General features: G+C 37.4%; 1 protein-coding gene and 2 long non-coding RNA genes across 3 annotated transcripts; 2 read left to right on the forward strand and 1 right to left on the reverse strand.

The window, feature by feature from the left end:
- Positions 1–3159: 3159 nt before the first annotated feature.
- LOC116583929 lies at positions 3160–26248 on the forward strand. Its single transcript, XR_004282971.1, has 3 exons — positions 3160–3211; positions 7477–7480; positions 26091–26248. It is a non-coding gene; the product is annotated as an uncharacterized LOC116583929 (long non-coding RNA).
- On the reverse strand, positions 17272–24237 carry LOC116583928. Its single transcript, XR_004282970.1, has 3 exons — positions 24134–24237; positions 21409–23723; positions 17272–17311 (listed from the first exon to the last, which is right to left on the reverse strand). It is a non-coding gene; the product is annotated as an uncharacterized LOC116583928 (long non-coding RNA).
- Positions 26249–54000: 27752 nt separating the features above from the next.
- LOC116583946 (amelogenin, X isoform-like) lies at positions 54001–59700 on the forward strand. The gene is made up of 5 exons (XM_032331965.1): positions 54001–54044; positions 55571–55635; positions 57541–57588; positions 58953–58994; positions 59260–59700. The coding sequence occupies exons 2-5, from the start codon at positions 55582–55584 to the stop codon at positions 59698–59700; spliced, it is 585 nt and encodes a 194-aa protein (XP_032187856.1). The 5' UTR covers positions 54001–54044; positions 55571–55581.
- The last annotated feature ends 12389 nt before the right edge of the window (positions 59701–72089 follow it).

The raw sequence follows: 72089 nt of genomic DNA on the forward strand, positions 1-72089 counted from the left end.
CTGACCTATGGTAAGTGAAAGAATTAAGTTAAGTTTAGACTTTTGCTCTAAACTCACTGATGAATTCTATCAAATACTGAGAGAAAAAAATGAGAAAATTTCAGAAAACAGAAAGGAAGATAGACTTAACTACTAATTCTGTGAAACCCATATTACTTTGATATACACACTTAGTTTATCTTGGTATTAGGTCTTGGAGTGATGAAACATTCTAAAACTGAATTATAGTCATACCTGTTTTAAAATTTACTAGTAATTAAGTTACATAGTGTGTAAACGATACTTCATACCATATATTTAACACATTTATAATTAAATTATATTTGACATACAATATTACATTAGTTTTAGGAGAACAACATGGTGACTTCACAAATATATACATTATGCTATGCTCACCACACATACCATATGTCTCAATTCAGCACTTAAAAATGCCATTTATTATATTCTTCCTGATATACCTTTGATTGTCACTTATTCATCCATGTCTGAAAGCCTGTACTTTCCACTTCACCTCACTGATTTTGCACAAACCCACTATGTCCCCCCTTCTGTCAACCATCAGTTCTATGTAGTTCTTTTTCTAAATTTTGTCTTAATTTGTTTGTTCTTCAAGATTTCCCATATTAGTGACATTACATGGCATTTCTCTTTCTCTGTCCAATCTATTTCACTTAGCATAACACCTTGTAGGTCCATATTATCACAAATAACAAGACTTCATTCCTCTGTATAGCTGAAGTATTCCATGGTGGACCAAGGGAACTCAGTGACTGCATCAAAAGTAATAACATTGATGTCCCAGGAGCCCCAGAACAAGAGAGAAAAGGGGGCAGAAAGTTTATTTGAAGTAATAATACCTGAAAACTTCCCTAATCTTGGGAAAGAAACAGAAATCCAGAATTCAGAAGACACAGAGAAATCACATCAACAAAAGCAGGACAACAAAAATACATTTTAAAAAAAATTTAATTAATTATTAATTTCAGAGAGAGAGAGTGAGCATGGGCAGAGGGAGAGTGAGAAGCAGGCTCCCTGCTGAGCAAGGAGGCCGATTCAGGGCTTGATCATAAGACCCTCAGATCATGACTTGAGCCGAAGGCAGACCCTTAACTGACTTAATGTGTTTTAAACACATTAAAACAATGTGTTTGTTTTAATTCCTAACACATTGTAATTAAATTTGCCAAATACAGAGATTTAAAAAATGTTAAAAGAAGCAAGATAGGGGCGCCTGGGTGGCTCAGTGGGTTAAAGCCTCTGCTTTCGGCTCAGGTCATGATCCCAGGGTCCTGGGATCGAGCCCCGCATCGGGCTCTCTGCTCAGCAGGGAGTCTGCTTCCTCCTCTCTCTCTGTCTGCCTCTCTGCCTACTTGTGATCTCTGTCTGTCAAATAAATAAATAAATCTTTAAAAAAAAAAAAAGAAGCAAGATAAAAGAAGTCTTTAACTTATAAGAGAAGACCCATAAGGCTAGCTAGAGATTTCTTAACGGAAAGTTTGCAAGCCAGAAGACAGTTGTTTGAAAACTGAAATATTCAAAGTGCAGAATGGGAAAAATCTCAGCCAAGAATACTATATCCAGTAAAGCTATCATTTAGAATAGAAGGAGAGATAAAAAGAGTTTTTCAGACAAACAAAAACAAAAGAAGTTTGTGACCAATAAACCAGCCTTGCAAGAAATATTAAAGGGGACTCTTTGGAGAGATTAAACACAAGAAAGAGTCAGAGAAAATCTACAGAAACAACCACAAAATAATTGATAAAATAGGAATAAATGGCTATCTATCAATAAAGAAGGGCACTGTATGATCATAAAGCAGACAATTCAAAAAGATCTAACAATTATATTTATGTCCCCAACATGCAAGCACCCAAATACAGACACACACACACACACACACATTTATATGTACACACACACAAACATAAAGGAACTATTTGATAACAATACAGTAAGAGCAGATGACATTAACACCTTACCTACTTCAATGCACAGATAATTTAATTGGAAAATAAACAAGGAAACAATGACCTTGAATGACACACCAGACTAGATGGACTTAACACATATATTCAGAACATTCCATCCCAAACAGCGAATACACATTGTTTTCAAGTGCACATGGGTTATTTTCCTGAGTAGACCACATATTATTAGGTCAAAAAATAAATGATTTACAACCTAAATAATGTAATAGATTAATGAAACCAGGAGCTGGTTCCTTGGAAAAATTAATGAAATTGATAACCACCTAGCCAGATTTATTAAAAAAAAAAAAGGAAGGACAAGAATAAATAAAATTACAAAGGAAAAAGGACAAATAATTCCATAGAAATATGATTATAATAGAATACTATGAAAAATTATATTCTGAAAGGTTGGATAACTTGGAAGAAATGTGTGCATACTTATAACTATATAAACTTCCAAAACTGAAAGAGGAAGAAATAGAAAACTTGAATAGACTGAAAACCAGCAAAGAAATTGAATTAGTAATCAGAAAACTCCAAACAAAAAAAGTCCAAAACCTCATGGCTTCACAAGTGAAATTCTACAAAATATTTAAAGAAGAGTTAATACCTATTCTTTTCAAACTATTCCAAAAAATGGAAAAGGAAAGAAAAGTTCTGAATTCATTCTATATAGCCAAGATTACGCTGATATCAAAGACTCCACCAAAGAAGAGAACCATAGGCCAATATCTTTGACAGACATGGTTGCAAAAACTATTAGTAAAATACTAGCAAACTGAATCCTAAATACATTTAAAAAATCATTCACTATGTTCAACAGGATTTATTCTTGGATTGCAAGATGGTTCAGTATTCTCAAATCAATCCATGTGATACACCACATTAACAAGAGAGAGTGTAAGAACCACATGATTATTTCAATAGATGCAGAAAAAGCATTTGACAAAGTAAAACATCCAGTTGTAATAAAAACCTTCAACAGAGTAGATCTATTTAGAGGGAAAATTTCTCAATATCTATGAAAAAGCTTCAGAGAATATCCTCAATGGGGAAACACAGTTTTTCCTCTATGATCAGTAGCAAGACAAAGATTTCTGCTCTCACCAGTGTTATTCAACAAATTAGTCAAAATTCCAGTTACAGCCATCAGAAAACAAAAAGAAATATAAAGCATCCAAAATGGTAAGGAAGAAGTAAAACATTCAATATTTGCAGATGACATGATACTATATGTAAAGAACCCTAAATACTCTACCATTGCTACAACTAAAAAATTCAGGAACACTGGAGGATAAAAAAATCAACTTACAGGAATCTGTTGCATTTCTCTAAAACAATAATGAATCCCCAGAAAGTGAAATTAAGTAATCAATCCCATGTACAATTGCACCAAAAACAGTATGATACCTGAGAATAAACCTAACCAAAGAGGTGAAATACCTGAACTCTGAAAACTGAAAGACACTAATGGAAGACATTGATGATGACACAGAAGAATGGAAAGACATTCCATGCTCATGGAATAGAAGAAGAAATATTGTGAAAAAATACCAAAAATTTTGTTAAATATTGTTAAAAAATACCCAAAGACATCTACATATTTAATGTTATCCTTATCAAAATACCAATGGCATTTTTCAGAGAGCTAGAGCAAAGAATCCAAAAATTCGTACAAAACTACAAAACACCCCCAAATAACAAAAGCAACTTAAAAAGGAAAGCAGAGGCACCTGGGTGGCTCAGTGGGTTGAGCCGCTGCCTTCGGCTCAGGTCATGATCTCAGGGTCCTGGGATCGAGTCCCGCATCGGGCTCTCTGCTCAGCAGGGAGCCTGCTTCCTCCTCTCTCTCTCTCTGCCTGCCTCTCTGCCTACTTGTGATGTCCCTCTGTCAAATAAATAAATAAAATCTTTAAAAAAAAAAAAAGCCTATGTTTTCTTATAGTGTATGATTTCGGGTCTTACATATCAAGTCTCTAATCCCTGCTTCTCCCTCTGAGCCTCCCCTGTCTCGTGCTCTCTCTCTCTCTCTCAAGTAATACATAAATAAAAATGAAGCCCATGTTTTCTTATAGTGTATGATTTCGGGTCTTACATATCAAGTCTCTAATCCATTTTGAGTTAATTTTTGTGTGTGATGTAAGATAATGGTTTCCCTAACACTATTTATTGAGAGACTGTCTTTGTCCCATAGCATTTGCTTACCTCCTTTGTCATAAATTATTTGTTCATACATGTGTGGATTATTCTGGGCTCTCTGTTCAGTTCCATTGATCTATCTATGGGTCTGTTTTTATGCCAATACCATATTGTTTTGATTACAATAACTTTATAAGATAGGCTTAAATCAGGGAGTTTGATTCATGTTTGTTTTTCTTCCTTAAGATTGCTCTCCTTATTTATTGAGGAATTTTTGTAGTTCCATACAAATTTTAAAATTGTTTTTTTGAACAGTTTATTCTATTTCTGTGAAAAATTCCATTGAAATTTTGATAGAGATTGTCTAGCCATTGGGTCCTGACTATGTGTGTTGGTAGGTTTAGATTACTAATTTAATCTCCTTATTTAGTAATTGTTCTCTTTTGATTTTCTATTTCTTCATGATTCACTCACAGTAGTTTGGTTCTAAGTATTTCCCCATCTCTTTAACATTTTCCAATTTGCTGGTATATAACTTTCCCCAGTAGTCTCTTATACTCCTTTGTATTTCTGTGGTATCATCTGTTGTAACATCTCCTCTTTCATATCTCATGTTATTTAGTTGAGGTTCTCTTTTCCTTTTTCTCTGTGTGAATCTATCTAAAGATCTGTACATTTTGCCTATCTTTTCAAAATAGCAACTCTTAGCCTCAATGACTTTTTCTGTAATCTTTTTTTTTTTTTTTTGGTAAAGATTTTATTTATTTATTTGACAGACAAGAGATCACAAGCAGGCAGAGAGGCAGGCAGAAAGAGAGGGGGAAGCAGGCTCCCCACCGAGCAGAGAGCCCGATGTGGGGCTCGATCCCAGGACCTTGGGATCATGACCCGAGCTGAAGGCAGACGCTTATCCCACTGAGTCACCCAGGTACCCATTCTGTAGTCTTTTTAGTTTCCATTTCATTTACTTCCTTTTGCCCCAGATTGTTTTCTCTCTTCTAACTTTGGGCCTAGTTTGTTCTTTTTCTAGTTTCCATAGACAAAGTTAGGTTATTTTATTTGAGGTATTTTCTGGTTCCCGATGTAGATATGTACTGACATGAATTTCCTTCTTTTGGTGCATCCCATACATTTTGGTATGCTGTATTCCCATTTTCATTCATTCAAGGGATCATTCGATTTCTCCTTTGTTAGCATATTGATTAAATCCTCACTGTTTTCAGTCTTCATCTATATGGTCATAAGTATCACTACCTCAAGCTATGTGTCTGTTCATGATTAATGTTACATTCTATGCATATACCAAAGGTTTTTTTTGGTTTTTTTAATTAACATATAATGTATTATTTGTCCCAGGGTACAGGTCTGTGAATCGTTAGGCTTACACAGTCACAGCACTCACCATAGCACATACCCTCCCCAGTGTCCATAACCCAACCACCCTCTCCCGAACCCCCCTCGCCCCCCCGTCCTGGGCCCCACAACCCTGTTTGTTTTGGGAGATTAAGAAACTCTTATGGTTTGGCTCCCTCCCGTTCCCACCTTGTTTCATTTTTTTTCCTTCCCTGACCCCCAAGCCCCCCACTTTTCCTCTCAAATTCCTCATATCAGTGAGATCATATGACAACTGTCTTTCACTGATTGACTTGTTTCCCTCAGCATAATACCCTCTAGTTCCATCTATGGCGTTGCAAATGGCAAGATTTCATTTCTTTTGATGGCTGCATAGTATTCCATTGTATATATATACCACATCTTCCTTATCCATTCATCTGTGGATGGACATCTAGGTTCTTTCCATAACTGTCCACTGGGGACATTGCTACTATAAACATCCAGGTGCATGTGCCCCTTTGGATCACTACATTTGTATCTTTAGGGTAAATATACCCAGTAGTGCAATCGCTGGGCCGTAGGGTAGCTCTATTTTCAACTTTCTGAGGAACCTCCATGCTGTTCTCCAGAGTGGCTGCACCAGCTTGCATTCCCACCAGCAATGTAGGAGGGTTCCCTCCAAAGGTTTTTTAATCCATTCAACAATGTCCATGTTGAGGTACATTTCAACAGCTGTGTCATTTGCTGCTTATATGGTTTTTAGTTGTATGTGGTGAAAGCTTGTGTAAATGTAGTGTTTTTAGCTTGTTTTTTTTTTTTTTTAAATCCATTAGTGGAATTGCTGGCCAATAAGGTATGTCTTTGTATAACTTTTTGAGAAAATGCTGAACTGTTTTCCACAATGCCTATACTATTTTACATTTCTGGTAGAGATATGTGTGTTCTAATCATCATACTATGTTTTCCCCATCACCCATGTGTTATTGTTCTCTTTTTTCCCCAAATAGGCATTTTAGTGGTAACTCATTTTCTAAAAAGTTAGCATAGTATTTATTAGTTAAAAAATCTGTGCTAGTAGTGTATTCATTTTCTTATTTATTTATTTATTAATTATTTATTATTTATTAAGTATAGCTGACATTGAATGTTCTAGAGGTTTCAGATATGCAACATAGCAAGTCAACAGTTCTCTACATTCAGGTACATTGACCAGGATAAGTTACCATGTCTTACCATATCTCCCTGAGATGCTGCCTTCAGATACATACTCAAGACTGGGATTGTTGGGTCAGACACTAGTTCCATTTTTAATTTTTTGTTTTCCAAAATGACTGTAACAATTTAAATTTGCATTTACACTTACACTAGTATACAAGCACTCCTTTCTTCCACATGCTTTCCAGCACTTGTTTTCTCCTGCCTTTTTGATAGCCATTCTGGCCGGTGTGAGGTGATAGCTCACAGTGATTTTGTTTGCATATCCCTGGTAATTAGTGATGTTGAATACCTTTTCCTATACAGGTTGGTCATTCGAATATATTTTCTTAGGAGAAACGTTGTCTTAGATCCTTTGCCCATTGTTATTTATCTTGTTTTACTTCTTAAATTTATTTATATCTTCACTTATCTCCCATTGCATTTTTTTTCTTCTTTCAAGTTTTCATTTCTCTTCCAGGTGGCTTACATACAGGGTAGTATTAGTTTCATGTCAATGATTTAGTGATTCATCACTTATATATAAATCCAGTGCTCATTACAAGGGCACTGCGTAATAGCCTTCACTCACTTAATCCAATACCCAGCCCAATTACCTCAGGTTATTCTCTAGAGTCCACTTCATCATTTGCCTCTCTTAAAAATTTTTCCCATACATTCATCTGTTTTGTTTCTTAAATTACACGTATGACTGAAATCATATGGTATTTGTCTTTCTTTCAGTAACTATTTTTGTTGAGCAAAGCATTCTCCGGCTTTATCCACATCATTGCAAATGGCAAGATTTCATTCTTTTTGATAGCTGAGAAAGATAGGTAGATAGATACATAGATATAGTTAGATCTTTATAGGTAGATATAGATCTAGACAGACAGAGATCACATCTTCTTCATCCATTCATCAGTCAGTAGACACATAGGCTATTGTTGATAATGCTGCCATAAACATTGGGGCGCATGTATTCCTTTGAATCTCTATTTTTGTATGCATTCAGCAACTATCTAGTAGTGGATCTACTGGGTGGTAGGGTATTTCTATTTTTAACTTTCTGAGCAATCTCCGTACTGTTTTCCAGAGTGGCTGCACCACTTTGCATGCCCTCCAGAAGTATGAGGGTTCCATTTTCTCTGCATCCATGTCAATACCTCTTGTTTCCTGTGTTACTCACTGTAGCCATTCTGACAGGTGTGAGTTGATATCTCGCAGGTGGGTTTGATTTGTATTTCCTTGATGATGAGTGATTTTGGGCATTTCTTCACTTGTCTGTTAGCAATCTGAATGTCTTCTTTGGAGGAATGTGTGTTAATATCTTCCACCTTTATCTTAAGTGGATTATTTCTTTTTGGGGATGCTGAGTTTGATAACTTCTGTATGGGTTTTGGATACGAACCCTTTATTGGCATTTGGAAATATCTCCTCCCATTCCACAGCTGCCTTTGGTTTTGTTGATTCTTTCCTTCGCTGCACAGAAACTTTTTTTTATCTTGATTAAATCCCAAGAGTTTATTTTTGCTTTTGTTTCCCTTGCCTCTGGCATTGTTTCTAGGAAGAAGTTGCTATAGGCTAGGGTCAAAGAGGTTGTTGCCTGTATTATCCGCTAGGATTTTGATGGATTCCTGCCTCACATTTAGGTCTTTCACTCATTCTGAAATTACTTTTTATATGGTGTAAGAAAGTGGTTTGGATTCGTTCGTCTGCATGTTGCCGTCCAATTTCCCCAACATTGTTTGTTGGAGAGACTGTCCTTTTGGCACTGGATATCTTTCCTTCTTTGTCAAAGATTACTTGACCATTGAGTTGAGGGTCCATTTATGGGTTCTCTATGCTATTCCATTGTCCTATGTGTATACCTTTGTACGGGTACCATACTCTTTTGACCATTGCAGCTTTGTAATACAGCTTGAAGTCTGCAATGGTGATTGCTCCAGCTTTCGTTTTCCTTTTTGAAAACTGCTTCAGCTATTCAGGATTTTTTGTGGTTCCTTACAGAATTTAGAATTGTTTGTTCTATCTCTGTGAAAAATGCTGGCGATTTTGATAGGGAATGCATTAGATGTGTAGACTGCTTTGGGTAGTGTAGACATTTTAACACTATTTGTTCTTCTAATCCATGAGCACGGAATGTTTTTCCATTTATTTGTCTCATCTTCAGTTTCTTTCAAAGTACAGATTTCAGTTTTCAGAGTACAGATCTTTACCTTTGGTTAGGCTTATTCCCAGGTATCTGAGGGGTTTTAGTGCAATTGTAAGTTCCTAGATTTCTCTTTTTGCTACTTCACTATTGGTGTGTGGAAATGCAAGAGATTTCTGTACATTGATTTTTATATCCTGCAACTCTTCTGAATTTGTGTCTATGAGGGCTAGCAACTTTTGGTGGAGTCTTTCCAGTTTTCTGAATACAGTATAATGTTGTCTGTGAAGAGTGAAAGTTTGACTCCTTCCTTGCCAATCTGGATGTCTTGTCTTTGCTGTGTGATTGCTGTAATGAGGACTTCCAGTAGTATATTAAATAACCGTGGTGAGAGAGGACATCCCTGTCTGGCTCATGACCATAGAAGAATAGCTCTCAGTTTTTCCCCAGTGAGGATGATATTAGCTAGGTGCCATTCATATGGTCCATATGGTCTTTATGATGTTGTGCTGGGTCTCTCTATCCCTATTTGTTGAGGATTTTTATCAAGAAAAGATACTGTATTTTGTCAAATGCTTTTTCTGCATCTATTGAAAGGATCCTGTATTTCTTATCCTTTCTTTGATTAACGTGGTGTATCATGCAGATGTTGAGCCACCCCTGCAGCCCAGAAATAAATCCCACTTGGTCATGTTGAATCATCCTAATTATGCGCTGTTGGATCTAATGAGTTAGTATCTTCTGGAGAATTTTTGCATCCATGTTCATCAGTGATATTGGCCTGTAATTCTCTTTTTTAGAGGGGTCTGTGTCTGGTTTTGGAATCAGGGCAATACCAGCCTCATAGAATGACTTTGGATCTTTGTCTTCCATCTTTATTTTTTGGAACAACTTCAGAAGAATATAGGTCCTAACTCTTCTTTAAATATCTGGTAGGATTCCCCTGGGAAGCTGTCTTGTCCTGGACTTTTGTTTCTTGGGAGGGTTTTTTGTGTGATTTTTGACCGAAAAAAAGAGAAAGAGAGAGAGGGAGAACAGGAAGGGGAGGGGCAGAGGGAGAGAGAGCGAGAAGCAGAGTCCTGGCTGAGCAGGTTGCTCAACACAGGGTTGGATCCCTAGGACCCTCTGATCATGACTTGAGCCAAAGGCAGATATTTAACCAACTGATTCACGCAGGTGACCCTGTTGGGAGATTTTTGATTACTGATTCAATTTCCTTGCCACTTAGTCATCTGTTTAAGTTTACCTATTTATTCCTGTTTTATTTTTGGCGGTTTATATGTTCCCAGAAATTTCTCTATTTCTTCCAGGATATCCAATTTGTTGGCATACAGTTTTCTTAATATTCTTTTTTTTAAAAATTTCTTTTCAGTGTAACAGTATTCATTTTTTTGCACCACACCCAGTGCTCCATGCAATACGTGCCCTCCATAACACCCACCAGCTGGTTCTGCCAACCTGCCACCTCCCACCCCCTTCAAAACCCTCAGGTTGTTTTTCAGGGTCCATAGTCTCTCATGGTTCACCTCCCCTTCCAATTTCCCTCAACTCCCTTCTCCTCTCTAACTCCCCTTGTCCTCCATGCTATTTGTTATGCTCCACAAATAAGTGAAACCATATGATAATTGACTCTCTCTGCTTGACTTATTTCACTCAGCATAATCTCTTCCAGTCCCGTCCATGTTGCTACAAAAGTTGGGTATTCATCCTTTCTGATGGAGGCATAACACTCCATAGTGTATATGGACCACATCTTCCTGATCCATTCATCTGTTGAAGAGCATCTCGGTTCTTTCCACAGTTTGGCGACCGTGGCCATTGCTGCTATGAACATTGGGGTAGAGATGGCCCTTCTTTTCACTACATCTGTATCTTCTTGGTCACTACATTACCCAGGAGTGCAATTGCAGGGTCATAGGGAAGCTCTATTTTTAATTTCTTGAGGAATCTCCACACTGTTCTCCAAAGAGGCTGCACCAACTTGCATTCCCATCAACAGTGTAAGAGGGTTCTCCTTTCTCCACATCTCCTCCAACACACATTGTTTCCTGCCTTGCTAATTTTGGCCATTCTAACTGGTGTAAGGTGGTATCTCAATGTGGTTTTCATTGGAATCTCCCTGATGGCTAGTGATGATGAACATTTTTTCATGTGTCTGATAGCTATTTGTATGTCTTCATTGGAGAAGTGTCTGTTCATGTCTTCTGCCCATTTTTTGATATGATTATCCATTTTGCGTGTGTTGAGTTTGAGAAGTTCTTTATAGATCCTGGATATCAACCTTTTTTCTGTACTGTCATTTGCAAATATCTTCTCCCATTCCGTGGGTTGCCTTTTTGTTTTGTTGACTGTTTCCTTTGCTGTGCAGAAGCTTTTGATCTTGATGAAGTCCCAAAAGTTCATTTTCGCTTTTGTTTCCTTTGCCTTTGGAGACATATCGTGAAAGAAGTTGCTGTGGCTGATGTCAATGAGGTTACTGCCTGTGTTCTCTTCCAGGATTCTGATGGATTCCTGTCTCATGTTGAGGTCTTTTATCCATTTTGAGTTTATCTTTGTGTACGTTGTAGGAGAATGGTCGAGTTTCATTCTTCTACATATAGCTCTCCAATTTTCCCAGCACCATTTATTGAAGAGACTGTCTTTTTTTCCACTAGATATTTTTTCCTGTTTTGTTGAAGATTAATTGACCATAGAGTTGAGGGTCCATATCTGGGCTCTCTACTCTGTTCCACTGGTCTATGTGTCTTAATATTCTTTTACAATTGCTTATATTTTTGTGGTGTTGGTTGAGATATCTCCTCTGCCACTTGTGGTTTTATTTATTTGGTTCTTTTGTCTTTTTGATAATTCTGGCTACAGGTTTATCAATTTTTAAAAAATTTTTCAAGTAACCAATTCCTGTTTTATTGATCTATTTTACAGAGTCTGTTTGTTTCCTTATCATTTATTTCTGCTTAAGCTTTATTATTCCCTTGTTTTCCTGCCTTTAACCTTCATTCTTTTTCTAGATCCTTTGGGTAAACGTCTAGGTTGTTTTTTTTTCGGGTTACTCTTGCTTCTTGTGTTTGACTCATAGTGGTCTATGTTTCCCTTTTAGGACTGCTTTTTCTGTATCCCATAGGTTCTGGGATGTTATGTTTTCATTTTCATTTGTTTCCATGTATTTTTTTTAAAAATTTTAAAAAAGATTTTATTTATTTATTTGACAGAGAGAGATGACAAGCAGGCAGATAGGCAGGCAGAGAGAGAGAGGAAGCAGGCTCCCCGCCGAGCAGAGAGCCCGACACGGGGCTTGATCCCAGGACCCTGGGATCACGTCCTGAGCCGAAGGCAGCAACTTAACCCACTGAGCCACCCAGGCACCCCTGTTTCCATGTATTTTTAAATTTATTCTTTCATCTCCAGGTTGATCCATTCATTCTTTAGTAGCTTTTTGTTTAACTTCCATGTATATCTCATCTTTCCAAGTATTTTCTTGTGTTTGGCTTTAAGTTTCGTGGGGTTGTGGTCTGAAAATACGCATGGCCTGTTGTCAATGTTTTTGTACTTGTGAGGGCAGCTTTGTGGCCTGTATGTGATCTTGTCAGGAGAGTGTTCCATGTGCACTCAAAAAGAATGTGTATTCTGCTGCTTTAGGATGAAATCCTCTGAATAGATGTGTTAAATCCATCTGGTCCAGTGTGTCATATGAAGCCCTTGTTTCCTTGAGGATTTCATCTTAGATGATCTGCCCATTGACACATTTAAAAGGGGGGTTTAAGTTCCCCTGTTATTATTGTGTTATATCCATGGGTTCCTCCGTGTTTTTTAGTTAATTGTTTTATATATTTGGGTGCTCCTGAATTTGGATCATAAATGTTTACAATTATCGGAACTTCTTCTTGGATAGACCCATTAATTATGACAGAGTGCCCTTCTTCATCTCGTTACAGTCTGTTGTTTCAAATCTAGTTTATCTGATACAAGTATTGCTACCCAAGCTTTCTTTAGACGTTCATTTGCATGAAAATATTTTTCCATTCCCTCACTTCCAATCTTCAGGTCTAAAATGAGTCTCTTGTAGGCAGCAGCATATAGATGGATCTTATTTATTTATTTATTTTTAAGTCCATTCCGACACCCTTTGTCTTTTGATGGGAGCATTTAGTCCACTGACATTTAGAGTGATTATTGGTAAATCTGAGTTTAGTGCCTTTTTGTTGCTTGTTTCTTCATTGTTTCTGGAGATTTCCTATGTTCCTTCTGTGTTCTCACTCAGAGTCCCCTTTAATATTTCTTGCAAGGCTCTTTTAGTGGACATGAACTCCTTTAGTTTTTGGTTTTGTGGGAACCACAAATTCAGAATGATATTCAGAATGATAGCCTTGCTGCATGGAGTATTCTTGGCTCCAGGGTTTCCCCATTGAGCACTCTGATCCCTTCCAGCCTGTGAAGTTTCTGTTGAGAAGTCTACCACTGGGCATATGGGTCCTTATAAGTTAAGGCTGACTTTGTCCTGCTGCTTTTTGGATTTTTTTCTTTATTGCTGTATTTTGCAAATTTAACTACAGTGTCTTGATGTTGACCTGCTTTTGTTGATTTTGATGGGAGTTCTCTGTGCCTGCTGGATCTGGGTGTCCATTTCCTTCTCCAGATTTGGCTGATGTGGTCATCTATATTTCCTTGCATAAATTGTCTGCCCCCTTTTCTCTCTCTCTCTTCTTCTGGGACACCTATGGTATGAATGCTATTATGTTTGATGGAGTCACTGAGTTCCCTACGTCTATTCTCCTGATTCATAATTCTTCTTTCTCTCTTTTGTTCAGCTTCATTATTTCCCATTATTTTATCTTTTATATCACTTGTGGTTCCTCTGCTTCTTCCATTCTTGTGGTCATTCCATCCAGCCTGTTTTCAGTCTCAATTATCTCATTTTCCATGTCTGACTGACTGCTTTTTAGCTCATTTATCTCTGTGGTAAGAGCTTCCCTGAAATCTTCCATTCTTTTCTCAAGCCCAGGCTGTGTCCTCATGATCGTTGCCTGAAATTCTCCATCATACATATTACTTATATCTGTTTCCCTTGGATCTGTGGTTGAAACCGTTTCTTGCAGTTTCATATGGGGTGAATTCATCCATCGTGGCATTTTGGCTAAGTTTCTGTCTTCTTCTCTGTGTTAGAAAAGCCTGTTATGTTTCCTGCTTCTGAGAGAAATGCCTTTATGAAGAAGAGGTCATGTATTGTCCAGGGCCACTGTCACTAACAGGGAGTGTCACTGGTATGTACTTTGCTGCTGTGTCTTGGCTAGTCTAGCCTTCAGACCAGTTAGTTGTCTGCAGAGGTGCTCCAGGTCTGCAGTGGGCAGTGTTTGGCCCTTGGCCACAAGGTGGCAAGTTTTAAGTAGGTGTGCTCTGCTCTCTGCTTGTGAAATGAGACCTGATGCTGCCTCTACTGGAACTGAAGGCTTGCAGCATTCTCTGGTGGGTAGATGTGGTGTGGGCATAGTTTCCTGCTGGTCTTCTGGGAAAGGGGGCCCATTGCACTGGGACTGAGGCAAAATTGGTCATGAAGGGCTGGGGTGGGACCAGGGATAAGCAGGTTAAGCAGCCTGTGTTGGCACTGTGGCAACAAATGTGGTTTTGTGTCGATACTGAGGGGTGGGGCAGGGGAATGTCACTTTTGGCCCTAGAGAGGAGCCTCTGTGCTTGTCCCTCTCTGGGAAGTTCCTGAAGAAGAGCAAACAATCTCCTCTGTGTGTGTCCCAGGCAACCCTCAGGTCTCTGCCTTCACACTGTCTGCCTGTGGACAATTTGCCTGCCTTGTCTCCAGGAGCAGTGAAGTGCTTCTGGGCTCTCTCCCAACCAGGCATGACTTTCAAAACTCCAGGCTCGAGGGACATGCAATGTGAAGGACCTCGAAAGGAGGGTGTCACTGCATTGGGACTGAGGGAGGCTTGACTGAGAAGGACAGTTGCACCAAAGTGTGTGAGTGTGTGACCTGGAGAAAGCAAGCTAGGCAGCAGGGTTGTGGCAGAGCTGCCCTTCACAGGTGGCTGTGCATTTATTCTGAGGGGAAGGGGAAGAAAATGGCACCGCTGGCTCCTTTGTCTCTGCAGAGGTGTCTCCACAAACAATATCTCTCATGGGTGCACACCATGAGAGGGGCATAATGCCCCCCCCCCCACCGCCTGTGTGCCCCAGTTGTTCCTCAGATCATGCCCTCTGCTCCCCAGGGTTGTGTGCCTGTCTTTTGAACAGGATTAGTTTTGCATTCTCAGGTCTCTATCACAACCGAGCTTGTTAACCTTTAAGTCTCCAGTCTTCAAGCCCCACTGGTTGCAAAAACTCATGAAGATCAGCCTTTCTTATTTTCCTAGCCAATGACTTTGGGGACATATTCTCACCATTCTCTATGACCATGGCTCTGTCCCCTTCACGGCACCCAAAATCTGCTCCTCTCCTAAACTATGTCTTGACACTTCTGCCTTCTTCAGTGTGGCTTCTTCTCTCCCTCTAGTTGTGGAGTTTGTTCCCTCTGTCCTCAGGTTAATTTGTTAGGTATTCAGAATAGATAGTTATCTAGGTATGGTTGCTGGACATCATGAACCAAGAGCTCACCTATTGTGTTGCCATCTTAACTCCCCGCCCCCCCCATTTTTGTCATAATCTTTATTATTTCCTTTCTTTTGGTGACTTTAGACTTAGTTTTCTCTTCCCCCTTTTTTCTCCTTTGATGTGTGAGATTCCCCCTCCCCGAGGTATTTTCTTAGCATAGGTATTTGTCACTATAAAATTCCGTCTTGGAACTACCTTTGATGCATCCCAAAACTTTTTGTAGATTGTTTTCCTTCTTCATTTGTTTCATGATATTTATTGGTCTCCTTTTGATTTATTTGATTCATTGGTTATTCATGTGTATATTGCTTGTGAATTTCCAGTTTTCTCCTATTACTGATTTCTTATTTCATAACATAGTTGTCAGGAGATATGCTTAAAAATTTTTATTGTTTATTTTTTGAGAGAAAGAACAAGCAGAAGGAGAGGGAGAAGCAGATTCACCGCTGAGCAGAGAGCCCAATGCTTGGACTCAATCCCAGGCCCCTGGGTTCATGACCTGAGGCAAAGGCAGATGCTCAATCGACTGAGCCACTCAGGCATCCCAGAAAAGATACTTGATATGATTTCGGTCTCCCTAAATTTGTTCAGATTTGTTTTGTGACCTAACATAGATCTATCCTGGAGAATGTTCAATGTGTGTTTGAGAAAAAACATGTTTTCTTTTGCTATTGGATGGAATATGCTGGGTGTTCCTATTAAGTCATTTTTATTTAAAGTATAATTCAAGTCCATTATTTTTTTAAATTGATTCTCTGTCTGATCTATCGCTTTTGCAACATGGAGAATTGAGGCCTCTATTATTATTACTGAACTGCTTTCCCTTTTTGCCTGCAACGCTATTAACAATTGTAAAAGATATTTATGTGCTACAGTACTAAGTGCATCTAAAGGGATTTTAGATGCATCTAAGTGCATCTAAAAGGATTTAAAAATCCTTTTTGTTGCATTGACAACATTGGCATTATATGAAGACCTTACCTTTTGTTAAATCTTTGACTTAAAAGTCCATTTTGCCAATGATACAAGTGTATGACTCCTGTTCCCTTTTGGTTTTCACTTTCATAAAAATTTCTCCCCATTTCTTTACTTTCAGCTTATGTGTGAATTTGGTGCTGAATGAATCCCCACTAGGCAACATATAATTGGGTGCCTTTTAAATTGTTATTTATTCAGCTACTCTTTGTTTTAATTGTAGAATTTAAACCATTTATATATAGAATAATTATTGGTAGACTTAGGATTGCTATTTTGTTCATTGTTTTATAGTTCCTTTATTCCTCCCTTCTACTATTGCTCCATTTCTTTGTGAGTTGAGTTTTCTGTCATGGTATACTTTGTGTTCATTTTTATCACTTGTGTATTTATTTATTTATTTTTTTTTTTTAAAGATTTTATTTATTAATTTGAGAGAGAGAAATCACAAGTAGACGGAGAGGCAGCCAGAGAGAGAGAGAGAGAGAGAGAGAGAGAGAGGGAAGCAGGCTCTCCGCTGAGCAGAGAGCCCGATGCGGGACTCGATCCCAGGACTCTGAGATCATGACCTGAGCCGAAGGCAGCGGCTTAACCCACTGAGTCACCCAGGCGCCCCTCACTTGTGTATTTATTATAAATTTTTGCTTTGCTGTTGTCATCAGCATTTTATAATACTTTGTGATTATAATAGCCTATTTTAACCTGATAACAATTTCAATTGCAAAGAGAAATTGGTAATTTTTCAGATTTATTTATTTATCTGACAGAGGGAGGAGGAGAAGGAGAGACAGAGAGTGAGCGAGCTTAAGTAGAGGGAGTGGCAGGCAGAAGGAGAAGCAGGCTCCCCACTGAGCAGGGAGTCCAACATGGGGCTCGATCCCAGGACCCAGAGATCATGACCTGAGATGAAGGCAGACGGTTAGCCACCTGAGCTACCCAGGCTCCCCTGCAAAGAGAAATTGCACACAATTTACATTTTACGAATTTCCACACATTACTTGGCTACAGCTGTGTTTTTTGTTGTTTTGTCGCAATTTACATATTTAAAGATATTTTATATCCATTAACAAAATATATCTTTTAAACTTTAATAGGTACTTCAAACTTCTGTCTTTTTAAGTGGTTTGCAAACCAGTAACTTATACTGGTATACCAGTATAAGTTAAAATGTAATGGTGCTTTGTAATCCCATTTACAAACCAGTATAAGTTACTGGTTTGTAAATGGGATTACAAAGCACCATTACATTTTTAGGATATTTACCTTTACCAGTGAGTTTCATACTCCTATATATTTTCATGTCACTAATCAGTGTCCTTTCATTTCTCCTTCGAGAACTCTATCATTTACCTCCCCTCTGGTAACCATCAGCTAGTTCTCTAGAATTAAGAGTCAGTTTCTTGGTTTTTCACCCTCTTTTTTTCCCTTTATTCACCTGTTTTGTATCTTAAATTCCACATATGAATGAAATCATTGTCTGACTGATTTATGTCACTAGCACTATACTCTCTAGCACCATCCATAAATATCGATCAACAGATGAATGGATAGAGAAGATGTGGTGTATATAGAGAGTGGAATATTATTCAGCCACGAAAAGAATGAAATCTTGCCGTTTGTAAGGACTGTTTTTCTGAGTTCAGAGTTTTCTGTATGAGTTCTCCGAAAACGAAGCGTCCTTTTAAGTGATTGTTTTTGGGTTCCTTTTCAGGGTAACGTACAGAAGCCTATTTCCTTGGCCTTAGTTAGCGGGAAATTATTGTGTTCTTTTGATGTTATCATGTTTCCTTGCTTTTTAATTTTTTGGGTTGCCTTTCATTGATGTCTGTACATTTGAGGAAGTAGCCCCCTACTTCAGTCTTTTCAGATCGGTAGGCAGGATTTCACCTGAATGTGGGTACCAGCTGGGTGGGTGCAGTATGTCTGATTCCTGAGAAGGCACAGAGATGAGATCTCCATAGAGCTCCATCAGCTCACATTGATTCTTGTGAGACTGTAAGTGTGTTCTGTGGCCAACAGTTAGTGATTGTGCAGGTGGCAGTGCTGTATAGGGTCATAGCGATCCTCAGAAATGAAAGCTGATACAGTCTTCCTCTTCTTTTTTGGGGTGAAGTCTTAGCAAGGTGAAAGTTCTTGGGCCCAGATCTGGCACTACACTTAAAGCACCAGCAGCTCCACAGTCCTATGATTAGGACCTGTGGTAACCACCATAATACCTGGATAGTGGGGGCATAGATGCCTTGCTACAGCAGTGGGAATGGTGTCTGAGGCACAGAAGTATGCATATCTCTAGTGGAACTGACTCCTCACCTTCTAGAATTTCCACTGGCTGCAGTGCAGGAATACAGCTGTAGTATTGGCCTGAGAGGATAGGGTGCAGTGGTGGGTTTGGCACAGGGCTCAGGATACAGTTGGGCACAGGACTCAGGGTACAGTTGCAATGCAGCCTGGGAATGGTGAGTGAAAGTCCCAACTATGTCCCTGGGGGAAATTTTGGAACAGCAGCAGCATATCTCTGGTGATGGCTCATTAAAGCCACATGTTGGGATCCTGGCTATGGAATGCGGGGCAACAGCAATGTCGCCCCAGCACTGGTGGGTAAATCCATGACCAATGACCATAGGGCAGGGGCACAGATCAGTGGCAACTTAGTTAGACTCAGTAATGCCATGTGAAATCTGTGACCTGGGGCCCAGGGTGGGATACAGAACAGCAGTGGCTCTGCTTTGGTATTCTTGGGTCAAAGCTATTATCTGTAACCTGAGAGAAGGGCTCAAAACAATGACAGCTCCATTCCCATATATAGCAAGGCACTATATCCAGTCCCAGAGAGTGGGCTGCAGTGGTAACGGGGGCCCTTGGGAGCAGATCTCTCTGTAGAAGTAGCTCAAGATTTAGAGAGTAGGCAGATGAAGGAGTGGAGACTGCAACAGTTCTGTCAGCTGGGTTCAGCATTGGTTAAGCCTCCGAGGTCCTTGCTGTCAAAGGCTCCTGAGATTCTCCTGTTTTTCTTTATGCCTTGGGGTGAAATCCCTCTGAAGGAGTTCCTCTTGACATCACATTGTTCTGGACTAGGTGATAAGGTGATGCAAGGAAGATGCTTCCTGTACTTTTCTGGGTGGTTGTACTCATTAAAAAATCCAAAAAACAAGAACAAGAACAACAACAGAAGTGCTCTCCAGGGTGTCTGTTGCTACTTCATTATAATAAAGAACTTTCTGAGAGCTATTTTTGTTGGTTTGTTGTTTATTGCATATTGGTTTTGTGAGGGGAAATGACAGTTGGATTTCTTAACCTCCATCTTGCTGACATCACCCTATTTTTCCTTTCTAAGACAGTAAATATCAAAAGATATAACCCATAGAAACAAGAATCTGGGGCTCCTAGGTGACTCATTGGGTTAAAGCCTCTGCCTTCGGCTCAGGTTATGATCTCAGGGTCCTGAGATCCAGCCCGGCATGGGCCTCTCTGCTCAACAGGGAGCCTGCTTCCCCCTCTCTCTCTGCCTGCCTGTCTGCCTACTTGTGATCTTTGTCTGTCAAATAAATAAATAAATAAAATCATTAAAAAAAAGAAGAAGAAGAAGAAGCAAGAATCCCTTACGGGTCCCCAATAATCCTTTAGAGTGTATAGTCCTGATGCCAAAATGATTGAGAATTGTTGCCACAGTGCAAATGTCCTAGGTGAATTCTTCTAAATACCACATTTTCTGTTGTTGTTGCTGAGTCCTTATTGTTTCCATAGTCCTTTTGTTTAAATTCCCAGAAATTCTATTAAAAGAATCCCTCCAGTAACACCAGTGTTGCAAGACAGGACCTTATGTCTTGATAGGCTTTGAACTCCTTAAACCCAGTGCAGAGCTTGACACTCACAGGCAAGGATTATTAAGGATTTAAGATTGCCAAGGATTATTAAGATAGTTGAAGCTGTATAAAAAGTCTGCAGGAGGTGGGGCGCCTGGGTGGTTTAGTTGTTAAGTATCTGCCTTCGGACTTGGGCATGATCCCGGGGTTCTGGAATCGAGCCCCACATTGGGCTCCCTGCACAGAGGGGAAGCTACGTCTCCCTCTCCCAATTCTCCTGCTTGTGTTCCCTCTCTCTTGCTGTGTGTCTCCCTGTCAAATAAATGAATAAAATGTTTAAAAAGAAGGGGTGCCGGGGTGGCTCAGTGGGTTAAGTCGCTGCCTTCGGCTCAGGTCATGATCTCAGGGTCCTGGGATCGAGTCCCGCATCGGGCTCTCTGCTCAGCAGGGAGTCTTCTTCCTCCTCTCTCTCTCTCTGCCTGCCTCTCTGCCTACTTGTGATCTCTCTCTGTCAAATAAATAAATAAAATCTTAAAAAAAAAAAAAAAGTCTGCAGGAGGAATACAGTCTGCACTCACCTCACCAAGTCCTGGTCTTGGCACAGACTTGTTATCCCTGTTGAAGCACCATCTGGTAATAACAGATGTCCTTGAGGTGGCATTTTCTAGAGTGGACTAAGGCACTCTATGAACTAGTAATGGAACTAGGCACTCTAAATTCTAGAGGTGTTTTGTTCCAATTTTTAACTCCATTTTGCTAAAAACTGGTTCGAAATGGCTAAGAAAAAAATGGTCTCATATGACCACTAAATACAGAGGAAGAAAAACAACTGCATTCGGTGTTTTGTTTGAGTAGTGTCTCTTGACTATTTATAAAGGAGCAAAGGAGAGAGGGGTGTAAAATTACAATGTAGGAAGATCCTGAACTTACCCTTTTGCACAGACGCAGTGAATGGATACCTATATCTAGGTCAATTCCTTCTGAAGAAGAACTGAGAGCCAATTGAATAGTTTCTGCCCAAAGGAGGGGGTGGGGACCATAAGGAATGGCAGAAGAGACACAGACATGATAAAGAAGGGAACTCCCATACCTAATGGTGTAAAGCTTTGTGGGGAGGGTTAGTGCTGTGGATGTGGTGCAAGTTTTGTCCAGGCTGGACACCACAAAAAGAACAAAAAACAAACAAACAAAAAATCAAGGGCAATGAGAGACTAGAAGTGGATGACACTCACTTACTGACCAAAGGTTATCTGCCAAATGGTGGACTTCTGCTTGTACTCAGTATGGTCAAAGGTACTGGTGAACATCATCGTTATGTTCCCCCACGACCATGATCGTGCAGATGGGAGTGATGTCCAGGTGCTCTTCTGGGCCACCTCAGGAAGCTCCAGACTGTTAGCCCACCATACATCCAGCCGTCTTCCCAAAAAATCACCTGGATGTGGCTCCCCCAGCTCCAGCAATCTCACCAAGGCTGCTCTGGAATGACATACACCAGGAACCCACCAGCCTACACCCACTCTAGCTCCACCCATCCCATCATGGTGACCAAGGCACAAGCACTCCAGGACACCCAAAACCCATGTCCTCTTTGACTCCAGCCATGCCCCAGCTTATGCCTACACCAGGTTTACCTTCTCATCAGGGCCACCTGGGTGAGGAGTATCCCCTGGCACCCTGGCCCATGCCTATTTCAACTCCAGTGATATTGCTTGGGTGCTCTCAACATTCAGTGTCCTGCCCCACACCCTCCCCAGCAGGAATCTTGCCACGGTGGCCCCAGCAGGGAATAGTTCAGGATTCCCTGGCCTCCATCTGCTTCAGCTCCAGCCATCCCATCAGAGTGCCATGGCCCATCTCTGCTTCAGCTCAAGCCATCCTGCCAGAGAAGCCCCAGTGGAGAGTGCTCTAGGAACACCTGGACAGTGCCTGCTTCAGCTCCAGCCATGCCACCAGAGTAGCCCTGGCATAGAGTGCCCTGGGATCCACAGCCAACTCCTACTCGCAACCAGCCAAAACTGCCAGGCATGCACAGAGGATGTTCATACACACAACCACATCTTCAAAACTGGCAGAAGCAGATGTTTTATGTAATTTTTAGAAACCAACACAGAGAAGGAAGTAAATGAAGAGACAGAGGAATAAATTCCAATCAAGAGAAGAAGACAAAACATTCAGGAAAAGAATTAAATGAAATAGAGAAAATCAACTTACCCAGTAAAGAGTTCAAAGCAGTGGTCAAACAACAACAACAACAACAACAACAAAAACAAAAACAAAACAAAATAAAACAAAGAAACCCAAAGCAGTGGTCAAAAAGATGCTCACTGAACTTGGGGGAAGAGTGGATAAACTGTGAGAAACTTAAAATGATATAGAAAATATAAAAAGGAACCAGTCAGAATTAAAAAATAATGCCTGAAATGAAAGTACATTAGACGGAATCAACAACAGATTAGCAAAAGCAGAACAACAGATCAATGATCTGGAAGAGGGGGTTATGGAAAACACATAAGCTGAACAGCAAAAAGGAAAAAAAAAAAAAGAATAAATTAAGGGATCACGGGACATCAAACTTACTAATGTTTGCATTAAAGAGGTCCCAGAAGGAGACAAGAGAGAAAAAGTGGCAAACAACTTATATGGAGAAATAATAACAAGGAACTCCCCTAACTGGAGGACATCCAGATCCAGAAAGCATAGAGAGTCCTAAAAAAGATAAAGGAAAGTCCACAACAAAACCCATCATAGCTATAAACGCAAAACCTAATGATAGAGAATCTTAAAAGCAGCAAGAGCAAAGCAACTAGTTACATACAAGAGGAAACCCCATAAAGCTATCAGCTGACTTTCAGAAGAAACTTTGCAAGCCAGAAAGAAGCAGCATGATGTATTCATACAGGTAAAAGGAAAACAAACCACAGAAAGAATACTCCTCTGGCAAAGTCATCATTTAGAGTTGAAGGAGAGAGAAAGCGTTTTCCAGAAAAAAATTAAAGCAGTTCATTACGTGTCAACCCGCCTTACAGGAAATGTTCAAGGGATTTCATTAAGTGGAAAATAAAAGAGCATAACTAGAGGTAAGAAAGTTATGAAAGGAAAAAACTTCACCGGTAAAAGCAATGAAATTGCAAAGGTTGTAAGTCAGTATAAAGGCTAAAAGACAAAACTAGTAGAATTGGTAGTAATCAAAAAGTAGTTAAGGAATTCACAAAATATAAAAACTACAAAATATGACATTGTATACATAAAAGATGGAGGGGTAAAATTGTAGTGTTTTAGAATATGTTTGAACTTCAGCAAGCGTCAAGTTAGTATGGACTGAAATACTTATAGTATTACTTAAGAACCTAATGGTAACCGCAAACCAAAAACCTGTAATAGATACTTAAGAAAAAAAAAGAGAAAGGAATCCAACCTAATGACAGTCAGCAGTCATAAGGAAAGAGAGCAAGAGAAGAAGAAAGAAATGGGAAAAGTACAAAACAAACAGAAACCAATTAACACGATTTCAGTAGTACCTACCCATCGATAAGTTCCTTCAATGTAAAGGACCTAAAGGTTCCAATCAAAAGAAATAGGATGACTGGATAAATTGAAAAAAAAAAAACAAACAAATAAGATGTTTATATGCTACTTACAGGTAACTTTCTTCAGATCTAAAGATACATACAGAGCAAAAGTGAAAGGATGGAAAAAAAATGTTTCATGAAAATAAGAATGAAAAAGGTAGGGTAGCAATATTCATATCAGACAAAATGCTTTAAAACAAAGACTATATAATGAGACAAAAAAGGGCACTACATAATGATGTCGGGATCAATCCAACAAGAGAACACAAAAATTGTAAATATTTTTATCCCAAACATAGAAGCAACTAAATATATAAACTATGTATTAGTAGACATAAAGGGGGAAATTAAATGTAAAACAACAATAGTTATGGATGCTAACACTCCACTTACATGAATGGATTAATCATCTGGAGAGAAAATCAACGAGGAAGCTGTGGCTTTGAATGACACCTTCCATTCAGATGGACCTGACAAATACATACAGAACATTCCATTCAAAAACAGCAGAATCCACATTCTTTTCAAGTACACATGGAACATTATCTAAAATAGATCATACGTCAGGCCCCAAACAAGTCTCAATACATTTAAGAAGATTAAAGTGACATCAAGTACCTTTTCAGACGATAAGAGACTGAAAATCAATTACAGGGGTAAAAAAAATGGAATACACCAACATGCTGCAAAACAACTAGTAGGTTGATACAGAAGTGAAAGAGAAAATAAAATGTACATGGAGACAAATGAAAATGCACACACAGTGGTTCAGAGTCTTTGAAACACAGCAAAAGCAGTTCTGAGAAGTTAGCTTATAGCAATCAGGTATACCTCAAGAAGCAAGAAATGTCTCAAATAATCTAAGCTTACATCTAAAGGAATTAGAAGAATACACAAGCCAAAAACTAATAGAAGGAAGGAAATAATAATAAGGATTAGAGAAAAAAAATGAAATAGAGACTAAGAAAGACAGTAGAAAAGATCAAAGAGGCTAAGAGCGTTTGAAGAGGTTAACAAAAATGATAAACCTTCCTTCAGACTCATCAATTAAAAAAAAAGACACACTATTCAAATAAATAAAATAAGAAATGAAAGAAAAGGGGATTAAAACCAGCACCACGGAAATGCAAAGGATATTAAGAGAATACTATGAAAAATAATGTGCCAACAATTGGTCAAGCTAGAAGAAAAGAATGTATTTCTAGAAACATTCAATCTTCCAAAACAAGATTCTGTGTCTTCTTCCAAGACACAGAAACTCTGAACAGTATTAAGAAAATTGACTTGGTAATTAAAAACTAACCAACCACTGTCCGGGAACTTCATGGCTTCATGAGTAAATTATACCAAAAATTTAAGGAAGAACTCATATCTACCCTTCTCATGCTATGCCAAAAAACAGAAGAGAAATGAAAAGATGCAAAATTTTTCTATGAGGCCAGCATTACCCTGGTAAGAAAACGACAAAGACACTGCAAAAAAGGAAAATTAAGGACCAATATGAAAATAAATGCAAAACCGCCCCATTAAAACAGTGATAAACCAAATTTAACAATACATTAAAAAATCATGAAGTCCCAAAAGTTCATTTTCGCTTTTGTTTCCTTTGTCTTTGGAGACATATCTTGAAAGAAGTTGCTGTGGGCGATGTCGAAGACGTTACTGCCGAAGTTCTCCTCTAGGATTCTAATGGATTCCTGTCTCACGTTGAGGTCTTTTATTCATTTTGAGTTTATCTTTGTGTACGGTGTAAGAGAATGGTTGAGTTTCATTCTTCTACATATAGCTGTCCAATTCTCCCAGCACCATTTATTGAAGAGACAGTCTTTTTTCCACTGTATATTTTTTCCTGCCTTGTTGAAGATTATTTGACCATAGAGTTGAGGGTCCATATCTGGTCTATGCACCATGATAAGTGGTATTTATTGTAGGGATACCAGGGTGGTTCAATCTCCACAAATCAATCAATGTGATATGTCTACATTAACAAAATGAAGGATTAAATTACATGCTTATCTCAATAGATGCAGAAAAGCCTTTTGACAATATTCATCATTTGTTCCTGATTAAAACTTTGAACAAAGCAAATTTAGAGGGAAGATAGCCGACCATCATAGAGGCCCTATGTGACAAACCTTCAGCTAACATCATGTTCACTGGTGAAAGCTGAGGAGAGCTTTTCCTCTAAAGTCAGAAACAAGACAAGGATATCTGCTCTCACCGCTCTTACTCAACACAGGACTGGAGGTCAGAGCTGTAGCGACCAGACAAGAAAAAGTCATCCAGATTGGTAGAGAAGTTACTCTTTGATAGAGAAGTTTATCTGCAGATGGCATGACACCATCTACAGAAAACCCTAAAGACTCTACCAAAAAGCTATTAGAACTGACAGATGAATTTGATAAAGTTACAGAATATAAAATTAATATCCAGAAATCTGTTGTTTCTATCCACAAATAACAAGGAACCAGAAAGAGAAATTAAGACACCAACGCCATTTACAATTGCACTCTAAAAGATATATTACCTAGCAAAATCATGAACCAAAGAGGTAAAGACCTGTACCCTGAACACAATGCGATGTGGATGAAGGAAATGAAAGATAACATAAATAAAAGGAAGTGCATACCATGTTCCTAGATTGGAAGATTTAATAGTGTTAAAATGCAATCCATATCCAATGCGATCTACAGACTCAATGTGATCTCTATCAAAATACCAACATTATTTTTCACAGACTAGAAAAAGTAATTCTACAAATTGTATGAAACCACCAACAACCTCAAATAGTCAAATCAGTCAAGAAAGAAGAACGGAGCTGAAAGGATCACAATTCCAGGTTTCAAGATATGCCACAAAACTACATTAGTCAAAACAGTATGGTATTAGCACAGAAACAGGAGGCCAATGGAATAGAATAGAGAGCAAACAAATAAACACACTTATATACAGTTACTAAATATACAACAAAGAACGCAAGGATATGTATTGGGGAAAGGACAGTCACTTCAGTAAACAGTGCCAGGAAAACCAGACAGCTTCATGCAAAAACAACAAAACCAGCAACTACTTCTCCTTCTCCTTCTTCTTCTTCTAAATCTGGGCAATATTTCTTTATCTTTTTAATTTTTTTTTAATTTGTTTTCAGGGTTCGAGAATCATTGTTTATGCACCACACCCAGTGCTCAATGCAATACGTGCCCTCCATAATACCCACCAACAGGCTCACTCAACCTCCCAAACCCACCCCTCCAAAATCCTCAGATCGTTTTTCAGAGTCCATAGTCTTTCAAGGTTCATCTCCCCCTCCAATTTCCTTCAACCCCCTTCTCTCTAACTCCCGTGTTCTCTGTGTTATCTCTTCTGCTCCACAAATAAGTGAAACCATATGATAATTGACTCTCTCTGCTTGACTTATTTCACTCAGCATAATCTCTTCTAGTCCTGTCCATGTTGCTACAAAAGTTGGGTGTTCATCCTTTCTGATGGAGGCATAATAACCCCGTAGTGTATATGGACCACATCTTCCTTATTCATTTGTCCATTGAAGGGCATCTTGGTTCTTTCTACAGTTTGGCAACTGTGGCCATTGCTGCTATTAACATTGGGGTATATTCACTATATCTGTATCTTTGGGGTAAATATCCTGTCGTACAATTGCATTACAATTTTTTAATTTCTTAATGAATATCCACACTCTTTTTCAAAGAGGCTGCACCAACTTGCATTCCCACCAACAGTGTATAAGAGAGTTCCCCTTTCTCCACATCCTCTTCAACACAGGTTGTTTCTTGTCTTGCTAATTTTGGCCATTCTAATTGGTGTAAGGTGGTATCTCAATGTGGTTTTCATTGGAATCTCCCTGATGGCTAGTGATGATGAACATTTTTTCATGTGTCTGATAGCCATTTGTATGTCTTCATCGGAGAAGTGTCTGTTCATGTCTTCTGCCCATTTTTTGATATGATTATCTGTTTTGCATGTGTTGAGTTTGAGAAGTTCTTTATAGATCCTGGGTATCAACCTTTTGTCTGTACTGTCATTTGCAAATATTTTCTCCCATTCCGTAGGTTGCCTCTTTGTTTTGTTGACTGTTTCCTTTGCTGTGCAGAAGCTTTTGATCTTGATGAAGTCCCAAAAGTTCATTTTCGCTTTTGTTTCCTTTGCCTTTGGAGACATATCGTGAAAGAAGTTACTGTGGTTGATACTGAAGAGGTTACTGCCTATGTTCTCCTCCAGGAGTCTGATGGATTCCTGTCTCACGTTGAGGTCTTTTTTCCATTTTGAGTTTATCTTTGTGTTCAGTGTAAGAGAATGGTCGAGATTCATCTTCTACATATAGCTGTCCAGTTTTCCCAGCACCATTTATTGAAGAGACTGTCTTTTTTCCACTGGCTATTTTTTCCCATTTGTCAAGGATTATTTGACCATAGAGTTGAGGGTCCATATCTGGCTCTCTACTCTGTTCCACTGGCCTATGTGCCTGTTTTTATGCCAGTACCATGCTGTCTTGGTAATCACAGCTTTGTAGTAAAGCTTGAAATCAGGCAACATGATGCCGCCAGTTTTGTTATCCTTTTCAACATTTTCTTAGTAATTTGGGGTCTCTTCTGATTCCATACAAATTTTTGGATTCTTTGCTCTAGCTCTTTAAAAAATGCTGGTGGAATTTTGGTTGGAATGGCATTGAAAGTTTAGATTGCTCTAGGCAGTATAGACATTTTAAGAATGTTCATTCTTCTGATGCATGAGCATGGAATGGTCTTCCATTTTTGTGTTTTCTTTGATTTCTTTTATGAGCGTTCTGTAGTTCCTTGAGTACAGATCCTTTACCTCTTTGATTAGGTTTATTGCCAGGTATCTTACGGTTCTTGGTGCTATAGTAAATGGAATCGATTCTCTAATTTCCCTGTGTTTTCATTCTTAGTGTATAAGAAAGCAGCTGACTTCTGAACATTGACTTTGTATCCTGCTACATTACTGAATTGCTATATGAGTTCTAGTAGTTTGGAGATGGAGAGAGAGAGTTTGACTTCTTCATTGCCATTTGGATATCTTCTTTTTCTCTTTGTTGTCTGATTGTTGTTGCTAGGACTTCTAATATTATGTTGAACAAGAATGGTGAGAGTGGGTATCCTTCTAGTGTTCCTGATCTCAATGGGAAGGTTGTGAGCTTTTCCCCATTGTGGATGATATTTGCTGTGAGTCTTTCATAGATTTGATGAAGTTGAGGAATGTTCCCTCTATCTCTATACTTTGAAGCATTTTAATCAGAAATGGATGTTGGATTTTGTCAAATGCCTTTTCTGCATCATTAGAGAGGACCATGTGGTTCTTCTCCCTTCTCTTATTGATTTGTTCTATCACACTGATTGATTTGTGAATGCTGAACCATCCTTGCAACCCAGGGATGAATCCCACTTGGTCATGGTGGATAATCTTTTTAATGTGCTGTTGGATCCTATTTGCTAGGATCTTGTTGAGAGTCTTAGCATCCATATTCATTGAGGATATTGTTCTGAAATTCTCCTTTTTGGTGGGGTCTCTGCCTGGTTCGGGGATTAAGGTAATGCTGGCTTCATAAAAAGAGCCTGGAAGTTTTCCTTCTGCTTCTATTTTCTGAAACAGCTTTAAGAGAATGGATGTTATTTCTTCTTTAAAAATTTGGTAGAATTCCTCAGGGAATCCAGCAGGTCATGGGCTCTTATTTTTTGAAAGGTTTTTGATCACTGCTTAGGCCTCATTACTAGATATCGATCTATTCCAGTTGTTAATTTCTTCCTGGTTCAATTTTGGAAGTTTACAGTTTTTCAGTAATGCATCCATTTCATCCAGGTCCTTCACTTATTACTTCACTGTTGACAATGATTTCTGATGATTGTTTCTATTTCCTTGGTGTTAGTCATGATCTCTCCCTTTTCATTCGTAAGTTTATTAATTTGGGCCTTCTCTCTTTTCTTCTGGATTAGTTTGGTCAATGGTTTATCTATCTTATTGATTCCTTTTTTTAATATTTTATTTATTTATTTGACAGAGAGAGATCACAAGTAGACAGAGAGGCAGGCAGAGAGAGAGAGAGAGAGAGAGAAAAGCAGGCTCCCCACTGAGCAGAGAGCCTGATGTGGGACTCGATCCCAGGACCCTGAGATCATGATCTGAACCGAAGGCAGTGGCTTAACCCACTGAGCCATCCAGGCACCCTATCTTATTGATTCTTTAAGAAAAAAACAGCTTCTAGTTTCACTGATGCATTCTACTGTGTCTCTAGTTTCTAGTTTATTGATCTCTAATCTTATTTCCCTTCTTGTGTGTGGAGTTGGCTTAATTTGTTGTTGATTCTCCAGTTCTTTGAGGTGTAGAGACAGCTGTGTTCTGGACAGTGTATTCTGGATTTTTCAATTTTTTTGAGGGAGGCTTGGATGGCTATGTATTTCCCCCTTAGGACCCATAGGTTTTGGACTGAAGTGTCTCCATTCTCATTGGTTTCCATATTGTTTAAATTCTTCTTTGATTTCCTGGTCATCCAATCATTCTTAACAAGGTGGTCTTTAGCTTCCAGGTGTTTGAATTTCTTCCAAGCTTTTCCCTGTGTTTGAGCACAAGTTTCAAAGCATTGTGAATCTTCTGGTATCAGTTGAGCCCTGATTTTTCACCCAGTATATGGTCTATTCTGGAGAGGGTTTCATTTGCATTTGAGAAGGATGAGTATTCTGTGTTTAGGATGGAATGTTCTGCATATATCTATGAGGTCCATCTGGTCCAATGTGTCATTTGATGCTTTGTTTCTTTAATGATTTTCTGATTGGATGATCTGTCTGTTCCTGAGAGTGGCAGGTTAAGATCTCCTACTATTAATGCATTCCTATCAATATTACTTTTTGTCTTGATTAACAGTTTTCTTATGTAATTGACTGCTCCCATGTTGGGGGCATAAATATTTACAATTGTTAGATCTTCTTGGTGAATAGTCTTTAAGAATGATGTAGTGTCCTTCTGTATCTTTGCCTACAGTCTTTAGTTTAAAATCTAATTTATCTGATATTGGAATTGCTACCACAGCCTTTCTTTGAGGCCCATTGGCATGAAAGATGCTTCTCCATCCCTTCACTTTCCATCTGGTTGTATCTTTAGGTTCAAAACGGGTCTCTTGTAGACACCATATGGAAGAGCCCTGTTGTTTTATGCAGTCTGCAACCCTGTCTCATTTTATGGGCGCATTTAGGCCATTCACATTGATAGTGATTATTTAGAGATATGTTTTTATTGACATATTGTTACCTGTGATGTATTTGTTTCTATAGGTTGTCTCCATATATTTCTGTTCAATGAAAATCCTAAGATTTTTCCTCTTTTATATAATCCCCCTTAATATTCCTTCAGTGTCATCTTGGTGGTCACATACTCATTTAAGTCTTGCCAGTCTTGGAATCTCTTTTACTCTCCATCCATTTTGAATGTTGGTCTTGCTGGTTAAAGTATTCTTGGCCCTTTTGATATCAATATTTCTGCTGAAAAATCGGCATATAGTTTATGGGGTTCTCCTTGTATGTAATTGTCTTCTTTTCCTTGCTTCTTTCAAAATTCTGTCTTTATCACAACTTTTGGTCATTTTAATTACTATGTGTCTTGGTGTGGACTTCCTTGGGTTGATTTTATTGGTGGTTTCTTTGCCTTCTGGATCTGAATGACTGTTTCCTTCCCGTTTTAGAGAGATTTTCAGTTATTATTATCTGTATTTTAACTTCATATATTTTTCCTTCTCCTCCCCTTCTCTCTCTCTCTTTTTTTTTTCTAGTCTTTGTATAATACAAATGTTATCCTAAGGGAGCCGCTGAGTTACCTGTGTGTTCTCATCTGACTATTTGTTTTCTCTCATCTCAGCTTGATTATTTTCCAAATTTTTCCTCATGTTACCAGTTCATTCCTCTGTTTCCTCTAGCCTTCCATTTATTCTAGCACACGTGCTTTTTGTTTCAATTATTGTTTTCTTTATCTCTGGTTCTTTATTTATTTATTTATTTATTTATTTTTAAAGATTTTATTTATTTATTTGACAGAGAGAGATCACAAGTAGGCAGAGAGGCAGGCAGAGAGAGAGAGGAGGAAGCAGGCTCCCTGCTGAGCAGAGAGCTCGATGCGGGACTTGATCCCAGGACCCTGAGATCATGACCTGAGCCGAAGGCAGTGGCTTAACCCACTGAGCCACCCAGGCGCCCTCTGGTTCTTTTTTTAAAATCTCTTTGCTAAAATTTCATTGATGGCCTCCACTCTTTTCTCAAGTCCATTGAATATCCTTATGATCATTACTTTAAATTCTCTATCAGGCATATTACTTATATTTGTTTGTTTAGGTCTCTTTCTGTGATTTTGTCCTATTCTTTCTTTTGGAAAATTTCCTCTGTCTCCTCATTTTATCTAACTCTCTACATCATCTTCTGGGTGTTAGGAGAGTGTGTACATCTGCTACTTTTGAAAGAATTGGCTTTATGAAGAAGAGGTTTTGTGGTGTCCTGCAGTATATTGGCTTCTGTTTATTAGAATCTGGCACTTCATGGGAGTCTTTTATATGTATTGCTTACATCTTGCTGTTCTGTTGGGTTGATCTTCCCATAAGTCCAATCATCTGCACATGCCGTGTTTGCCTGTTGTGGGCAGGGTTTGGTCCCCCTGATATTAGTAGACAAGTCTGGGGCTGTTTTAGGATAAATTACACTGAGACAAATGAAAATGGAAACACAATCATCCACACCATACATTTGCTGAGATATAATAGCACTGAACTACAGGGCACTTTCCAGTCTGCCTCCTGCCCCCCGAGAAGTATTCATTAGTTGGAGGGGCTGCAATCAATTACACTGTCTGCCACCAGCCCTCTCTTGGGGCTGTTGTCTGACTGGTGTGTGTGGTAATCTTTTACCCACTGCAGCATAGGAGTCACTTTAGAGCGGCACCGGCCCTTGTTGGGCTGCTTCTTCACTGCCAGTTTTGTGGCCCCACTTTGAAAGGGTTCCAGGCACAGCAATATTGGAGAGATTACAGCATACTGTGCCTGTCAGTTTTGTGCAAGCAGAGAGGGAATGTTCTGTTGTGGGCTTGGGCAAGCAGGGGTGTGACAAAGTTTTAACAAAGTTTTCTACAGGTGGGAGACTGATGCCACTGCTGTGTGAACTAAGACAGCACATTGATGATACCAATGTTGGGAAGCATTTGACCTATATTATCATGTAGTAGTTTTATAATCCAAGCAGAACTTCAAGAGTTGTATGCCATCAACTGAGCCACACAGGCATCCCAGGCCTCTGAAATTTTTAAAATTGATTTTTTTGTATACTTATTCATTTGTATGTGTTGCAGTTTTCCAACATTATTTTTTTAATAAAACTCTTGTTTACATACTGAGTAATAGGAACACTATGTCAAAACTTACTTGACCACGTATGTGAAATTCATATCTTGTCTCTGTAGTCTACTCATTTGGCTTGTATCCATGTTAATGCCAGTGCCACACTATTTGACCACTATTGTTTCCTAGAGATATTTGACTCACAAAGTGAATTACTTCCAACTCTTCTCTTCCTTTGCAAAATAGTTTCATTTATTTGGGGTCTCTTGAGGTTCTCTTTGGATTTTAGGAGGAATTTATCTATTCCTACAAAAACCCACTGAGTTTCTGATAGAATATATTGAATTTGAGTGTGTATCACTTTGAATTTATTTTTTATTATTAAAGATTTTTTTAAATTTCCATTCTTATCGTTACTTTCTAATCTTTCAATGTAGTTCATTTTATTTTCGTGTGTTATATACACACACACTATATATATGTGTGTGTGTATATGTATATATATGTATGTGTATATATGTGTATATATACACATACATATATATACATATACACACACACATATATATACACACACATATATGTACATATATATACGTACATATATATACATATATATACATCATATATACATCATTTCTTTACAATTTTGTAAATTTACAATTTTACAAATCCACAAATTAACAATTTCTTTTCTTCTTTTCTTTCTTTACAATTTTGGGATATAGTTTCTTCTAACACCAAATATACCTGGGATGTATGTATTGCTTTTTTTTTTAACTCCTTCTGTTCAAATTCCTCTCTCTCTCCCTTAGTTTGTCTTTTAGTGTTCAATTTTATGGGTACATTCTATCCTCTCAATATATTTAATTTTATTTTTGTACATATATAACTTTTTATTTTCTTTACAATTTGGGGATCTAGTTTTCTAACAGACAGACCAAATACACACAGGATCCAGTTCACCTATAAGATTATAATATCTCTCTCTCTTTTAATTGTTTATTTATTTATTTATTTACTGTTTCAGTTCTCTTCTGAGTTGTTTATTGTGTGTTTCTCTGGGGTCATTATTGCCATTTTAGTATTTTGTTCTCTCATTCATATACTCTCTGGACAGAATAACAAGATAGAAAAACTCATCTCAAAAAATAGAACAAGAGACAGCACTGACAGCCAGGGACATAACCAGTATGGATATTCAGAAGATGTTGGAACTAGAGTTCAGAATAATGATTACAAAGACACTAGAGGGCTCGGCAAGAGCATAGGAGACTGTAGAGAATCTCTTTCTGGAAAAATAAAAGGCTAAAATCTAGTTAAGCCAAAACAAAAAAGACTATTAATGAGATGCAGTAAAAAGTGGAGGCTCTAACAGCGAGGATAAATGTGGCAGTAGGGAGAATTAGTGACATGGAAGACAAAGTGATGGAAAATAAGAGAGGTGAGAAAAAGAGAAATAAACAACACTTGATACAAGGGGAAAATTTGGGAGATAAGTGATACCATAAAATGAAACAATATTAGAATAATTGGGATCCCAGAAGAAGAGGAAGGTGGGGGAAGAAGGTATATTGGAGCAAATTATAGTGGAGAACTTCCATAATCTGGAGAAAAAAAACAGGCATTCAAGACCAGGAGGCACAGAGAATCCTTTTCAAAACCAATAAAAATAGGTGAACCCTTTGATATATAATAGGGAAACTTGTGAATTTCAGAGACAAAGAGAAACCCCTGAAAGTAGCTTGAAACAGGAGGTCTATAACTTACAAGGGTAGGAACATCAGACTGGCAGCAAGCCTAGCTACAGAGACTTGGCCCTCCAGAAAAGATTGGTGTGATATATTCAGGGTGCTAATTGAGAAAAATATGCAGTCAAGAATACTTTATCTAGCAAGAATGTCAGCCAAAGTAGAAGGAGAGATAAAAGATTTCAGGACAAGCACAAACTAAAATAAATAAATAAATAAATAAAAATAAAAAAAATATAATGATCACCAAACCAGCCCTACAAGTAATATTAAAGGGGATCCTTTATGCAAAAAGAGGATGCAAAAGTAACAGAGACCAGAAAGGAACAGAAACAATCTACAAAAACAGGGAATTTACAGGTAATACAATGGCATTAAATTCATCTTTCAATAGTTGTTCTGAATGTAAATGAGCTAAATTCCCCCAATCAAAAGGCACAGGGTACCAGATGGGATAAAAAAGCAAAGTCCCATCAATATGCTTTCTGCAAGGGACTCATTTTAGATCCAAAGACACCTTCATCTTCAAAATGAGGGGGCTGGAGACCCATTTTTCATGCTAATGGACATCAAAAGAAAGCTGGGGTAGCAATCCTTTTATCAGACAAATTATATTTTAAGTCTAAAACTGTAATAAAAGAGGAGGAAGGACACTGTATTATAATTAAAGCTCTATTCAAAAAGAAGAGCTAACAATTGTAAGTGTTTATACCCCCTAACACGGGAGCAGTTATTTATAAAAACCAATTAATAACAAAATTAAAGAAGAATATTGATAATAATATAGTAATAGTAGGAGACTTCCACACCCCACTCACAAGAATAGGCAGATTATTTAAGTAGAACAGCAAGGAAAAAGGGCTTTGAATGATACATTGGGCCAAATGGACTTCACAAATATATTCAGAGCATTATCCTAAAGCAACAAAATACATTTTTTCAAGTATACATGGAATATTCTCCAGAATAGGTCACATGCTGGGTCACAGATCAGGTCTTAGATGGTACTAAAAGATGGGTTCCATTGCCTGAGTATTTTCATAACATAATTTAAACTTAATTACAAGAGGAAATTTAGAAAAACCGAAATACGCGGAGGCTAGAGAATGAATGGGTCAACTAGGAATAAAAGAAGAATTAAAAATTCATAGAAACAAATGAAAATGTAGGCATGAACCAAATCTTTGGGATGCAGTGAAGGTTGTCCGAAGATGGAAATATATACCAAAATATCTAATTCTTCTTTGAATGTTTGGTAAAATTGTTTCTTGAGAAAGGAACAAGAAAGGTCTTACATTCAAATCTAACTTTACACCTAAAGGATCTGGAGAAAGAATAATAAATAAAATCGAAGCCAAGCAGGAGAAGAAAATTAATAAAAATTAGAACAGAAATCAGTGAAATAAAACCCCAAAGATTAGTAGAACAGAACAATGAAAGTAGGAGCTGGTTCTTTGAAAGAAATCATCAGATTGATAAATCCCTGGCCAGATTTATCAAAAAGAAAAGAGAAAGGACCCAAATAAAAAGATCATGAGTGAAAGAGGAGAGATTGCAACCAATACCAGAGAAATGCAAACAATTCTAAAAACATATTATGAGCAACTATAGTCAACAAATTAGACAATCTGCAAGAAATTGATGCATTTCTAGAGAACATAACTGCCAAAACTGAACCAGGAAGAAATAGAAAACATGAACAAACCCATAACCAGTGAGGGCATTGAAGCAGTAATAAAAAAAAAATCTCCAAACAAACAAGAGCTCAGGGCAGACTTCCCAGGGGAATCTTACCAAACATTCAAAGAAGAATCAGTAACTATTCTTCTGAAGCTATTCCAAAAAATAGAAATGGAAGGGGAAGTTCCAAACACATTTTATGAAGCCAGTATTACCTTGATCCCAAAACCAGACAAAGACTCCATCAAAAAGGAGAATTACAGAAAAAAATTCCTGATGAATATGGATGCCAAAATTTAAGATAATAGCCAGTAGGATCCAACAGGACATTTAAAAAGATCATTCATGGCGACCAGGTGGGTCTAGGCTGGAAGGGTGGCATAACATTGACAAATCAATCAATGTGATACATCATATTAATAAAAGAAAGAAAGAAAACCCATAGGATCATCTTAATAGATGCCAAAAGAGTATGTCATGAAGTACAGCATCGTTTCTTGATTAAAGCTGTCCACAGAGTCGGGGTGGAGGGAACATACCTCAATATCTTAAGAGCCATCTATAAAAATCATTCTGAATGGAGAAAAACAGAGCTTTTCCCTTAAGGTCAGGAACATGGTAGGGATGTTCACTATCAACACTGCTATTCAACATAGTACTAGAAGTCTTAGCCTCAGCAATTAGACATCAAAATCCAAAATAAAATAAAAGGCAGAAGAACAAACCTGGACCATTTCCTTATACGATACACAAAAATAGGCTCAAAATGGATGAAAGACCTCAATGGGAGACAGGAATACATCAAAATTCTTGACCAAAACAGAGGCAGCAACATCTTAGCCCTCAGCCACAGCAACTTCTTCCTAGGAACATCGCCAAAGGCAAGGGAAGCAAGGGCAAAAATGAACTATTGGGTCTTCATGAAGATCAAAACCTTTGCACAGCAAAGGAAACAGTCAACAAAACCAAAAGACAGAATGGCAGAAGATATTTCAAATGACATATCAGATAAAGGGTTAGTATCCAAACTGTATAAAGAACTTATTAAACTCAATACCCAAAGAACAAAGAATCCAATTGAGAAATGGACGGAAGACATGAACAGACATCTCTGCAAGAAGCCATCCAGATGGCCAACAGACATGAAAAAGTGCTCAACATCATTTGGCATCAGGAAAAAACACAGTGAGATGCCACCTTACACCGGAATGGCTAAAATTAACCAGTCAGGAAATGACAGGTGTTGGCATGTGTAGGAACCTTCCTGCACTCTTGGTTGGAATTCAAGCTGGTTTAGCCACTTTGGAAAACAGTATGGAGGTTCCTCAAAAAGTGGAAAATAGAGGTACTCTATGACCCAGCAACTGCACTATTAGATGTAACTTAAAGATAAAAGTGTAATGATATGAAGGGCCAACTCCAATGTTCATAGCAGCAAAGTCCACAATAGCCAAACCATGGAAAGAAACTAGATGTTCATCAACAGATGAATGGATAAAGAAGATATGGTATACATATGCAATGGAATACTATGCATGAATTAGAAATTTGAAATCTTGCCATTTGCAATGACATGGATGGAACTAGAAGGTATTATGCTGAGCAAAATAAGTAATTAGAGAAAGAAAATTTTCATATGATCCCACTGATATGAGGAATTTGAGAGTCAGGGTGTTTGGTTGTGGGGGAAGGGAGGGAAAAATGAAACATGGGATCAGAGAGGGAGACAAACCATAAGAGAATCTTAATCTTGGTAAACTAACTGAGGATTTCTGGAGGGAAAGAAGACTGGTTGATGGACATTGGGGAGGGTATGTGCTATGGTGAGTGCTGCGAAATGTGTAAGACTGATGATTCACAGACCCGTATCAAATAATCCCTGAATCAAATAATATAGAATATGTTAAAAAAAAGAGAAAAATTTGTGAATACTAGTACCATATTAAATAGCCATAAAAGAATAATAAGGGAACGATGTAACTTAAAATGCCTCCCAAATACATTTGCTATAATTCTACTTCTGTTCTTTTTAACCTAGTTGAGAAATGCTGAGCTAATCAATCTTAGTTGAGAACTTGAGGGCCAGAGGAAGAAAGTAACTCACCATGATGGCAACTTGGCAACATAAACACAAAATCCTGGCTTTTCGATCCTCATCAGGGACCCTGCCTAGAGTGCTACTCTGTCACACTGAGAAGGGAAGGCACTTACTTGACTGCATGAACATTAGACCTCTGGTGAGAGAAAGTGTCAAATGAGAAACAACCAAATAAAATGCAAACAGATAAAGATTTTTATGCAAGGGAGGGGCAAGGTGGTGGAGGACTAGGGGACCCTATGTCAAGTGAACTGAGCTAAATATCCACCAGAGCACTTTGAATACCCATGAAATCAGCTTGGGATGTAAGATTATACACTTCTGGATATCTACAGAGGCAGAGGATCTTCAGTGGAGAGGTACAGAGGAGAGGGAGTGCTTGGACTGATATCAGAGGATAAACAGAAGAGAGAGGAAGCCACCAGAAGCAACCCATTGGAAAGTGTTGCCCTGACACAAATGTGCCCTGTGCTTGGAGACCAGCATTAGCTTGGAGACTGGTTAACAGCACTGAAAAAGAACAAAGGGACTTAAGGGGGGAATTTGTGGAATCACGCTGCTGCAGGTGTGGACCTGAGCACATGGTCGCAGGGCAGTCGCACCTGGCACCCGCCCATGCCTGATAGAGCCCCGCAAGGGCTGCATCCCATGGTCCTTTTGTCTGCTCCCTTCTGCCACCTGCACCACTAGCCTCCATGCCTGAGAGGCTGGGGTCCAGCTGGCAGTCCCAGGGAGAAGCCACCAGGATTGTGTTTGCCTGAGCCAGTATCACTCATGGTTTTAGTGGCACAGGGGTGCAGACATAAGCGGGGGCCTCCAGCAACCACTGAAAGGATGACTGGGGGTGTGAACTACCTGTCCAAAGTTGCAGTATTCAGTGACATTTACAGAGGGAGAGTCTGTGTGTTCTGGACCATTCAGAGGAGAGCAGGCTAAGGCTTCTCTCTGAGGTGGAGGGCTGGGTGCAGACAGTTTACTTTGCTCTGACCCTCTGAAAAGGCACAAAAGCCTACCAAAGAACAAAAGCCCCCAGAGGAAAAAAGGCTGAAAAACTGGTTTCCATGGAACTCAGCCCCTCGATAGGGGAGCAGAGTGACTCAGCACAAGCAAGTCTGACTGAAAAACAGTACAGCAGGCTCCTCCTGTAGAAGACAAACCAAAAGAACAGGAGAACAACAACCACAGGGTCCCCATAAAACTATAAAACCCAACATGAGGGGAAAAGATATATTAATCTCCTGGTATTGCCTGAAAACCTGTATGTTTTGTAGATAGAACTTTTCTCTATTCTTTTTCTTTTCTTTAAAATTCATTGTAATGATTTTTGTTCTTTATTTTTGTTTTATCTATTTAACAATTTAACCAGATGTTTAATACAATATATCCCACAATAATTTTTTAACTTGAAATTTTTCATACATATGCCTTTGTTTCTTTTTCTTTTATAGATATACATATAAATATAGATATATCTAGATATAGATATAGCTAGATATAGATATAGATATAAACTTCAAGGTAGTCCTTTCCCCCTATTCAATAGCACATATCTATCTATCTATCTATCTATCTAACTATCTATATGCATCTATCTATCTATATATACCAGTTCTAATTTCCCTGTGTCACTGGAAAGTTGAGTCCTTTAACAAAGATAACAAGATACACCCAGGAACAACTGAAATAACCTTCCTTGCCCACATCGAGGGTTTATAACCATCTTCCTGTCTTATTCTTTTGTCAGTGTTTCTATGTGTTTGTTTTTGTTTTTGCATTTTATAAATAGTATTCTTAGGGTTCATTTTGGTTTTTTTCTTTTCTTTTCTTTTTCTTTTCCTTTTGTCAGTCTTTTTCTTTGTTTTCATTTCTGTAATTTATAAGCCTTAATTTTAGGGCTCACTTTGGCTGGGTCTTTTTCTTTTTCTCTTTTTTCTTTCCTTTTTGTGGTGACTTCTAATTGCTCTGAAACTTTCCAGGGTGCCCCTTGCCTGGATTGTGGCTGATATTTTTAGCTACACATCTCCTCCTAATCAAAATGATTAGGAGAAGGAACACCAAACAGAGGAAAAATTCAGAGACTGTACCTCTACCATAGAACTTTTGGATGTGGACATAAAAAATATGTTGGAAATAGAATTCAGGGTAACAATGGCTAGGTTGTTGAATACCATTAGTGACAACATTATTGGCTAGGTTGTTGAAGACCATTAGTGACAACACAGAATCTCTAAGGGTGGAAATGAGAGCTGACCTAGAACAAGTTAAAATTGCTATCAATGTGATCCAATCTAATCTAAATACTCTAACACCTCAGGTAAATGATGTGCAAGATTGAATTAGTGACCTAGAAGACAAATTGATAGAAAAGAAGGATCAGGAGAAGGACTGGAATAAACAGCTTAGAAGACATGAAAACAAGATTAGGGAAATCAATGATGCCATGAAATATTCCAATGTCAGAATTATTGGGATCCCTGAGGGGATGGTGAGAGAGAGAGGACTAGAAGTTATAGTTGAACAAATCCTAGATAAGAATTTTCCTATTCTGGGGAATGGAACAAGTGTTAATGTCCTAGAGGCAGAGAGGACAGCCTCCCCAAGATCAACAAGGGTAAGATATCCAGGCACGTGATTGTGAAACTCATGAGTTGTAAATTCAGAGAAGATGTCTTAAGGGGAGGTAAGGGGAAGAGACTCCTTATGTACAGAGGAAAGACCATCAGAATAACATCAGATCTGTCCACAGAAACCTAGCAAGCCAGAAAGGACTGGCAAGACATATTCGGGGGGGTGGGTACTAAATGAGAAGAACATGAAGCCAAAAATGCTTCATATGGCAAGGCTGACATTCATTTGGATGGAGAGATAAAGAGCTTCCAAGACTGACAAGGTTTAAAAGATTATGTGACTACCAAGCCAGCACTATGAGAAATAATAAGAGGGGTTCTATAAAAGAAGCCATGAGAGACTATGGACTCTGAAAAACAATCTGAGGGTTTTGAAGAGGCGGGGCTTGGGAGGTTGGGGGAACCAGGGAACCAGGTGGTGGGTATTAGAGAGGGCACAGATTACATGGAGCACTGGGTGTGGTGCAAAAACAATGAATACTGTTACGCTGAAAAGAAATAAAAAATTAAAAAAAAAAGAACCCTAGAGTGACATAGAACAGAAATTTACAGAGACAATCTATAGAAACAAGGACTTCATAGGCAACATGATGACAATAAATATGTAGCTTTCAATAATGACTCTCAACAAGAACAGCCTAACTACTCCAGTAAAATGGGACAGAAATTATTATCAGCAGTTATATGCCAATAAGGTAAACAACCTAGATGAAATGGATGCATTCCTGGATACCTATAAACTTCTAAAACTGAAACAAGAAAAAATTGACAACATGAATAGACCAATATCTATTAAGGAGATTGAAACAGTGATCAAAATCTCCCCCAAAACAAGAGCTGGGGACCTGACAGTTTCCCTGAGGAATTCTACCAAGCTTTCAAAGAGGATATAATACCTATTCTGAAGCTCTTTCAAAAAAATAGAAACAAAAGGAAAAGTTCGAGACTCTTTCTATGAAGCCAGCATTACCTTGATCCCCAAACCAGGAAAAGACCCCATCAAAAAGGAAATTTCAGACCATTATCCCTGATGAATATGGACGCCAAGATTGTCAACAAGTTCCTAGCTAATAGGATCCAACAGTACATTAAAAAGATAATTTACACTGACCAGGAGGGATTTAACCCTGGGATGCAAAAGTGCTTCAACATTCATGAATCAATCAATGTGAAAGACAAACCAATAACAGAAGAGAAAAGAACCTCATGGTCCTCTCAATTGGTGCAGAAAAAGCACTTGACAAAATACAAGGGCCATTCCTGATTAAAACTCCTCAAAGTGTAGGAATCCAGGGAACATTACTGAACTTCATAACATCTATCTATGAAAAACCCACAACGAATATCATTCTCACTGGGAAAAAGCTGACAGCCTTCCCTGTGAGATCAGGAACATGACAAGGATGCACAACATTGCCACCTTTGTTCAACATAGTACTAGCATTCCTAGCAACAGCAATCAGACAACAAAAAGAAATAAAAGGTATTCATATTGGCAAAGAAGAAGTCAAACTGTCTCTCTTCACAGATGACATGATGCTTTATGTGGAAAACCTGGAAGGCTCCACTCACAAATTGCTAGAACTCAGACAGCAATTCAGTAATGTAGCAGGATACAAAATCAATGCACAGAAATCAGTTGCTTTTTTATACACTAACAATGAAACTATAAAAAGGGAAATCAGAGAATTGATTCCATTTACTATAATACCAAGAACCATAAGATACCTTGGAATAAACCTAAGCAAAAACATAAAGGATTGGTACTTAAGGAACTACAGAACAATCATGAAAGAAATAGAAGAAGACACAAAAAGATGGAAAAGCATTCCAAGCTCATGGATTGGAAGAATAAACATTGTTAAAATGTCTACTCTCCAGAGCAATCTATACTTTCAATGCCATCCCAATAAAACAACCATTGACACTTTTCAAAAGTGCTGGACCATAACAACCCTAAAATTTGTGTGGAACCAGAAAAGACCCCGAATCCCTAAGAAAATGTTGGAAAAGAAAAACAAAGAGGGCATCACATTGCCTGATTTCAAGCTTTAGTACAAAGGTGTGATCTCCAGTGTAGCATGGTCCTGGCATAAAAACAGACACATACACCAGCAGAACAGAGTAGAGAGTCTGGATATGGACCCACAACTCTATGGTCAAATTATCTTTCACAAAGCAGGAAAAAATATACACTGAATAAAAGACAGTCTCTTTAATAAATGGTGCTGGGAAAATTGGACAGCTATATGTAGAAGAATGAAACTCGACCATTCTCTTACACTATACACAAAGATAAACTTGAAATGGATGAAAGACCTCAATGTGAGACAGGGATCCATCAGAAATCTAGACGAGAATGTAGGTAGTAACCTCTTCGACATCGGCCACAGCTACTTCTTTCAAGATATGTCTCCAAAGGCAAAGGAAACAAAAGGGAAAAATAAACTTTGGGGACTTCATCAAGAGAAAAAACTTCTGCACAGCAAAGGAAATAGTCAAAAAAACAAGGAGAGAACCCACGGAATGAGAGAAGATATTCTCAAATGACACTACAGACAGTGGGTTGTTATCCAAGATCTATGAAGAACTCCTCAAACTCAACATCCAAAAAACAGATAATCACATCAAAAAATGGGCAGAAGACATGAACAGACACTTCCCCAAAGAAGACCTACAAATGACTAGCAGATACATAAATAATGTTCATCATCATTAGCCATCAGGGAAACTAGAATCAAAACCACATTGACATACCACCTTACACCAACTAGAATGGCCAAAATTACCAAGACAGTAAACAACGTGTGTTGGAGAGGATGTAGAGAAAGGGGAACCTTCTTACACTGTTGGTGGGAATGCAATTTGGTGTAGCTACTTTAGAAAAAAGACAAAATGCCCTTCAACAGATGAATGGATAAAGAAAATGCTTTGGATCTTAGTCAACCATTAGAAAGGATGGATACCCAACTTTTGTAGCAACATGGACCGGACTGGAGGAGATTATGTTGAGTGAAATAAGTCAAGCAGAGAAAGTCAATTATTGTGTGGTTTCACTTTTTTGTGGAACACAAGGAATAACAAGGAGAACATTAGGAGAAGGAAAGGAAAAGTGAATTGGGTAAAATCGGAGGGGCAGATGAAACATGAAAGACTGTGGACTCTCAGAAACAGAGTTTTGGAGGGGAGGAGGGTGAGGGGATGGGCGAGACTGGTGGTGGGTATTATGGAGGGCATGTATTGCATGGAGCACTGGATGTGGTGCATAAACAATGAATCTTGCAACATTAAAAAAATGAAATAAAATTTAAAAAAATAAAATAATAACACTGAAAAAAGAATAAGAGCCAAAAATTTTAACTCAAAATATATGATGACTTTAGCAGTGAACATATTTATTTACTAAAAATAAAAAGTGTACTATAAATGATTGATGACATACTAGATTCACATTAGAAGGAATAAAGCAATAAACATTCCACATAGTGAGTTAGAATGTTTCTAAAAATGTCCAATGGGAACTGTCAAATCCATTGTCACAATTTTTGTTTTTCATGTGTACTCATTTTGGAAGGAACCCCCATTACCATTTTCCTTCATAGTTTTAAATAAGTTTCTTTGTTCCTACTCCTTTTTCCAAGAATTATCTTCCTACTCTCTTTGATGTTTTCAGATATACATCATCCACACTGTTTTCTACAATATGTGAAACTTTTTTTTTACCCCCTCATGTTTTTTTAAAATTTTTTAAAATTTATTTTCAGTGTAACAGTATTCTTTATTTTTTGCACCACACCTAGTGCTCCATGTAGTCCGTGCCCTCTCTAATACCCACCACCTGATTCCCCCAACCTCCCACCCCCCGCCCCTTCAAAACCCTCAGGTTGTTTTTCAGAGTCCACAGTCTCTCATAGTTCACCTCCCCTTACAATTTCCCCCAACTCCCTTCTCTCTAACTCCCCATGTCCTCCATGCTATTTGTTATGCTCCACAAATAAGTGAAACCATATGATACTTGACTCTCTCTGCTTGACTTATTTACTCAGCATAATCTCTTCCAGTCCTGTCCATGTTGACACAAAAGTTGGGTATTCGTCCTTTCTGATGGAGGCATGATACTCCATAGTGTATGTGGACCACATCTTCCTTACCCATTCATCCGTTGAAGGGCATCTTGGTTCTTTCCACAGTTTGGCGTCCATGGCCATTGCTGCTATAGACATTGGGGGTACAGATGGCCCCTATTTTCACAACATCTGTATCTTTGGGGGTAAATACCCAGGAGTGCAATTGCAGGGTCACAGGGAAGTTCTATTTTTAATTTCTTGAGGAATCTCCACACTGTTCTCCAAAGAGGCTGCACCAACTTGCATTCCCACCAAGAGTGGAAGAGGGTTCCCCTTTCTCCACATCCTCTCCAACACATCTTGTTTTCTGTCTTGTTAATCTTGGCCTTTGGTGTAAGGTGATATCTCAATGTGGTTTTAATTTGAATCACGCTGATGGCTAGTAATGATGAACATTTTTTTCATGTGTCTGATAGCCATTTGTATGTCTTCATTGGAGAAGTGTCTGTTCATATCTTCCGCCCATTTTTTGATATGATTGTCTGTTTTGCATGTGTTGAGTTTGAGGAGTTCATTATAGATCCTGGATATCAACTTTTTGTCTGTACTATCATTTGCAAATATCTTCTCCCATTCCCTGGGTTGCCTCTTTGTTTTGTTGACTGTTTTCTTTGCTGTGCAGAAGCTTTTGATGTTGATGAAGTCCCAAAAGTTCATATTTGCTTTTGTTTCCTTTGCCTTTGGAGACATATTGTGAAAGAAGTTGCTGTGGCTGATATTGAAGAGGTTACTGCCTATGTTCTCTTCTAGGAGTCTGATGGATTCCTGTCTCACCTTGAGGTCTTTTATCCATTTTGAGTTTATCTTTGTGTATGGTGTAAGAGAATGGTAGAGTTTCATCCTTTTACATATAGCTGTCCAGTTTTCCCAGCACCATTTATTGAAGAGACTTTTATCCACTGTATATTTTTTCCGGTTTTGTCGAAGATTATTTGACCATAGAGTTGAGGGTCCATATCTGGGCTCTCTACTCTGTTCCACTGGTCTATGTGTCTGTTTTTATGCCAGTACCATATTGTCTTGGTGATCACAGCTTTGTAATAAAGCTTGAAATCAGGTAACATGATGCCGCCAGTTTTATTTTTGTTTTACAACATTTCCTTAGCGATTTGGGGTCTATTCTGATTCATACAAATTTTTGGATTATTTGCTCCAGCTCTTTGAAGAATACCGGTGGAATTTTGATAAGAATGACATTAAAAGTATAGATTACTCTAGGCAGTATAGACATTTTAACAATGTTTATTCTTCCGATCCAAGAGCATGGAATGGTCTTCCATCTTTTTGTGTCTTCTTCAATTTCTTTCATGAGTGTTCTGTAGTTCCTCGAGTACAGATCCTTTACCTCTTTGGTTAGATTTATTCCCAGGTATCTTATGGTTCTTGGTGCTAGAGTAAATGGAATCGATTCTCTAATTTCCCTTTCTGTATTTTCATTGTTAGTGTATAAGAAAGCCACTGATTTCTGTACATTGACTTTGTATCCTGCTATGTTGCTGAATTGCTGTATGAGTTCTAGTAGTTTGGGGGTGGAGTATTTTGGGTTTTCTATATAAAGAATCATGTCATCTGCGAAGAGAGAGAGTTTGACTTCTTCACTGCCAATTTGGGTACCTTTTATTTCTCTTTGTTGTCTGATTGCTGTTGCTAGGACTTCTAATACTATGTTGAACAAGAGTGGTGAGAGTGGGCATCCTTGTCTTGTTCCTGATCTCAACAGGAAGGCTGCAAGCTTTTTCCCATTGAGGATGATATTTGCTGTGGGTCTTTCATAGATAGATTTGATGAAGTTCAGGATGTTCCCTCTATCCTTATACTTTGAAGCTTTTAATCAGAAATGAATGCTGGATTTTGTCAAATGCTTTTTCTGCATCAATTGAGAGGACCATGTGGTTCTTCTCTCTTCTCATATTAATTTGCTCTATCCCATTGATTGATTTGCGAATGTTGAACCATCCTTGTAGCCCAGAGATGAATCCCACCTGGTCATGGTGGATAATCTTTCTAATGTGCTGTTGGATCCTGTTGGCTAGGATCTTGTTGAAAATCTTAGCATCCATATTCATCAGTGATATTGGTCTGAAATCATCCTTTTTGGTAGGGTCTTTGCCTGGTTTGGGGATCAGGGTAATGCTGGCTTCATAGAAAGAGTCTGGAAGTTTTCCTTCGGCTTCAATTTTTTGAAACAGCTTCAGGAGAATAGGTGTTATTTCTTCTTTGAAAGTTTGGTGGAATTCCCCAGGGAATCCGTCAGGTCCTGGGCTCTTGTTTTGGGGGAGGTTTTTGATCACCGCTTCAATCTCGTTACTAGGTATCGGTCTATCCAGGTTGTCGATTTCTTTCTAGTTCAATTTTGGGAGTTTATAGTTTTCCAGGAATGCATCCATTTCTTCTAGGTTGCTAAGCTTATTGGCATATAAATGTTGATAATAACTTCTGATGATTTTTCTACTTCCTTGGTGTTCATTGTGATCTCTCCCTTTTCATTCATAATTTTATGAATTTGGGCTTTCTCTCTTTTCTTTTGGATTAGTGTGGTCAATGCTTTATCGATCTTATTGATTCTTTCAAAAAATCAGCTTCTAGGGGCGCCTGGGTGGCTCAGCGGGTTAAAGCCTCTGCCTTCGGCTCGGGTCATGAGCCCTGCGTCGGGCTCTCTGCTCAGCGGGGAGCCTGCTTTCTGCTCTCTCTCTCTCTCTCTGCCTGCCTCTCCGCCTGCTTGTGATTTCTGTCAAATAAATAAATAAAATCTTTAAAAAAAAACACAACAGGGCACCTGGGTGGCTCGGTGGGTTAAGCCACTGCCTTTGGCTCAGGTCATGATCTCAGGGTCCTGGGATCGAGTCCTGCATCGGGCTCTCTGCTCAGCAGGGAGCCTGCTTCCTCCTCTCTCTCTCTCTGCCTGCCTCTCTGCCTACTTGTGATCTCTCTCTATCAAATGGATAAATAAAATCTTAAAAAACAACAACAACAAACCAGCTTCTAGTTTCATTGATACGTTCTACTGTATCTCTGGGTTCTACCTCATTGATCTCAGCTCTAATCTTGAGGATTTCCCTTCTTATGTGTGGAGTTGGTTTGATCTGTTGTTGATTCTCCAGTTCTTTAAGGTGTAGAGACAGCTGCTGTGTACTGGATTTTTCAGATTTTTTTTGAGGGAGGCTTGGATGGCTACGTATTTCCCCCTTAGAGAATTTAGATTAGGTTGGAACTCATTGAGAACATTGTGAACCTCAGCCCTGGTAGCTTTTAGCTTGGCCCTAACATTGTGAACATCATTTCTGGTCACTTTCAGCTCAGCCCTAATCAATTCCATTTAGTCATCCATGGCTTTCTCCAACCAAGCTATTGCCTGGATAATTGTTAGTCTGAATTCTCTTTCTGACATATTGTCTATGTTGATAGCCATTAGCTCTGTTTCAGAAGGTCCATCCTCTGTATTTTTCTTCTGTTGGGCATTCCTCCTCCTATTCATTTTGGTGAGAGATGACTGAACAGATGTAGCTGGATGTATTGACCGTGGTGCAGTCAAGGTGCACCCTGGAACACTTCTGAGCAATCAGGATTCCCCACCCAAACGAGAGACAAAAGAAAAAAAAAGAGAGAGAGAGAGAGACAGGAAAGAAAGGGAAGACGAAAGAGAAGGTTCAGCCCAAATGGGCCCCAAGGTAAGATTTATGAAGTAGACAAACAAAAACAGACAAACAAAAAAGACTGATAAAAGTATATGACAAGAGAAAAAAATATGCAAATAAAGGGAGAACCTCATCAAAAAGAACCCCAAGTGTAATATTTATATACTATTAGGACAAACACCAAAACACAGAAACACTGCTGGAAGAAAAAGATGGGAGAGTGATTATAAATTCTCAGTGTGGGCGAGGAAGGTTGTTTTGAGTCTTCCTGGATGTATCTTGATATCTTTGTTAAAGGACTCAACTTTCCTAAGATAAAGGGGGATTAAAAATTGGTTTACCTATAGGGGTAGTATTGATTGGGGGAAGGGGATTACTTTGAAGTTTATATGAATATTAGAAAATAAAAATAAAAAGGAATAAACTAGACTAAACTAAACGAAAATTAAAAATTAATTTAAAAAATTAAAAAAATTTAGAATTCATAAAATAGAAATGCAGAAGAAAAACATAGGTGTAGATATCAAAAAGTTCAGGTTAGAAGGTCATTATGGAATTTGATGTACTGGACAGCTCACTGTGATGGTAAATAGGTTAAAAAATTATCTATATATAAAAAAAATGAACTAGAATAGTGGGAATGGGTAAAAAATAAAAGTTTTCCCATGAAGTAGTGGTGGTTGTTCTCTTGTCACCTTTTATTTATTTTTTTTCCCCCTTTCTTGGTTTGTTTTCTGGGGGAGGGGTCTGCCACGTGGGTTTTCAGCCAATGAAGTTCCCTGAGTTAAGTCCTCCTGCCCCCCTAAAAGGGGGTGGGCTCTGAGGTAACTGTTTTTTTTTTTTCAGGCTTTTGTTCTCTGGTGGTTTTTATGTTTGTTCACGTTTTTTTTCTCTCACCTTGACTGCTTTTGATGGTTTTTGTAGTTTTAGAGGAAAACAAACTGCACCCTGACCTCCCTCTCAGAGAGAAGCCTCAGTCTGGCTGCAAATCCCAAATAAGTTCCCCCTTGGCCACTGGCAGAGCAGGTTCCGAGTCGCGGTCCCTGGGGATGCAGGATCTTTTGCTTGTACCCAAAGCCACGGCAGCCGGCAGCCGTGGCTGTCTGGGCAGCTCCAGACCGCCAGAGAGGTTCCAAGCAGCAGTCATACACTGAGATTTTCCTGCTGGCCTGGGCTGGGAGTGCCTGGTCTTCTTGGGTCTAAGAGTGCCCGGCTTGTGTGCACCTCTTTCAGGGGAGGCTGTGGTTTGTGCACGGCTCTCAGGCTCTGAGAACAGGTCGCAGGTCCAAAAGCACCAGGCTGGGCCTTCGCGCACCTCTCTGGGGGGAGAGTGCACGTGTCTTAGACTCTGAAACAATGGTGCATATGAAAGGGCGCTGGTTGGGCCTTTGTACCTCTCTCAGGGAAGGATGAGGGGCGCGTGCATCTCAGGCTCTGTGGCAGGGCTCACGCGTTCTGCCATCTGGTGTGGCTCCCATCCCCTCACATGAGCCGGACCCCCATGCGTTTTCGGGGGCGCTGGCGGCTTAGGGACCAAGACCTGGTTTCTCCGCCACACTCTCTCTGGCTCAGTGCCAGTGGAGGCTGTCCTGGGACTGGGGACTTAAGCCCCTGTCCCTAGCTGCCCCGATTCCCACAATCTCCCTCCCCGCGATCCTTTGCTCTTTTGGAGTGCTTTCAACCAGTCTCCAAGTTAATGCTGGTCTCCAGACGCAGGGCACTCTCGCTCGTATTGGGGTATTACTTTCCAACCAGTCGCCTCTGGTGGCTCCATCCCCCTTTTGTTTATCTTCTGATATCAGTCCGCCATTCCCACTCGGCTTTACCTGCCCACTGGCATCTTCTGCCCCTGTAGAGATCCAGACATGTATAATTCTGATCTCAGGCTGATTTCATGGGTGATCGGAGTTCTTTGGTAGGTAATCAGCTCACTTTGGGGTACAGGTTGAAAAGGCGCCTCCTCCTACTTCCCCACCATCTTGTCCAAGCCCCCCCTCAGGTTTTTAATAAAAGTAATAAACATAAAGATTTCAACCAATAAAGGTAACTGTTTTGAATACCTACTATCCAGTGAAAAACAAAACAAAAGAAGAAACAAAAAGAAAAAAAAAAGAATGCCTTCCCAGCAATCTCTCAATGTTGTGATGAGCACTGGGTGTTCTATGCAAGTAATGAATCACTGAACACTACATTAAAAGCAAATGATGTACTATATGCTGGCAAACTGATCATAATAAAAAATCAATGCTATAGAACTGATGATATTCTTCCACTTTTTTCACAGACGAGTCCCCCTCAGCAGCACCACATTCCTTTACTGAGAGTCCACATGTACTTTGAACAAATTGGACATATTGATTTTCAGCACATCGTATATTAGAAGGAGCAGATTAGAAGGAGAGAACTTGCTAGCATAAGCATTATGGAATGGCAAAATGTGATGGGTTGCAAGTCAAGCAAAGGAAAAACTAATAAACAAAATAATTATAACTTGTAAGGGTATCTATTAACTCATGCTACAAAAAAAGCTTTTAGGAACAATTAAAAATACAAAGTTCTTTTAGTTTCTATAATAACCGAAAGTCATAGGTGTAAATATATACATGGTATGCATAAGTAAAAAAAAAACACATAAGTGAAAAACATTAATCAAGTACCATGTTATTACTAAAGTTGTCCTTACAATTATCGTTAAGTATTTTATATCTATGATACATTTCTTTAAATCATAAAGAAAATTAAATAACTGCCCTTTTCAGGAAGCAAAAGAAACCGAAATGACTACTCTGAAAATGATGTAACATTTATCTGATGGAGGGGTAAATTTTAGGTCAAAATAGAAAATTTTCTTTTGTAAATTCAGTTCATTAGTAAGAGAAATGTTTTCAGGAAAAAATTTCTATTGATGTTTTATTTTCTTTTTAAAAAGTTAATGATTTTAAAATATATGTCATCTTATATCTTATTTTGCATCTGAGTCAAGAGAAGACATTTCATGCAGTTATTCACATTTTAAGAACTATGACTCAGGATATGTGGTCAGAGAAAGCAAGAACCACATTGTTTCTATAAAACTGGTCTTCAAACCCTGAGCATGGTGAATTAGCATTAACATGCTATCTAGGAGTTGAAAAGAATTAAAGCCACAATAAATAATCATTCTGTTGGTCAAGTACATCCATATAATGCTCTCTTTCTTTTGAAAAGAGAAAACATAATGATATGAATATTGTAAAACCCAAGGCCACAGCTTTTTCTTCAATGACTTCATCAGTAGACATTATCCATGGTGTTGCATGAAAAATTTTAAATGTCCTTTCATGAACTCCAATATCTATAGTTAAATAAAAGGAAGTAAAAATATTGAAAGAGGAAATGTAATCTATGCTTTCCTGCTTCTCTTTCCTATGTGTTTCATCACCTTGGCTTCTTTCCTCACATAAGTTAATGGCCAGTTTTCCTGAAATTTATGTTTTACAACCTTTTTCAAAAGGAGTCCTTCTCACCTCTAATATAAAAATTCACCAATAAATATAATCATAAATAAAAATAACCATGAACACAATTGTCATTTGAAACCCTACTAATTTACTGCCTAAAATCATTTTAGATTCTTACTTATTTGCATCTTTTAAACATTTTCTGTGTTCATGTGATGGAGTTAAGGAAGGTGATAAATACTTTCTATTTTCCAAGGATATCCTTTGTTTAGTTTTCATGCTTGTCCTCTTAGGTGGATTCTATGACTTTGCCCATTTCAAGGGTTAGGAAACTGGAACTCAGACCAGCTAAGCAATTTGTCAGTAGTAACTTGATCATTGATAAAGCTGGGGTCAAAATTCACATAAGCCTAAGTCCAAGATCTTAATCATAATTACATTGACTTCATGAATGTTTTCTTCTTGAATTTAATTCATCAAGTATGGATCATCTATTTAATAATATATGTACATTAAAGTTTACAAATATTAAGTAATAAAAGAAATCTAGCTTTACTAAGAATTGTATCTGTCTATATATTCAGTATTTCCTTTGTTAACATAACATTGCTAGGAAATTTATCAATTACTACTAGTCATTAGTTATAATATTTTAATTGAATATCAGATTATAGAACAAAAGAATAAATCCAAGGGCTTTACAAGGTAGTGTAGAAGAAATAACATGAATTTAACATGTAACTCATGATTTTCTTAGAAAGAACTGAACTTTAGTTGTTTAGGTGAAGTAGAAACTTCTTAGAATATTGGGATGGTACAATTAGACAGTTAAAAGGTTCTGAAAAAGAGAAATTCAGTTTAATAAATGAAAGAAAGCACAAATAAATGAGAAAGGCCATAATACAAAGAAAGTCTGTTGCTATGTGGAGTGAGATAATCATGTCACTATATCCTGTGATAAGTGTTTAAATGAATTACAAATATATGTTTAAACGTGTGATCTGGTGTGAGTTTTGTCTCTTGCCTTCTCTTTTAGATCATTAGTAAAAGTATCGCCACTGTGTTGCCTCTGAGTTTTGGTTCCTTTGATAGCAAGTAGTTTTAAGGGTGGGCTGAGGAAGATAGATTGCTGTTCCTTCTTTGGATGATACCAAAATGGTGATCAAGGGGTAATTACAGGGAACAGAGGACACAGTTTTCATGAAAGAAAATATAGTAGTGGTGATTCTGAAATTATACCTGCCACAACGACATAACAGGTTCTTAAAGTAATCCTGAATGTATCAGCATGTGCCATCAGCTAATTTACAGACTTAAAACAGAGCAATTAAACTTCTTTTGCCTGTTAAACCTATTATTGCCCATAATGAAAGACTATATATACTCATTAAACTATAAAGCTGTCTTAAATTTAACCAAGCTTGCTAAAAATTCATGATATACTTAACACATTTTTCCTTCAGAAATATGATCTACTCAACACATTTTTCCTTCAGAAATATGATTGGTTGTTCTAGATGCTGTGAATAGTATAAATTGAGCTCATACTTAGAAGAAACTTAAAAGATCCAGCATCCTGTGTTTCAGAGGAAAACATTAAAAGGTACATGGGTTTTCTTTTTAAATATTTGAGCTCCTTCCTATTATGCTTCTTTATTTCTCTGTATTTTATATTTCACAGATGCAAATGTATTCCACATTTATAATATTACACACTGTCTAGAATAAATTAATTCATTTGGACTATAATCAAATAGGTCTTTGATTCCTTAAATGAAAATTTTACTTTTTAAATGCAGCAAGGCATTTGTATGTGTACATATATAAAAAATATATTTAAATTATACAAAAAATATATAAATACAATATATTATGAATATAATATAAATATAAAAAGTATATTAAATATACTTTATATATAAATATATATACTATATATATATTAAAGTTTAGTTCTAGAACCCAAAAGAACATTCTGACTACAATAACATCCAAACTACAATAATATTACTACTTTTAATTACTTATCAATTAACTTAAAAGAATATTTTCAGGGTATAGTTTACAACATTGAAAAACATTTTATTTAAGTACATTAAATAACTTATTTTAAAATGGGATCATCAACAAAATGTTTTCTAACTAATTTGTTAAAAAACAGAATATGGACAAACTTTTTGTGGTTCTTGGATCAGCATTATTATACATTATATTCACTTTCTATAGAAAAGGCTAAGGTTTTCCTACTTACGGTTTTCAACGTAGGTCAATAATTGGGCCTTGAAGCAATGTGTATTTCTTAGGATGTTTGGATCTTGCTTCATATCCCATGTGTCTAATTTATGGAGTAATTACAGAGCAGTGTCTAACAAAGGAAAGATACCACCGACTAATGATGGAAGCTTTTTGGTAGAAATCATTTTAATTCATTGAAGAATAAAATAATACCTGAATCAAGGAAAATTAGAAACCTCTCTTTCTGGGAGAGGTCCTGTTTACATCTTTTTGCAATGTAAACCCCTAGAGCTCAGAGATGTTACTTAAAGGCCTCTCTATGATACTGCAGCGTTGGAACATGTAGCGTAAATCCTACTCACTCAATCTATTTTGGCAATTTGCGTAATGTCTTTTCTCAGATGATTAGTTTTTGTTTTTAGTAGAAGCAATTGCCCAGTGAACGATAATAGAAATATTTCTGTGGCTCCTTGTTCTGAAAGTATAAAATGCTATACAATAATAGTAAATACCTTAATGATCTGCTGAACTACTAGAGTCAACAGCAGTCTTTAATCATCACTTGAAAGTTACAGTTAGCTTCTGTGACCTTAGATGACTATATAGGCTAGACAGGTAAAGGAAAACAGCATTTCAAATTACATAAAGATAAGCAGTTCATTTCTCTATGTTTGTTTAGGTCAAATATAAATGAAAAGCATCTTTACACTGCTGTGGCCCAAGAAACAAGATGAGCTAAGAACTAGAGATTTCATGTGACTAAAGTAATACAATGGATGGTCCCAAACTCTTTATAAGCAATAGACTAATGTGAAGTGTATATATTTTATAAAGCACTAATTATGTTCATGTTTGAGATGAGACAAGAAAGGCAGATGTTGACTTATATTTCAGGTCCATGAGAAATGGGAGTCTGGATTTTGTTTGCCTGCCTCTTGGGAGCAGCCTTCACTATGCCTGTGAGTAAAATGCTTCTTATATCAGTCAGTTTCCAATTTCACAAGCTTGGACATAAAAATCTGCCCCAAAGCTGTTTAACTTTAGAGTTTAAGATAGTATGAGATCTGATGTCCTCAAGTATCTCTGTGTTTAAGAAACACTTGGAAAATCCTGTTATAAGAAATATTCCCAAATGCCTCTACCCAAGATTCTGATTTAGTATAGCCAGAGTGGGCATAGTGTCCAGGAATTTGCTTTTTAACAAACACTTCAGGAGAGTATGTGCAAACAATCACTCTGTACATATCATTGCCTATCTTCAGTTGAAGGAACTTTTTGAGGCACCCTTGAAAGGCCTTCAGAGAAAGGCCTCTAACAGCCTTGAGCAAATACTACAAAACACAAGTTTTCTCTAAAACACAATTTCTCACAAGAATCCATCTCTCTTCCTGCTCTGCAAACCTTAGTACTGTCTTCCTTCAGAAGGTAGGAATTATTAGTTAGGTGTTAGGAATTTCCTTCTTGAACCATCTCATCTTGTTGTCAGAGGCCACATCCCTTTGGGTGCACCTGCTAAACTATTGACTTCCCATGTGGTTGTGCAAAATTCACATGGATATATTTTACATTCAAATGTACCAAGCACCTGGAAATCAGGGCCATTCCCTTTAGACATATGTACATAAGATATGATAGCTTAGATCATATGCCGGCAACAAAGAACCCAGCTGCTTTTTGGTGGCATGAAGAGCAGTTGATGAATCAGAAGCCAGCAGAGCTACCTCTTCTCTTCATCTCTCTCCCAAAGACCAAGATTTTGTGCTCTGGTTCCTGAAATCCTACATTGTGGCAATTCCCAGTATCCTAACAGATCCCTAAATTACAAATAGAGCCCTTTTCCTAGTCTTCAACATACCCACTCCCTGGGGACTTATATAAAGGAGGTATAGGAAAAGAAGTTGCATGACTAAAATAATTCACAGTCAGGTGGGAGCCAAAAAGCCCTCTTAGAAAATATGAGCATTTAAAAATAATATAGCTTTAATTAGCTTGATGTTTCTGGGAGATGTTCTGCATGATTCTCTCTCATCTTTCTCTCTCCCTATCTAGGGACAACAAGCGTTGCCTACGGCAGGCATCAGTTACATGGCCTCTTTTTTGACGAGACAGACAGTCCTGGTGCAGATAACTACTTAGGCTCTTTTTTATTTTGAACTTTAATTTTTTTGTCATAAAAACTTTGATAGAATAATTAAAAGAACCGATTTAAATTTCATAAATCAACTCTTTCACTTTCCAAGGGATTGATAGTGTTTCCACTTTAACACACCCATATTTTCATATTCATCAATAACTCACAGGAAGTTATTTCTTCTGTTGTTGTTAATGTGGTTTGCATGATATTTGTAAGGAACCTCTTTGATAACTAATCACTATCTACCTCTTATCTGTAAGAAAAGATTTGTGAGACAGTTCTCCTCTTCTTGCTATTTCATAATTGTGTAAGAACAATAAACCTCTTTTTCCAAAATGGAGTGAGTTTCATTAAGATATAAAACGGTGGTTGGGATTATAGTAGGATTAGTTGACCATATGGATGTGGGTGTTGTCTGATCACTGGAGGCTAAATGTGCACTGGTTTTTGTTTCCAGGTCTTGGGAAAGTCGTTTAGTTGTCCTGGACCTCTTTAAAAGGTTCCTGCACAGCATACGGGTTCAAACAAAAGTAGACTTCAAATGTATTTTGCACTGTACAGATTCTTATAAAGTAGTTTCTCTTAATGTGGACAACTGCATATTGACTTAATTTCTTCTCCTCTCTCCCTCTCTTTCTCTGATATCCCTCCTTCCTCCTCTGTCTTCCTCTCCCTTGCTATTTCTCTTCCCCACCCTCTTGCTGCTTCTCCTCCTTTCCCTCCATAAAAGCTACCACCTCATCCTGGGCACCCTGGTTATATCAACTTCAGCTATGAGGTAATTTTTCTCTTTACTAATTCTGACCATCGTTTGAGTTAACAATGTTCTGGGGTCCGCAAAGAATACTGTGTTGATTCTTCAAGATATTTCTCAGTCCCACTTTTCCAGTTCATGTTACCCCATTTCTCATTTGAGGGGTTGCCTCAAGCCTGCACTGCCCCAGCATACTTCTAATTGGCCTCTTTGACTCAGTTTCTCCTCTATGGCTATATAGCTATCCATCATGAACTACCACTCAGGGTGAGGCTGCATGGTAGTGCAGAAAGTGCTCTGGCTGGACAGTTTTGTTCTATTCCAGTCCTATAAAAGGTGGGGAAGTCAGGTATGATGTTATTTAAGGTCCTTTACAGTTAAACAACTCATGATTCTAAGATGTTCACACTCTGTGGGTCTCCCTTGTTTCTCTTTATTGAATGTTCAATGACCAAGAAGTCTATGAGACGTTCTCAGAGCAATGGAAAGCATGCTTTCTGGAAATCAGGTTTAAAGCTCTTCTCAACTACATTTTAGCCATAGGAACTTGGGCAAATTGTTTTTCTCTCAGGAGCTTTGTTTGGTTTCATTACCTGAAGCAGGGAGATAATGACAATGTTTCATTTCCTGAAGCAGGGAAATAATTAGAATGCCCACACTTCAGATAGTTTGAGGAGTGAAATAGTTAAGCTATATGAAAAGTGCTTTGTCACATGTAACTTGAGCAAGTTTAGTAATTGTTTCTTGTATTGACATAAATGCTATACTACTACATGAGTGTATCCCTGGACCTGAGGTTACTCAAGTACAATTTTATTTTTGAAGAAATGAAACTAAGATCTTTCATAGGTTCAGAAGATAATTCATGAATCTGTTTACTTATACAAACTGATGAAAAGTGTTAACAATTTGAGGCATGATTTTGTTATATCTCAAAAGGTTGGCATATTTGACCAGAATATTTGACTGTGTTTTACATTGAGACACAATGTTTCACTTTTATTTTTTCATTGTGACATCAAGACAAAAATTAATGTTATATGACATTAATCTTTTTGTTTTGTTTTGCTCTTGCAAAGAAGAACAGGAGCTGTGGAATTAAAATCACCTCAGTAAGATTATAAGCCTCTTTAACTCCACATGACCTTGTCTGTAAAAGTGACAGTAATGACATTTGCCTCAGAGTATGTAGGAAAACATGAGAAATGTATGTGATGGATGTAATACACTGCCTCACCATAGGATGTATCTGACAAATGTTTACCTTATTCTTTCTTCTGTAGAACTCACATTTTCAGGCTCCCAATTTTGGGAAGACTGCATTAGTGAGTCTGCATTTCATGCAACTAAATTAAAACAAACTTGTTCTAATGTCTCTTTCTCCTAAGGTCCTTACACCTCTGAAATGGTACCAGAACATAAGGCATCCGGTATGCAGACTTTTTGTTCTTTATTTCCTTAGAATTTTAAGCATGTATTTCATTTTTCTTTTAAGCGAAATAATATACCTTTACCTCATACGGATACTAATGTGAAATCTAGTTTCATATCATGTCATGTGAACAGTTAGAAATTCTTATACAAGGAAAAACGAATAAATATTCATATTACCCTAATGACAAAGAAAACATGACTACTTTTACAGCTGGAAGTCAATGGGGCCAATGGTAAACCTGACTCTTTGTTTCTCACCAGTACCCTTCCTATGGTTACGAACCCATGGGTGGATGGCTGCACCACCAAATCATTCCCGTGCTGTCCCAGCAGAATCTCCCGAGTCATGCCCTACAGCCTCATCACCACATCCCCATGATGCCAGCACAGCAGCCCGTGGTCCCCCAGCAACCAATGATGCCTGTTCCTGGCCAACACTCCATGACTCCAACCCAACACCACCAGCCAAACCTCCCTCTGCCAGCCCAGCAGCCCTTCCAGCCCCAGACCGTCCAGCCACAGGCTCACCAGCCCATTCATCCCCAGCCACCCGTGCACCACATCCAGCCCCTGCCACCACAGCCACCTCTGCCTCCGATGTTCCCCATACAGCCCCTGCCCCCTATGCTTCCTGACCTGCCTCTGGAAGCCTGGCCAGCAACAGACAAGACCAAGCGGGAGGAAGTGGTGAGTAACCCTTGAAGCCACTGTGACACCTGGGAAATAGTATTTATCTACATGGCATATTTATGGTAGGTTCAATATCTATATAATTTTGAATTTCGGCAACAATATAGACTACCAGAATGCTTTCATTTTATGGCCAACCGTGTGAGGAATATCAGTCTTCCTTAGCTTTCAATCATTTCATTAGGAACAGCAGCTAGAATTACACTGAAGGATACTAAAAGTAATTTGGGGAGTGAAGAGAATGCAAAATGGAAAATAAAACATAGTATGTGGGAAGTTTCTTTAAATACCTAAGGGAGACCTATGTAAGGCCAGTGTTCAGTGTAACTGAAGTCAGCTAAGTTGGGCAGATTTTAGCCTTTGAACCTAACCTTAATCCTAGCAATGAATGCTAGAATTAATAGATGAATAGATTAATTTACAATAATAACTTTTCCAAGTTTTAGCTTAAAATAATCTTTCATTAGTGGAAATTTCTACAAGTGAATTAGAAATACAGTAGGGTGACTCTCATCCATTCTCATTAAATCTCAGTGCTGTGTATGGAAGTTTATGTATTTCTACAGTTTACAAATGCAGTTAGTGCTTTGCTACTTAGAAGCAGTAAAGGCTTCTAAGTAGCCTGGGTGAGTAGCCAGAACATGTAGGTTCTAATATTAGCTTTGCCCCAAAGAAGAAAATGTTGTTACAAAAGTTCTTTCAGATTTAAGGTGTTTATTTTTCATCTCTAAAATGGGCAAAGGTGATGGATTGGATAACTTTAAAAGCTTTGTTCAATCATTTGTATTTATAGCACAAATAATAAAACAACTTTTACACTTTTTTACATTTTACAATTTTTTACATTTACAATTTTTACATTCCATTTTTACATAATTAGAAATTTTGTTATATGCAATAAAGAATTTTATGAGTATATTTATGATATGGAACTGAATTTTTGAGAATTCATTGTGTAACACATAATGCAGTAGCTAGAGTCAATTATTTATTTATTTATTATTTGTTTGTTTTAAAGACGTTTGGAAAGGGCAATTTCTAAAAGGTTTTATTTATCTATTTGAGAGAGAGTGAGAGACAGCACAAACAGGGGCAGGGGGACAGGGGCAGAGGGAGAGAGAGAATGTCATGACCTGAGCCAGAGGCATCTGCTTAACTGACTGAGCCACCCAGGTGCTCCTGTAGTCAATTATTTTAGTCTAAACTTTATGTCCTCTAATGAAGAGATACAGATTCTAGATAATGTATATAGAATATATATATATACATATACATACATATATATAAGCTATATAGAAAGTATATTTCTTTGTTTAATAGTAAATAAGGCTGTGTGTTCATAACATATCAAAACTATTTACACAAAGGTGACTTTGGATACGTAGTTTCAACTATTTAAAACATAGTTTCTCCAAATTTAGATTATAAAGGGATAACTTCTTAGAGTTTTATTTTATACTTATTTATATTTACTTTATAGTAATAAAATAACTGAGAGTCTAGCGGGCAGGAAGTACTCAAAGAAAGATGCCCATTGTAATTTTAACATTATATAATAGGTTTCAGCGGTCCTGAGGGAGGGGCTACCTTCGTGGACAACTCATATCTAACAACAATGAAACAACAAAGTTCGGAGATTATAAAGTTCAACTCAATTTGTAGTACATTTTTCAAGTAAAACTGAAGATATATGTGTTACTGTACATGTACTATCTAAAAATATTTGTAAAATACTTTAAATGTTTCTTTTGCTCTTTTTTTTTCAGGATTAAAAGATCAGAAAATGAGAGGAGTAGCTATTTCAGTTCCTTTTAGAAATAATGCAAGAACACAATGATTTGTTCCTGCAGTAGGCTTACCAATAAATTCTGTAAAAAAAAAAAAAAGTACGACTAGAATCCAATAAAATGTTTTTCAAAAGTATCTGTTGTTTGTGAATTAAATATAAAATTTCATATCATTTGAGAGAATTTAGAATTTACAAACTACAAACAGATGTTTTGGCAAGAAAATAACAGTATTGCTTTGGACAGAATGTAAAATACAGTATCTCAAATCTTTTTCTGTGATAGTTTATACATGAGTTCAGTAAAGTAAAACATTGACTATATACAGTCACTGAAACTGAACTTTTGAAAAATGCTTATATTAAAAAATGAATTGGAAGCTTGAATACTGATTTTATACTTCAAATCAAAATCTGGACTTCGTTTCTATTGAGTCTACCAAAAACATTTTTAAATGAAATCATATGATATGCTTAACAATATACTAATTTAAAAATTATTAAATTTGTTTCCTAAAGGAAATTTTTAAAAAAATTTTATTTATTTATTTGACAGATATATCACAAGTAGGCAGAGAAGCCGGCAGAGAAGGAAAGGGAAGCCGACTCCCCACTGAGCACAGAGGCCGATGAGGGGCTCCATTCCAGGACCCTGAGATCATGATCTGAGTCAAAGGCAGAGGCTTAAACCCACTGAGCCACCCAGCTGCCCCTTCTAAAGAAAATTTTTATTTAATAGATTTTCATTCGAAAAAAATAGACATTTTATTTTTTAAAAGATTTTATTTATTTATTTGGCAGACAGAGATCACAAGTAGGCAGAGAAAGAGGAGGAAGCAGGCTCCCCACTGAATAGAGAGCCCAGTGTGGGTCTCGATCTCAGGACCCTGGAATCATAACCTGAGCCAAAGGCAGATACTTTAACCCACTGAGCCACCCAGGCGCCCCCAAAACATGTACATTTTATTTTTTATTTTTTATTTTTTTTTTAAGATTTTATTTTTTTATTTGACAGACAGAGATCACAAGTAGGCAGAGAGGCAGGCAGAGAGAGAGGAGGAAGCAGGCTCCCTGCGGAGCAGAGAGCCCGATGTGGGGCTCGATCCCAGGACCCTGGGATCATGACCTGAGCCGAAGGCAGAGGCTTTAACCCACTGAGCCACCCAGGCGCCCCCAAAACATGTACATTTTAAACCCAAATCATTTCCTTCGCTTACCAGTCTTTAATATGGCAAATTCTACCTTATTATCTTCAAAATATTAAGAGCATACTTAATTTCTTTTTTTCCCATACACACATTTATAAATATTCTTTGCAGGGCATGCAGTATTCACAGTAACGTTATTCTAGTACCTTTATGATTAAAACCCCTAATCATTTTTTGTAATGAGTAAACATAAATTTACTGAAAGAGTATTGCTATTGAAATAAGTAAGCTGATTTTTAAAAAATTTAATTCATTAAAAATAATGATTAAAAATTAGCTTGGAGATATTTTAATCAATTTAGTAAATATTTATTTATCACCCATTAGGGTAAGTACTCTTCCATGCCCTGGTAAAAGCAGTAAGTTCCCATCCTTAAGAAATTTAGAACCTACCAAAGGGATGAAATGAGCTCACAAATACTGATAGGAGAAGGCCTAGTAGCATTAACACTGTAACAGAAGTATAGTCCAAATACCCTGGCAAATAGGGCAGACTTCCTTCATCATTTTTGCTATGCCAACAAACTTTCTCTTCCAGAGATGCAAAGCTTTTCTGGCCAGAATTTAGAATAATTATTTTGTTAATGACTTGCCTAAAGAAAATCCTGTTGATCTCACACACACACACAAACACACACACATACACAACACCAGATACACGCTTTGTCCCTCAGTTTTCTTATTTATAAAATGTACTATATATATATATATATATATATATATATATATCCTTTTATGTTGAACTAGAATCTTAATACATAGTCAGTAGTCAATAAACATTGCCTACAGTTCTTACATTTGGAAAGAAACATTATTTTAGTTCCCCAGGAACACTACACAGCTAAAAGCAGACATAATGCAGAATTAGGGCACCATAGGAAAGCTTTCAATATAAAACTTTCCAAAGTCTAACATATGCCATTTACCCATGCGTCATCTCTCACCAGAGAGCAAGATGAACATCTTACTTACTAATCACTATCCTGTATGATTCCTGAGGAACATGATCACCCTGTGATACAGTTCTTTGAAACGCTCAATGATACAATACCAGGTAAGCTGGAGTGGACCACGCTGTGAGATTTTCTTTAGGATATGTTGAGCATGCTCCGTATTAAACAACTTTTTTTCTACACTGGCCTCTGCAGTAGGCATGCTTTTTGAAACAGATTTAGAAAAGTATCTGGAAATTGGTCAGTCTGCTAAATATCTGCTCAATGAACAATCAGCTTTAAAAGCCAAAGATTTATAATGTAAAATTAGTGATAATGACAATATTGTGTATTTATCAAGTTCTTACTATGTTCCAGAAATTGTCCTAATAACATGCATTGACCCATTTAGTAATCACAACCTTACAGAAGTAGACCCATCTCTATCCTCATTTTATTTTATTTTATTTTTAAAATTTTTATTTAAATTCAATTTAATTAACATATAGTGGGTTAGAAATTTCAGGGGTAGAATTTAGTGATTTATCAGTTGCACGTAACACCCAGTGCTCATTCTATCAAGTACTCTCCTTAATGCCTATTACCCAGTTATCCCATACCCCCACCTGCCCCTCTAGCAATGCTCATTTTAGAAAGGAAGAATTGTGTAAACTTTCAACTTTAAAATAAGTAATTATTCTTTAAAACACGTACTAATTTTTTTTTTTTACTGTGTGTAGCATCCTAACTAAAATAATATGCATCTATTTATATAATCTGGGGAAATACAAATTCAATTTGATCATAGTCACAAAACTTCTCATTTGTCACTAGTTTGCTGTCCGTTTGACTATCCAATAGTGTGTCAAGTAACTAATAGTGAGTCAAACACAGAAACTCCTGATCCAGTTACAGCTTTGCAGTTGTAAGGAAAAAATTCCTTTTGTGGTAAACTGCCACAGCACAAAACAAAAACTTTGCAAATATGGACACTAATTACAGCAAATCCTTAAGACTGCCTTGGCAATTTATGGGATCATCTATCTTAGCAACATCTCAGATCAGCCAGGGGCAGGGACAGCTTTCAGAGAAAGCTTCATTGGAAAGTGATGTTATTTGAAAAACCAGGCTTCATCCTCCTCTGGTTTTTTTTTTTTTTTCCCTCCAGGTAGTCCAATGAGCACAAACTTAGATATAGAAAGGCTACTCCGAGTGAAATTGTGAAATATACTATGAATGGCTGTAGGGTATAGTCTGAGCATGACATTGAATCAAGACTGAGTACAGTCTCTTTCCCTGGCAATTAGTATCTAGATTAAAATACGGAAAACAAAAGTTAACATATTTGATAACATTCTAATTGTAGTTTCCATAATGATTCACTATTGACATTATATATACAGCTGCATGCAATAACAAGTACAGGCTTGGTAGATTTCCAAGGTTTATGTTTTCTCAAGTTCAAGGAACTTAAACTCAACCTGGTTTTCATAAATGATTTTTCTTAATCTTAAAGTAGGTACCATAGAAAAATTTAGGGTCTATTTCTTTGTAAAAACAGTGTCATAAAATAAAGTTACCTATTAAACATTGCTGGTATGTGCCATTCCTATCAACAGAATTCATTTAAAAAGTTGACAAAAAGGTAGAAATTGCCTTTGCAGAAAAACAAGCCACAAAAGCAGTGTTTATTTACCATTCCCATTTTTTAAAAAGACTTATTTATTTATTTATTTGAGAGAGAGAGTGCATGTGGTGAGCGGGTCAGTGATGGCAGAAGGTAAGGAGAAAATTCCTTGCTGAGCAGGGAGCCTAAAGCAGGGCTGGTTCCCAGAACCCTGGCATCTTGACCTGACCTAAATCAAGAGGACATTATGCAAAGTGAAACAAGTCAAGCAGAAAAAGTCAGTTATCATATGGTTTCAGTTACTTGTGAGCATTGACTAACATGTAAAATTGTTGAATCAAAGGGCTACACTATTAGCATGTATGTTAATTATATGTATGTTAAGTACACTTCAATAAAAAATAAAATTTAAAAAAATCAGTAAAAGAAAAATGTTATTAATAAATGGTAATAATAAATAAGTAATGCTATCTATTACAGTTTGCTTACTGGGAAAAAGATTACATAACAACGTTGGATTTTTCTAACCCAAAAAACAGTAACAATTCATTATTTAATTCCAGTTATGGAAAAGTTAAGGAATAACATGGAGGACATTAGGAGAAGGAAAAGTGAATTAGAAAGGAAAAGTGAATTGGCAGAAATTGGAGGGGGAGACGAACCATGATAGACTGTGTACTCTGAGAAATAAAATGAAAGTTTTGGAGGGGAGGCAGGTGGGGGTTGGGTGAGCCTGGTGGTGGATAGTAAGGAGGCTCGTATTGCATGGAGCACTGGGTGTGGTGCATAAACAATGAATCTTGGAACACTGAAAAATATAAAATAAAATAAAATATTCTCTATGCTGTACTTTTTATCGCCATGACTCATTTATTCTATAAATGGACATTTGTCCCTCTTAATCCCCTTTTACTAATCCTAAACCCCCATTGTCCTCCTGGAAATTACCAATACAGCTCTCTGTATTTCAGATTCTGAATTTGTTAGTTTGTTCATTTATTTTTAGATTCCACATATAAGTGAAATCGTATGGTATTTGTCTTTTCCTGTCCATACTTTGGCTACTGTAAATAATGTTGCAACCCGCACCCCCCAAAATAGGAGCGAATATCTCTTAATTACATTTTTGTTTTTCCTGGATGAATACCCAGTGGTGCAATTGCTGGATGATAGGGTAGTTCCGTTTTTAATTTTTTGGGGGAAACTGGCTACACCAATTTGCATTCTCACCAACAACCCAGGAAGATTCCTTTCTCTTCACTTCCTCACCACCCCCTGTTTTTCCTTGTGTTGTTGATTTTAGCCATTCTGACAGATGTAAGGTGATATCCAATTCTGGATTTGATTTGCATTTTCCTGGATTATTGAAGTTGGGCATCTTTTCATGAAGACGCATGAAAAGAGTTACCCAACTCTGTCGTCTTTGGAAAAATGTCTATTCAAGTCTTCTGCCCATTTTTTTTAAATTGGACTGTTCTGATTTTTGTTATTTAGTTCTGGATATTTTCAATAAATTCTGGATATTCTCTGGTTATATAATTTACGAATGTTTTCTCTTATTTAGTAGGTTATCTTTTGTACTGTTGATGATGTCATTCTCTGTGCAAGAGCTTTTTATTTTGATGTAGTCCCAAAAGTTGAATTTTCCTTTTGTTTCCTTTGCCGCAGGAGACATGTGTTGGTAAGTGTTGCGTCCAAGAGATTACTGACTATATTTTCTAGAACTTTTATGCTTTTATGTCTCATGGTTAGGTCTTTTGAATTTATTTTTGTGTGGTTCAGTTTCATTCTTTTACATGTTGCTGTCCAGTTTTCCCAACACCATTTATTACAGAGATTTTATTTTTGCCATTACCTTTGTGGAAGATTAATTGAGCATATACTTGTGGGTTTATCACTGTGTTCCCTATTCTCTATTAATCTATGTGTCCATTTTTGTTTCAGTACCATACCATTTTATTACTATTGCTTTGAAGTCTATCACGATCTGGAACTTTGATACCTCCTGTTTTGTTTTCTCTCAAGATCCTTTGGAGATTTGAAGTCTTTGGTGATTCCTTATAAATTTTAGAACTAGTGTATTAAATGTATTAGTTTTAGTATTATTGTTCTGGTAAATTTGTTCAAATTTAGTATTATTAGTGTTGTTTTCAAAGGAAGGGTCTTTTACCTGTTTCATTTTGTTTTCCTTGGTACAATTGTAAATGAATACAAATGCAGCAGATTTCTGTGTATTAGTTTTGTATTCTGCAACTTTACTGAATTTATCAGTTCTCTTGGGTTGTTTTGTTTTTTTGATGAAATCTTTATGGCTTCCTATATATAGGTTATTGTTTTTCAGCATTGAATATGATGGTGGCTGTGGGTTTGTCATATAGTGCCTTAAGTATGTTGAGATACCTTCTCTCTAAACTTACTTTGCAGAGGGCTTTTATCATGCATAAATGTTGTACTTTGTCGAATCCTTTTTCTGTATCTATTGACATAATACGGGTTTTTTTTTTTTTTTTTTTTTTTTTTTTTTTTTTTTGGTTAGCTCTCTTGATGTGGTGTATTACATTGATTGACCTGCAAATACCAAACCACATTTGCATCCCTGGAATAAATCCTACTTGACTATAAGGAATGTTTTTTAAAATGTACTCTTCAATTGGGTTTGGTAATATTTTGAGGGGGATTTTCGCATTTATGTTCATCAGGGATATTGGCCTATAGTTCTCTTATTTAGTAGTCTTTACCTGCTTTTGGTACGTGTAATGCTGGCCTGAATGAATGAATCTGGAAGTTTTCCTTCATTTTCCATATTTTGGAATAGTTTGAGAAGAATATGTATTAATGCTTCCTTAAGTATTTGGTAGAATTAGTCTGTGAAGCTGCTGGTCCTATACTTTTGTTTGTTTGTTGCTTTCTGATTACTGGTTCAATTTCTTTGCTGTTTATTGATGTGCTTAAGATTCTATTTCTTCCTGTTTCAGTTTGGGTAGTTTCTATGTTCTAGGAATTTATCCATTCTTCTTGGTTGTAAAATTTGTTTGGCATATAATTTCTCATAATATTCTTTTGTAATTGTTTGTTTTTCTGTGGTGTTGGTGGCTATTTCTCCTCTCTCATTTGTGATTTTAAAAAAAATTTTGCAGTCATTTTTCTTTTTGTTAAGTCTGGTTCCACTGACCTATTCTATTATTAGTTTCTGTGTCATTTATTTCTGATCTCATCTTTATTACTTCCTTTCTTTTGCTGTCTCTGGGCTTTACTTGTAGCTTTGTCTAGCTTCTTGAGGTGTAATGTGAGGTTGTGTATTTGAGACTTTTCTTGTGTCTTGAGGGAGGCCACATTGCTATGTACTCCCTTTTTAGGACTACCCTTGCTGCATCCCAAATGTTTTGGACTATCATGTTTCCATTTTCATTTGTTTCCTTGTACTTTTCCATTTCTCGGTTGTCCTATTCATTGTTTTGTAGAAGTGTTGTTTAACCTCTATGCATTTGCGGTCTTCCCAGATTTTTCTAGTGGTTGACTTCAAGTTTCATAGTTTTGTCGTCAGAGAAACACATGGTATGGCTTCAATTTTTTAATATTTTTTGAGGCCTGATTCGTGACCAGTATGTGATCTATTCTGGAGAATGTCCTATGTGCAAAACAATGTGTATTCTGCTGTTTTAGAAATAAATGCTCTGACTTTATATGTTAAGTCCATGTGGCCCAATGTATCATTCAAAGCCATTGTTTCCTTATTGATTTTATGCTTAGATGATCTGTCCATTGATGTAAGTGAGGTGTTCCAGTCCTCTATTGTTGTTGTATTATTATCCATGTGTTCATTTATGTTTGTTATTAACTTTTTAATATATTTGGCTGATCCCACATTGGATGCATAAACATTTACAGTTGTTCTATCTTGTTGTTGGATTGTCTCCTTTAGGAGACAATACCTTTTTTGTGTGTCTTGTAGTCTTCATTCTAAATTCTCGTATGTATAATAGAAATATTTCTACTCTGGCTTTCATTTGATACATGTTTTTTCATCCAATTACTTTCAATCTGTGATGTCCTTAGATATTTAAAATAAGTCTCTTTTAGGCAGTATATAGTTGGGTGTTCTTTTTGTAATAAATTCTTACACCCTGTATCTTTTTTTTTTTTTTTTTAAGTAGGCTCCATGCTTGGTGTGGAGCCCAATGAGGGACTTGAATTCAATGACCCTAAGTTCAAGACCTGAGCTGAAATCAAAGGTCAGAATTTTAACTGACTGAGCTACCCAGGCACCCCACCCTATGTCTTTTGATTAGAGGATTTAGTCATTTGTATTCAAACTAATTTTTGATAGGTATGTATTTGTTCCCATTGTGGTTTTCTTCTGGTGATTTTCTCTCACCCTTTTTTGTCTTTGTTACTTGTGGTCTTTCCCACTCAAATAGTCTCCTTTAAGTTTCTTGCATTAAAGGGCTGGCTTAGTGATTATAATAGTTGTTCCTCCAAGAAACTATTTATCTCATTCTTTTTTTTTTTTAATTTAACAATTCTATTTTTAATTTTTTAAGGAATCGATGTACCGTTTTTCATAGTGGCCACACAAATTTGCATTCCCACCAACAGTGCACAAAGATTACCTTTTCACTACATCCTTGAGACCACTTATAGTTTCTGGTCTTTTTGATAATAATCATTCTAAGAGATGTGAAATAATATTTCATTGTGATTACGATTTGCATTTCTCTGATGATTAATGATGTTGATCATCTTTTCCTTCACATGTTAGCCATCTGTACATCTTTGGAAAAATGTCTGTTCAGATTTTCTGCCCAGTTTTTAATTAGATTGTTTTTTGTTTGTTTTTGTCCTCTAGTTGTTGCTTTCTGCTGAGTTATGTGAGTTCTTAATATATTTTGGATATTAGCCCTTTATCAGATATATGATTTGCAAATATTTTCTCCCATTTAGATGTTGACTTTTTATTTTGTTGATGGTTTCCTTTGCTATGCAGAAGCTCTTTATTTTGATACAGTCGAAGTTGTTTGTTTTTGCTTTTGTTTCTTTTGCTTTTGGTGTCAGATTTTTTAAAATATCACTAAGATGTATCTCATGTTGCTTAGTGCCTGCATTTTCTTCTAGGAGTTTTATGGCTTCAGCTCTTACATTCAAGTCTTTAATCCACTTTGTGTTAATTTTTGTGTATAATGGAAGATAGTGTCATTCTCTTGCTTTTGGCTGTCTAATTTTTCCAACACCATTTATTGAATAGTCTGCCCTTTCCCCATGGTATATTCTTGATTACTTTGTTGTAAACTAATTGGCCATATATGTGTGGGCTTATTTCTGAGCTCTCTGTTCCATTGATCTATGTGTTCCATTTTTATGACAATACACACTGTTTTAATTATGAAAGCTTTGTAATAGAGTTTGAAGTCAGGAACGTGAGGCTCCAGCTTTTTTCTTCTTTACCAATATTGCTTTTCTATACAGAGCCTTTTGTGGTTCTTGCAAATTTTAGGATTATTTGTTCTATTTCTATGAAAAGTGAAATTGGAATTTTGAGAGGGATTGCACTGAATTTGTAGATTACTTTGGATAGTATGAACATTTCGACAATATTAATTCTTCCAATCAATGAGCATGGAGTATCTTTCCATTTATTTGTGTCTTTTTCAATCTCTTTCCTTAATGTGTTGTAGTTTTCAACTACAGGTCTTCTGCAAATTCAACCCCTTGGTTGAATTTATTCTGAGGTAGTTCTTTCTTCTGATGCAACTTTTAAATGGGATTTTTCTTCTTAATTTCACTTTCTTGAAGTATTAGTTATACATTTTTTGGTACCTGCTCTAATATTTATAACACGCATTCTTAACTTAGTAAAATCTATCATCAAATTCTGTTACACCACTTCTCATATAAGAACCTCACAATGGTGTATTTCCATTTCCCCTTCAATCCTTTGGGCTATTGTTTTCATTTCTTTCACTTCTCTATATGTTAACACCTTAGTACATTTTTTTCTTAACTTTAAGCCGACAATTATCTTTTGATTTATCTCTCATTCTATTCTGAATTACAGCTTTGCTGGATGGAGTATTTGGGGGTGCACATTTTTCACACTCAAAATTTGGAATATCTCCTGCTATTTTCTTTTGGCTTGCCAAATTTCTGTGGGCCAATTCGCAGTTAGACTTATAGGCCTTCTCTTGTAAGTTAAGAACTCTCTTATCTTGCTGCTTTCAAGTTTCTTTCTTTGTGCTATGTTTCGCAAATTTAATTACCCTGTGTCTTGGTGTGGCCTGCTTTTGTTGATTTTGATTGGAGTTCCCTGTGTCCCCTGGATCTCATGTCTGTTTACTTCCCTGCTTTAGGGAAATTTTCAGGTATTAGTTGAAATGACTTTTCTATGCCCCATTGTCTCTTTCTTTATGGGACTCCTACAAAAGAATGTTAATTACATTTGATGTACTCACTGAGTTCCCTAAGTTTATTATCTTTTTCCATAATTCTTTCTCTCTTTTGTTCAACTTCATTATTGTTCATTATTGTCCATTATTTTGTCTTCTAGGTCACTTATTCATTACTCTGTTCTTCCAGCCTCTGTTCTTTGCATTCAGTGTATTTGCAGTCTCATTTATTGTACTCTTTATCTCTGATTGATCCTTTTTTTCCTCTGGTCTCACTGATGTTTTTTATTCTTTTATTAAACCTAGTGATTATTGTGATTATTGATATAATGTGTGTGTGGGTTTGTCATATAGTGCCTTAATTATGTTACTTTAAATTGTTCATCAGGCATGTTACTTATATGTTTCACTTAGATCTCCGGTTATGCCTTATTTTTTAATAAATTTCTGCATTTTGACATTTTGTCT

This window comes from Mustela erminea, chromosome Y (genome assembly GCF_009829155.1).
Source record: "Mustela erminea isolate mMusErm1 chromosome Y, mMusErm1.Pri, whole genome shotgun sequence".
In the NCBI taxonomy this organism is placed as follows: domain Eukaryota; kingdom Metazoa; phylum Chordata; class Mammalia; order Carnivora; family Mustelidae; genus Mustela; species Mustela erminea.

Bases quoted from the DNA above. Each gene is read 5' to 3' on its own strand.
- LOC116583946 (XM_032331965.1), top strand. From the start codon at position 55,582: ATGGGAGTCTGGATTTTGTTTGCCTGCCTCTTGGGAGCAGCCTTCACT. The intron at 55,636-57,540 runs GTGAGTAAAATG...CCTCCATAAAAG, and splicing joins GAGCAGCCTTCACTATGCCT to CTACCACCTCATCCTGGGCA. The intron at 57,589-58,952 runs GTAATTTTTCTC...CTTTCTCCTAAG, and splicing joins ATATCAACTTCAGCTATGAG to GTCCTTACACCTCTGAAATG.